Source organism: Gouania willdenowi, chromosome 9, assembly GCF_900634775.1.
Source record: "Gouania willdenowi chromosome 9, fGouWil2.1, whole genome shotgun sequence".
Lineage (NCBI taxonomy): Eukaryota > Metazoa > Chordata > Actinopteri > Blenniiformes > Gobiesocidae > Gouania > Gouania willdenowi.
In genome coordinates this window covers 527,121-581,908 of record NC_041052.1, presented here as the reverse complement: position 1 = coordinate 581,908, position 54,788 = coordinate 527,121, and the positions used below count along the sequence as shown (strand labels likewise).

Below are 54,788 nucleotides of genomic sequence, written 5' to 3'. Positions count from 1 at the left end.
TGCTCTACTGATGTAGAACTACTGACTATAAAATACAGACATTGTTCTTCCCTGATCTGTTAGAACTTTTGTCAGTCTGTAAAACTCCATGTTTTTCACATTCTGACTAATTATTATAGACAAAAACACGGCAATATTTCATCATTTCATCTCAAAATTTGGGATTTGCACGTTTGTGTGCTGTTTGTAAACCTGCAGCTTATCTCTAAAATGGCGACTTCCAGGTTGATGACGTGCCGTGAAAACCGTCTATATTGTCTGGATTCAGTTGCTGCTGGAGTGACGAGAACGTTTCAAAAACCACTAATGGATCAAACTCATTGATCAGAAAGACAAATCGAACGTTTGAGAGATGTGAAGCTGCTGAGGAACCATGAAAAGATAAAAAGAATAAACACGTACAAAAAAATCATGTGTGGAGGCAAAAACAGGAACTTTTAAAGCTTCCTTTGCTTTGTAACATATGAAAGATGATTAATGAGTCATTCTTCAGAGACCACTGGAAAGAAAACAATAATCAATAACACACATGGTGTTTCATTTGTGACCATATGATGATGAATGAGTGTTCATGTATTCATTAGGGCGGTTGGCCCCATCACCTTTTAATTCAGAAAATGACTGTTTAACAGTTTAAAAATCAATAAGAACATTTCAAATCTGCTGTAGAAACATTAAATTAACAATAATATGACTAAAAATCATGAAATATGGTGACAAGAGGTTAAAAGTGACAATAATGTGTCAACATATGTGACATTAGGTGTAAAATTGATAGAAAGGGTTTATAAGTGCTGAACATGTCTGGAACGTGGAAACAATTTGCAAGTCAATGAAATGTGATGTAGAAGTGTCAGAAATGGGAGAAATGTAGCAAAAATACATTAATAGGAGCAAAAATATGGCAAGAAATAGTGATGAAAATAGGTTAAAATATGGTGAGTTTGGTGGAGTTGTAGAAAAATGGGTAAAAATAAGCAAAAATTGGCTCAAATTCTTCAGAAAATATTTTTAGTTTCTTGAAGGCATCTCTGGACCCACTCCCAGGGTCTTGCACCCCAAATGGGGTCCTGAGCCTAAGGTTGAGAACCTCTGCTCTAAAGGACGAGATTTGGCCCCCGGGCCTTGAGTTTGACACATGTGATCTAGTTATATTTTATTTTATTTTAACTTTACATGATGGCACACACACACACACACACACGCACACACACACACACACACACACACACACACACACTCACGCACGCGCACACACACACACACACACACACACACACACACACACGCACACACACACACACACACACACTCACGCACACACTCACGCACACATGCACACACACACACACACACACACGCATGCACGCACACACGCACACAGAGAGACATCTGGAGCTGATGTTCATGTTCCACACACTGCCTTTGATTGTGTTATAAACTCACAGCTGGAATCCATACACACACACATTATGTGTGTGACACACACACACACACAGGACTTTTCCATGTAGGGTTTTCATTTTCCTTTGACGTGTTTAAAAAGGCGGCGTGCGGCCGTGAAAAGCCCTGATGTGTTTACATGATGGGCCGCCTGGTGTGAGGTGTTTAATGCTCAGCTATAAATTATACACAAACACATACTGTTCACCTCCAGGAACAATCAATAGCCTCTGGTCATTGATCCAATGTGATGCTTTGATTATAAACTCTTTTTATGACACTATTAGACTTTAAAACACTTTTCTACTGATAAATAGTGAAACTTCATGTTAATCAATTATATCCACATTAGGACATCAGGCTCAATTAAAGAACATGACACGTTCATTTCTACTAATTTAATCTCAACATTTCTAATAGAAAAACCTGCAGACGTCACATGGAAACTTGTGCTCAACCGTTGAGAAAATAAGTCTTAACACATCAGAGCATGTTTTATCACCTATAAAAGATCATTTAATGTTTAGAACAACACAATAAAGCTAAGATGCTCTCACTCAGTTTCAGTCTAAGTATTATTGTTACTGATTTACTCCATTTCAGTGGAAAAGCAGGGATGGTGTCAACAAACAAACAAACAAACAAACAAACAAACATCTAAACTCAGATTAAAACCATGTTTATGTGCTGTTACCATACAATAAACTCCTATTTTTTTAGTTTAAAGTCACTGTATAACCCTCCAAAGGTTTGAAACCTGAGAGCGTGAGGATGATGTCATCACTGACAATAGGTGAGGTGTGGTAGGAAACATAAGGTTCACCATGCGATGCAGGGCCATGGGTTTCACACATACTATACACTACAAACTAAATGAGTATATACTGTCTACTATATATATTAAATGAGTACTTAGTGTGTTCACATTAGATAGTATGAACAGTTTGAGTATGTGAGAAATACCAGGATGTATACTATATGGGGACATTTATTAAGTATGCACAATGTACATACTACTCATACTCAACCGTCCCATGATGCATTGGGAGCTGAATGCAAAATCTAACATCCCCTTTTCAAAATAAGAGCATCTCTTCTTCTTGTCCATTATTATTATTATTTTTTTTTTTTTTTTTAACTCTTTTGTAAATAGGGCTCTTATTTTGAAATCAGCAGTGTAGTCAGTAGCACAATGGAGGGTCTCTGAAATGTGTGAATGAAATGTGTCTACGTGAGTTTTATAAATCAAATGAGCACATGTTGATATTCTACTTGGTCACTTTCTCACTTCAAATGTTTTCAGAACTTTCAAAATAAAGGTGGAAAATCAACAGAGATATTTAGCCTCAGTGTAAACAAGGTTTTTTAACACTGGAGGTTCCAGTATATAGTAGACAGTATATACTATAGTATACAATAGACAGTATATACTATAGTATACAATATATATATAATATATATTTTGCCTTTCATGGCCAATCCACCAAGCTGCATCTCCTTCTCAGTGGACTCTCGGAAGAATTCAAAGTGACCCGCTCTAGAGAGGTAATGATGTACATGGACTCCGCAGATGTTAAGGTTTACTACATGTTTACTACACGTTCACTACGTTTACTACACGTTTACTACGTTTACTACACGTTTACTACGTTTACTACACATTTACTACGTTTACTACACATTTACTACACGTTTACTACACATTTACTACACGTTTACTACACGTTTACTACACATTTACTACACGTTTACTACGTTTACTACATGTTTACTACACGTTTACGACGTTTACTACACGTTTACTACATGTTTACTACACGTTTACTACACGTTTACTACGTTTACTACACGTTTACTACACGTTTACTACACGTTTACTACACGTTTACTACATGTTTTCTACACAGTTACTACACATTTACTACATGTTTACTACACATTTACTACATGGTTACTATTTGTTTACTACACATTTACTACATGGTTACTATACGTTTACTACACATTTACTACATGGTTACTACATATTTACTACATGGTTACTACATGTTTACTACATGTTTACTACACATTTACTACATGGTTACTACACATTTACTACATGTTTACTACACATTTACTACATGGTTACTACACGTTTACTACATGTTTACTACATGTTTACTACATGTTTTCTACACAGTTACTACACATTTACTACATGTTTACTACACATTTACTACATGGTTACTACACGTTTACTACATGTTTACTACACATTTACTACATGGTTACTATACGTTTACTACATGTTTACTACACATTTACTACATGTTACTACATGTTTACTACATGTTTACTACATGTTTACTACATGTTTTCTACACAGTTACTACACATTTACTACATGTTTACTACACATTTACTACATGGTTACTACATATTTACTACATGTTTACTACACGTTTACTACATGTTTACTACACATTTACTACATGGTTACTATACGTTTACTACACGTTTACTACATATTTATTACATGGTTACTACACATTTACTACACATTTACTACACGTTTACTACACGTTTCCGACACGGTTACTACACGTTTACAACACATTTACTACATGTTTACTACACATTTACTACGTGGTTACTATACGTTTACTACACGTTTACTACATGGTTACTACACATTTACTACACTTTTACTAAATGTTTACTAAATGTTACCACACGTTTACTACATGTTTACTATATTGTTTTGATGTTTCCAGGAGTCTCATCTAAACAGAGATTGTTTCAAAAATGTTGTTGTGTGAATGTGGAACTTTTTAAAAGTAAAACGTCATGTAAACAGGGCTTTAAAAGGTAGAAATGTTCTCAACCTGAGCTCCAAAGTCCCACAGCTGGTCCCAGAAGAGGTGATGAGGGCCGTCACTGGTATTCAAACCATGTCCTCATTGGTTCACTAACAACACCAGAGTCAAAACTAAACAAAAAGCCTCTGTGGGACAGCTCAGCCACAGCCGCACGCAAATCATCAGCTGTTCTCACACACACACACACACACACACACACACACACACACACACACGCACTAGTGCTGCTAAGTGAAATGAAAGTGGAATCATCTATTTGTTGCTGCTTGTTCACTTGCTGAGAGCCTCTTCTCTCTCTAAAGGATGATGACCTGCTCAACACTAAAATAGCCACCTGCCCCCCCCCCTCCTTGTATAAACTCAACTCAACCATTTGTTTTATTCACTGAATTCACAAATAAATGAGGCATTTGCAAACCAAATGAGCTCCTGTGGCAGGCTGTAGCAGCCCAACTAGAGCACAGGCTAATAGTGAACTAAACAAATGATGGGGGGGGGGGGGTTCCTGATGACAATTGAGGCGACGGGCATTTGTTAAGTAAATCAGGAGGCCAGGAGCTCATGAGCCTTCATCATCATCATCATCATCATCATCATCATCATCAGATCAGAATCACTATCTATCTGTCACGTTAACATTCTATCAGCTTTAGGTTTATATGCATACAGAGATAATTACATAGCATGATTGTTAGCATGGGATTAACCAATGAGGTTCTAAAGCAGTGGTTCTCAACCTTTACAGGCCACAACCCTCCAAAATAATGGTCCCAGAGAGCAGGGACCCTCCAAAATAAAGGTTCCATAGAGCAGGGACCCTTCAAAATAAAGGTCCCAGAGAGCAGGGACCCTCCAAAATAAAGGTCTCAGAGAGCAGGGACCCTCCAAAATAAAGGTTCCATAGAGCAGGGACCCTCCAAAATAAAGGTTCCATAGAGCAGGGACCCTTCAAAATAAAGGTCCCATAGAGCAGGGACCCCCACTGTAGCTGAAGGTGGTTGAACACAGACATGAACATTGAAGAACAGTCATGTGGAGACAGGACACAGCATTGTTGATATTAATATTATTTTGATGTATAAAAGCAATGAGAAGAACCTAATTTGTATTTTTATTGATTACTGAAAATGAGAGCAGAACAGTTACCATCCTGTTAATAGATCAGTAAATATGACCTTGTCTGACCTTAGATAAATAAATATTCTCTAAGTGATATTTATGAGTCTGAGTCCACGTCGTTGTTCGTCCATCATCACTGTGTGAAACACACAAAGACTCACATTAAAGAATCATCTCATGGTTGGATTCAGAGGGGGCGGGGCCTCAGGAGGTCACTGGGGGTCACTGCAAAGGTCAACAAACACTAGTTAAAGACAAAATGGGATCAAATAGACGCACACATGTATGGACGCTGGTGTGTGAGAGAAAAGCTGAGATAAGGACTGGACCAGTCTGAGCAAGGTCAGGGGTCAGGGGTCAAAGGTCAGGGGTCAGCGTGGGGCTGAGGGTCGTCCTGTGTGAAGTGAGCCGAGTTAAGGAGGGATAAGTGGAGCAGAGAACGCCCTGAGGGACTCCACGACCTAGTTTCTATCATCACAGCTCAGCGTTTATCACTGTTTGTTGTTGTCAGACACGTTTCATCTGAATATGAACCTAAGGATACCGTACGTCTGTCCCACTGACGGGAACACATGGAGTACTGGGGGGGGGGGGCAGAAACTATGATTGTCTGATCATTTTAACGTCATTGTGTCCTTGTTTTCAATATCAGTTCAATTCATCTTAATAACTCTTCATTTTGGAATCAATTATTTATGTAATTTAGAGGAATTTTGTACAAATGCTCGTGAAAAATTGCAAGACTTGTGGAATAAGTTCTTTCCAGATTTCTACAACTGGATTATTTGGTCATTTACACAATAATGAACGTTTTCTGTCTTCTTTACTTTGTGTTGTATATGAATGAGTTTAAAGGAGGAGGAGAGGAGGGACACACCCTGCTGTGTAATAACAACACTGTAAACACTGACCCCTAATCAATGACATTATGTCACATGACCAATCCAACATGGCTGACACACATGGATTCAAGGTAGAAAACTGTTCCATGAAATGTTTTTATGAATTAAAGTATAAATATTGTGTTTATTTGTAACACATTTTATGTTTTATAAATGATTAATATATAACAGCAGATTAACAGAGTGTGAGAACAACCTGATTCTAAACACACACGTTCAGTTTAACGTGTGTGTGTTTGTGTTGCTGTGTGTGTGTGTGTGTTTGTGTTGCTGTGTGTGTGTGTGTTGCTGTGTGTGTGTGTGTGTGTGTGTTTGTGTTGCTGTGTGTGTGTGTGTGTTTGTGTTGCTGTGTGTGTGTGTGTTGCTGTGTGTGTGTGTGTGTGTGTTTGTGTTGCTGTGTGTGTGTGTGTGTTTGTGTTGCTGTGTGTGTGTGTGTGTGTTTGTGTTGCTGTGTGTGTGTGTGTGTGTGTTTGTTTGTGTTGCTGTGTGTGTGTGTGTGTTTGTGTTGCTGTGTGTGTGTGTGTTTTCCCCACTAAACCCACGTTACTTTGATTGACAGCTCAGACTTCCCTTTATCCACCACAGGCCCCGCCCCTCCCGGTGCTGCTGCTCGCTCATTGGCTGCTGGCTGCAGATCTCACCGAGGTCACCAGACCAGTGGGCGGGTACTAAGCGGCTATTGGTCAGCTTCACCGCACTCATCAGGGTCCCCACGTGGAGTGACGGCTGTGATTGGTCGGGCGCAGGCTAAGGGGGCGGGGCGTGTGTGAGTTTCGGTGAGAGCGTGAAACCGCGTGAGAAAGTTGCCATTGAGGCGCAGCGGCGGAGGACGAAGGACTAACATGTAAACACGGTAAACACGGTAAAAACACGCACTTCCGGCTTCTGTAGACTGCGCGTGTGGATGAAGCTGAGCACGGGACGGTAAACACGGTGCTTTGAGGAACTTTAACGGCTCTGTTGGACCGCTGTGGACCCGGTACCGGACGGACTCATCACCTCCATCTAACGAGCCTCTTCCCGGGTTTTTACGGTCATTTCCGCCGGTGAAGCGCGAGGACACACGCACCGGGGACGGAAGCGGGTCGGTCTGTGGACCAGGACCAGGAGGTTTAGGGGTTTATTGATGAACCACCGGCAGAGTGAGGGTCACCGGTGGCGGATGGATCTGTGTTTGTGACCGGATATCTAGTCCCGTTAGAGGACCCCGCGGAGGAAGATGTTCCCCCAGGGCCGACACCCGGTAACACACACACATTTTTAAATGTGATGTTATGGTGTGCTATTACAACTGTGATGTTTGTTTTTGTGTAAAGCATTTTGAATTGTCTTGTAAAGGTGCTATATAAATAAACTTAACTTGTGTGCGTGTGTGTGCGTGTGTGTGTGTGTGTGTGTGTGTGTGTGTGTGTGTGTGTGTGTGTGTGTGTAGGCGCCCCACCAGGCTCCAGGTCAACCCTTCAAGTTCACCATCCCAGAGTCCCTGGACCGCATCAAGGAGGAGTTTCAGTTCCTGCAGGCCCAGTACCACAGGTTGAAAACTCCTCCACTCATTCATTCATGTTCATCTCCTCCTCACTCATTGGTCTACTACATCAGTGGTTCTCAAATGGGGGTACGCGATGGCTCTACAGGGGGTATTTGAAAGAGAGGAAAATTAACAAATGAAAACATAAAAATATGGAAATTTGTAATGTTTTTTTTTTTTTTGGAAAAATTATAATGATAATAAATATTACCAACAACTAACAAAACAACAACAGGACCATCTATAGGGGGAATAAAGGGGAGAGATTTTTGGGGTCCATCCATAAAGTCAGTAAAATGATGGTCCATTGTTCTATGAATCTGTGATAACCACATTTATTTATTCATCTGAATAATATCCACTGTTATCCAGGAACGTTTATTATTTTTATAATCATCTTAAAGATGGAAATCCTGGTTTTAATCAGAAATAAAATGGTTCAAAGTGAATAAAAATGGTGGAAAAGGAGGTGAAATGAGATTTTAAAACCCACAGAAATTGATTAAAAGTTGTAAATTAGAGTGGATAAAAACAGACAGAAAAAGTGGTAAAAAAGGTTCAAAGTGTTAATACTGGAACAATTAGTTTAAACTGAGGATGCACCAAATATATTCAGCTGAATATTGCCAAAAAAGCCACATTCGACATGAGTAAAAGCAAGGTAAAATAGTAGCGTGTGACGCAAAGACCTGATCAGTCAACATGCAGTGACGCGGTGTGCGACGCACAGATTTCTTAAGCATTTTATTTGGGACTTGACATACAGGCACATCCGCGTTAATGGAATCAACCAATTTAAACCATTAAAAGCGGAAATGGACAGAATCGGCATGAAACGCCGTCACCGTGGGGCAAAGAAGGTTTTTTTACGGGGAAATGTTTCTGGGGACCGGTTATTATGTGCACCGCCCCGTGCTGGCTGCACTAAACAACACAAATCATCACTGACTCCTAAACACAGAGCCTCCTGTGCCCGTTTAACTTTGCTGTGCCTTTAATGCTCCGGTTGTTGATCAGCTTTAATCATCTTCACTTGCTCAGTGTTCGATCTGTTGTGTCTGACTAACTAAGAATAACTCAGTCCGTGTTGTTCTTTTTATTCCAGCTTTTAGTCCGTACCTCGTAGCTACACATTCACAGTCAGCTAGCTACCTCAAGTACAACTGTTTCAGTGGGAACTTCTGGTTTACAAAATAAAAGTCCATTGGAGCAAGTTATTAGAATGTTATATTATAACAACATCTCATCAGAGCTACAGAAGATAGGATCATTTAAATTAGGTTAATTTAAACTGAGTTGATCAAAACTTAATCAATAAACCTGATCAGATTCAGTAAATCATTGATCCCTGAGAGGAAATCAGGTGATATTAATGCTGATCTCACATCTTTATGACATATAGATAATTAAAAAGGAGCAGTCAGAATAATTCATGTCACTACAACTTATATCTACCTTTTAATGGTATTTTACAGCTGATCAATATGTTCTACTTTAGTCTGTTTCTCCTCTAAGGGGCAGCACGTGTGAGTGAGTTCTGTAGATAAAGGTCTGGGTGAGAACACACTCAGTGATCATCTAACTGAGCTTTACTTGTTCTGAGAAGTAGAGAAAGAAACCACTCCTAAGATGAGTATTTTATTATAAGATATAAAAGTCACTGAGGGAAATGAAATGAAAGCTGCTAACTCCTTATAGACCTGTACTAAACTGCTATTTATTTATTTATTTATCATACATACAGTTTATTTTCTGAACATAATCAATGATGAAGTGCCTCTTTGCACTGTTTTTTATTTGTACATTACTGGTATTGTGTGTTTTGCATTGAGGGGGACTGTGGTCTCATTCTGTACTTGGTATGATTATGAAATGACAATTAAGACTTTGCTAAAATAACAAATATATCAATCTAGACAATATTGTAATCTTCTGTATCACTACAATATAAATCTGGATCTATCTTGAATCTTAATATATTGCCCAGCCCTACATTGTTGTTTCTATTTCTGTGGAATTCTTTTTTCATGTTTGTTTAGTGTGAGAACAGGAGAAGTGCCGCTATCAACAAAGAGACACTATCTGTGGCTCATATTTTACAGCTGGATCAATTATTATTACTGTTTTATTATCATCTTAATTTTTTATTTTTTTCAGCCTCAAACTGGAGTGTGAGAAGTTGGCGAGTGAGAAGACGGAGATGCAGAGACACTATGTGATGGTGAGTGTGTGTGTGTGTGTGTGTGTACGCGTGTGTGTGTGTGTACGCGTGTGTGTACGCGTGTGTGTGTGTACGCGTGTGTGTGTGTGTGTACGCGTGCAGTCCTAATGAAAGGAAGAAACTAACGTAACACCTGCTTTCTGTCCATTCATCTTCATCTGAGCTGCTTTATGTTTATTCTTTAGATGTTCAACCAACAGTGACATTATACAGATTTATCCTAAAATTAAAAAAAACTTAAACTCTTCAATGGATTTTTTTTTTATAATTTTAGCTGAATATTTGTAATTTAAGGTCCATGAATTGTTCTTTAGTTGTTTTGTTTATACCTCCTTTAGCTAAAATTCACCTCAGTTAACCCCAAGTGTGTACTTCTATTTAAACCAGTTCTATGCTGATGTTACATCAGTGACAAACAAAGCTCAGACAAACTTTATTATTCAATATTCTCACTGTAAATGTTTAGTTTGATCTGATCAATACTTTATAGATATGGATAATATAGTGAGGGGTGTGTCCTTATTTTTTTTCTGTTTTCATTTTCCAATATGTCTATAACTCCATCCCATAGAAAGGTAAATATGGTATAGTAATAAGCTCCACCCACTCTCTCAGAATATAGAAATAGATCTGCTATACATCATATCTGGTGGACATGTCAGCTCCTCTAAATAGTCACAAAGTCAGTGTGTGTTTGGGTCTGGAACATGTTTGGGTCTTCAGTAAACTACTTAGCATATGTCTCAGCTCCCTGTAATGTGATCAGCTTAGAGCTATGAACATAGACTGTTCACATCACTAATGATTAGTCACAGTACATTGGTTCTAGGCTCACACGCTCTGGAAATATGAACATGTATGGGTTTTTTTTTACTATTTTCATTGGTCCATAACTGTATTCATTTATAGTATAAATATTACTCTTTATTGTCACAAAGTATTCATCCGATCAATCTATATTTTTAAAATATATTTTGATTTTTTTAGACAGAAGTGTGTGTGACGTGTTGACCTAATAATGTATTTTGCTAGTCATAGATTTTCTAATATAGTGGTTCTTTTTTGTCTCTCTTACTTATGAATCCCCTCTTTGTCCCACCACAACATTTAGCTCAGAATGAAACAGCTATAGATCATAATGATGGAATGAATAAGTGATAATTGAGGCTGAACGATTAATTGCATTTATGATATTATCGTGATATCATAAAACACGATTTTTCTAATCGCAAAGGCTGAATTATTTTTTTTAACATTCGTATCGTTTCTGTTAACGGTATTATTAACGTGACGTTAATCCTCAAACCTCAGACAAGCATTGATACTATCTGTCAATCCTTCTTAAGAACCCACATGCGGCGCTGACTGATGGGAGGGGCTACTGTAGACAGTGCTCGCCTCGCTTCATGAGTAGGCGTGTCTTTAGACTCTATCCACACATTTATTATTGTTTTCAGCCAAAAAACTGCACATTACAGTAAAACACATGAATATTTAAGCAGCTATTGTGATTTAGAGTCAGAAACGTGTGTGTGACGCTGCAGTGCGGGGTTCTCCACTGCTTAGCCTTTAGCCTAGCCGCTAGTCCTCCGTGGCAGTCACGCTTCTGCCGTCTGTCACGCCCCTTCCTATTTTTGTGTATTTTGATCCTGTGTGTTTTTCTCTCATTTATTGTGTTTTAATACGTACATTTCAAAGATTTTAAACCTGTAAAAACACTAGAGGATCTGTTCTTTATTCTTTTTCTAACGTGATGTCCATTGTGTGTTCTCAGTACTACGAGATGTCCTACGGCCTCAACATTGAAATGCACAAACAGGTATGAATGCTTATTATTGCTCGTTTTTCTTCCTTTATTATTATTCATTATTATTATTCATTATTTTTGATGCAAGTTTGTGGGTGTGTGTTGGTTGAAGTGTCCTTGTGTGTGTATATATATATGTGTATTACTGTATGGTAGAGATGGGCGACTTATATCAGAGCAGGGGTCACATTATCAACATTCATGTCAGCATTTAGAAAAAAGACCAATGTGAGCATTAATACAGGAAAGAACAAAGCGTTTTGTCTTTTAGTTTTTAGACATTTTGTGTTTTTAAATTCATTTTTGTCTATTTTCTTGTCAATATGGTGAATTATTGCTACCCTTTTCAATCCGTCATGTGTTATTGTCATTTTGTCTTTGTTTCTGTCATTTCGTGCAATGTCAATAGCATTTTGGGCCTTTCCTACGAAGCTCGATAATTTTATCCTGGATTTATCTTCGTTAGCTTCACCTAACCAAACAATATCCATCAGACAGAAGCTGTCCTATGAATCTGGATTACAACTCGCTAAATTAACCATGTAATTTCAGCCTGGCTACGTGCACACTCTAGTGACAGAGGAGGAGATTACAGCGTCAGACCAATCACACACGGAGGAACTGTAAAACGTCACAATTGAGGAATAATTAAAAAAAAATATGAAGAATTAAAATACATAAATCAGACAAAAAAACAACACTGTTGCTGCCGTAAAAGCAGAAAGTAATTAATTCAGGAATTGATGAGCGTTAATGATTATAAGCAGAGAATAAACAGACACTGATCACTTAATCTTTGACCTTGTCTGTGTCTCTGATGCTGCGTTCATACAGATCTACATCATAAGGTGGAATATATTTATATTTTATATTATCTACAGGACTGAGGCTCTCAGCGTCACCACACCATACATTAAGTAATTTATTAATTTATGGGTCTGAATGTGCCCGATGCACGCAGGTTTTATCAGCTGACTGATGTAGGTCAGTCTATCAGATATAAATCTATGTTTCTTATAGGATGTGATGGTAAATAAAGGATAAATATTCTCTCTCTTGTCAGCATTACATCAGATCCACACGGAGACGTGTTTACGATGATCCACCTTTTATTGGACACTTCTTTTTTTAAGAGATCTGATTGGTCAGGAGGCGGGACTTTAGTACTCTCTCAGATCCTAGCCAGAACAAAACCTGGTCCAGACCAGATTAGCATTTAGCCTAAGTTACCATTGTGATATAGCTCCGTAAGACGTTTGCCAGCTTCATAGTCCAGAACACACTGATTACATCCCTGAGGTTAGCGTGATAAGAGGACATCTAGCTTTGTAGTACAGGCCCTGTGTGTCTATCATTTTTGTTTACTTGTCATTTCCTGTGTTTTTAGAGTTTTGAGCAATATGTTGGGCTTCATATTACTTCCAACCTCATGAATTACAATTTGTTTTGGTGGCCGCACAAAATCAGACCAGGGTCGCATGTGGCCCCCGGGCCGCCAGTTGCCTATGGCTGCTGTAGGGTATGTGTGTGTGTTACTGTAGGGTGTGTTTATATTTGTGATCGATGGAGCGCTGTCTCCATTTCCCCGGTTAGGGCAAGCCGGCTGAGCCCAGAGGCAGAATGAATGGCTCTGTAGATTGATTGGTGCTGTCTGGGGGAGCGGCCCTGCTTTATTACATTAGGGGGGCAGGATTGTGGGGTGGGGTTGGAGGTGGGTGGGGGTAGAGGTATCGATCACCGCTCTGTGCTTTAGAAGCTTGAGATAGCTAACAGACAGTAAACACACACACTCGTGCATTAAGCACAAACACACATTGTTCCCATAAGGAACAGAAAACAAAGCGTTCACTAGTAAATACAGCGTCTATCGACCAGTCAGAACACAGGATTAGCTCTGCTTCATCTTTGTCCTCTCCTCCTTTTCCTCCATCATTGCCTTCTCTCCTAATGCATCGTTGGGCGTCATTTGATTTTTGTTCCTGCTTTTGGAACGTCTTCACTCATATTTTTACATCACATTAGACAAGGAAAAGATTTAAAAAATGACTCCACAAACCCACAGTACTACAAGCAAAGCGACAATAGAAATACACAAAAAATACTCCAAAAAAATGCAACACAAATACACAATATTACTCTAAAAGAGATGCATTTTACAAGAACATTACACAAAAAGACAACAGAAATGCACATATCATATGCACAAAAATATGTTAAAATACACAAAACAAGATTACAGTAAAATGTACTAAAATTACAACACTGCAAAAAATACAAGAATTAAAACAGAAAATGGACAGAAGTATAAACATGCAAACATTTACAGACATATTACACACACACACACACACGGGCACCGACAAATGGAACAAAACTGAAAATATGTTATCGTCAAGCTGCTGCTTCAAAACTACCATGAAAATAAGTGTGAACAGTTCTTATTATGTGGTCTTATGTGTTGGAGCCCAAAAGAAAAGGTTTGTGTGCTTTTTCTTGTAGACGTGAATACGTCACATTTTCCCCACGTCCAATCAGAACCATTTCACACCCACAGACCTGAAGAGGAATTGATTAAAGAAGAACCATTGAAACCTCAATAATTCACAATTACTCTTTCCATGTAAACATGACACTTTAATTCCAAATAATTGAATTCATTAACAAACATCATGTAACTGTGGCCACTGCCTCGTTATTTTAACTTTGTTCAGAACGTCTTCACTCTTCTTTTTACATCATGCTCCTTTGTTTTCACAGGCCAAAGTTTTCTCGGGGGTGGGGGTGTGGGGGCTCAGACACACTAAAGCTTCAGGGGGGTCATTAGCTTGGGGGCTTCTGTTGTCAGAGCAACAAGCTTCTGTAGCCGCCCCCTCCTGTGTGAGCGCAGTGTGGCACTAATGCGTTAATAGTTTGTTTCAGGGCGAGGGTTCCATCATGTGAACCTGTTTTTGTGGTTAAACTCTGTCTGTCACTGTGTAAGTGATGCTTTTTAGCAGAGCTCTAAAGTTGACATTCAAAGGATAAATGGAGGCATTTTCTAACATTTTTGTATGTTTTTAAACGTCAGCAGGGTTGGATGGAAGTAACTATAAATATAAACTCAAACATACTCGTACATCCGCAAACAAGATTTTGTGTGGACTCTGCCAGGCCAATTAAGTCTGAGTGTGTGGACTTGTCCACATACCTAGTACCACACAAACACTGCTCTGCATTGTATTGACTCACATTGGATGGAACAGTGACCTGGAATGAGAGACTATGAAAGTACAACACCTTTAAAACACGTCCCAGAAAGAGGACAAGGACTACAGAGAAGAGCTGAGGATTCTGGGAAATGTAGGATTTGAATGGAAACTACTATGTGTTAATCGGCTTGAGTATGTGAGCTCTGAGGAGTGCGGACAGTCTGCCTGGAGTACATGTATATGTATATACACTAGGGCTGTAGTCAACCAAGGAAATGATTGGACGACCAACACTATGGCACACGTAGCGATTAGTCCACCAAATAAAAAAAACGTAGAATGAATGATCAGGTCCAGAGGAGGACGAGGAGAAAGAAAAAGATATGTAGTTTTGGTGTTTTGTGCTGCATATTTGTTTTTAAACACAGACATTTATGATATGAACCTTATTCAAGTTTTGACCAGACATTAGGTATTTATATCAGAGTCTGACCTGAAACCCACAATTAAAACCTATTTTTTTCTCATACAAACGACATATTTACATTTTTTTTAGTGGTAAACTGGTTTTTATTAATAAACTGTTAATATCAGATCAGTGCACGGGGAAACAAACGCACGTCAAACACAGGTGTGCAGTGTGCGCCGTGGCGCCAGAGACAGTGGATCTATTTACATAATCCACGTATCTAATGTAAGGATAATCCATGTTCTTGTGCAAAAAAATGATTTTAAAAAAGTTCTGTTTTCAAGCATCAAAACTCTGTAGCTGTGTAAATGGATGGAACGCTACAAAACTTTTGTGTTTTTACTTGAAAACATTGTTGTGTAAACAGGGCCTCAAAGTCTGAATTATGAGAGTCAGTATATTTTTAGTCCTGTACCTGCTTTGTTTAACTGACCTGATTACTGGTCTTTATTTAGAGCGTCTCATCACTGGGCCTCTAAGCTAAGCTAATGATAGGCTTACAACTGAACGTTGTGAGAAAGGAGCAGCAGGTAGTGCGTACCTGGAATAACTCTTAATTTTAAACTCATTAAAGGAAGACTTAACCCTCACTAACCCCATGAGCCTCTATAGCAGGTCTATTTAATCGGCTGATACAGTGGGGCAAAAAAAGTATTTATTCAGCCACCAATTGTACAAGTTCTCCCACTTAAAAAGATGAGGTCTGTAATTTTCCTCATAGATAAACCTCAACTATGAGAGACAAAATGAGAAGAAAAAAGAAATCCAGAAAATCACATTGTAGGATTTTTAATGAATTAATTTGCTAATTATGGTAGAAAATAAGTATTTGGTCATTAACAAAAGTTAATCTCAATACTTTGTAATGTAGCCTTTGTTGACAATGACAGAGGTCAAATGTTTTCTGTAAGTCTTCACGAGGTTTTCACACACTGTTGCTGGTATGTTGGTCCATTCCTCCATGCAGATCTCTAGAGCAGTGATGTTTTGGTGCTGTCGCTGGGCAACACAGACTTTCAACTCCATCCAAAGATTTTCTATAGGGTTGAGATCTGAAGACTGGCTAGGCCACTCCAGGACCTTGAAATGCTTCTCATGAAGCTACTCCTTTGTTGCCCGGGTGATGCGTTTGGGATCATTGTGGTGCTGAAAGACCAGCCATGTTTCATCTTCAATGTCCTTGTTGATGGAAGGAGGTTTTCACTCTAAATATCACGATACATGGTCTCATTCATTCTTTCCTTTACATGGATCAGTCGTCCTGGTCCCTTTGCAGAGAAACAGCCCCAAAGCATGATGTACCCACCCCCATGCTTTACAGTAGGTATGGTGTTCTTTCTCCTCCAAACATGACTAGCTGAGTTTTTACCAAAAAGTTGTATTTTCGTTTCATCTGACCATATGACCTTCACCCAATCCTCTTCTGGATCATCTAAATGTTCTCCAGTGGCTTGTTATTGATTAGTTTTTATGTTAATAATGGATGTTTTATCCATCCATGGTCGGGTTGTGGGGGGCAGCATCCAGATCAGAGAAGCTTAGACTTCAATACGTTCCCAGTCCATCGTGTCCTCACAACTACAGTCACAGCTTTGTATTTAATCGTGTTCTGTTTTCTAATCTAATTTGCATCGATCCTTCACAGAAAGCTGATGGGTTTCATTTTCAGTGTCACTCAAACTTTTATTTTTATTCTGTACTAGTGACTCTAAACGCTCTTACTTTGTTGTTGTTCTTCTTCTTCTTGTGTACACGAGTTAAAATCACTACTACGCTGTTATTCGTGAACAGATCAGGCTGAAATTTGGTTGCAATAATCTGTGGATGTGTACGCATCAACGCTAACGCTAACCCAGGGGGACCCCAAGGGGCTCCCAAAAGAAAAAAAAACCTAAAGTTGATTTCTCATTTATTTGTGAGTCAAATATAACAGTTGGTGGTACTGAATCATTGACACATACCAATATATACTGTAAATGGGACCCATTACTCCATATGTGCCATGGGGGCGTCTTTTTTCACATAACTACTCCTCCATTAATGCTCGTTGAATCAGGCTATAATTTCACATGGATATTCTATGAGCGGATGTCAACACCCTCGAGGAGACTTTTTTAAATTTATCTGAACATAGTTGTGTGATATATTGTGTCAAAGGCAATGGAACAGAGTCATTTCACGAAATTCTCTGGAATGTGATACGTGCTATTTGGCCTGGGCCGCAGTTGAGCAGAATTTGTTACTCACGTACTCACTAATGTTAGACATTCCTAAATCAAGCTCTGCTTCATTCACAAATGTCTATTACAGAATTAGCTTAACTGTGTCAAGGTCAGGATGTGATACAGTTTGTGACACTGATCCAATGAGGGAGGGCAGACGTCAACGCACATCCATTGTAGTGGTGCAACCGATAGTAGCGCCCCAAAACAGCTGATTGTGCACTAAACAGACCTCTGATTGGCTGAAAGGTAGCATCACACTCCTGGATTTCTAAAGCTTAAATCAGGGTTCGGTCCATTGCATTTTTTTAGTTGCAATTACATTTTCAATTACTAAAGTTCAATTACAATTTATCACAATTACTGAGCCGGAAATAAATAACCTAATAAAAGTTAACCTTCCTCTTGTGTTAGCTTCATGTTAGCATCTATAATGCTAACGGGTCCTAAATCAGCTGTAAAACAAATATCTATCATTTGATATCTATTGATTACCTTGTTAAGCTTCCTAATCAATGGCGATATTGGTAATTATATTATGGTGTGGGCCTCTGAGCCTTTTTGTGTCAGTATAGCCCTAGATTTATATTGTTTTTAAATTGTAAAATGTGGGAAAGCTTGATATGAAACACATTTTAATAATTATTAACTACTTATGTGTAGAATTGTAACATGGTCCATGAACCCAGTCCAAAGCCTTTTAAAAGGTTCAGATGAGTGCGTGTATCTGTTAGTTCTGTGCTATTGATCGGCCATTACCCCCCCCCCCCTACATTTATCCATGTATCTATCACTTTGATTGGCGGCTATGGAATATGAGGCCTTTAATCTGATTTGATGCCTCTGTGGGGGGGATCCACTTCCTGCCACCTCCGGGGGTTTGGGGGGCAGGAGGATGAGTTGGCATGGTTACAGGAGGAGAGCTAATGAAGTTAGCCACTGATGAGATTATGGTGGAGTGCTGATGGGAACAGGGACAGAAACCTGATCTCCATCTGATGATGAGGAAGGAGGACATCACTGTCACACCAGCTGAATGTAGCTTTGATCCTGAGAGCAGGGGTTCTCAACCTTGGGGTCGCCAGATGCCTTAAAAAAACTAAGAATATTTTTTGAACAATTTGAGCCCATTTTTGCTTATTTTTACCTTTTTTTTCTAACTCCACCAAACTCAGCATATTTTAACCTTTTTTCATCACTTTTTCTTGCCATATTTTGTTCGTTTTAATAAATTTTTGCTACATTTCTCCTATTTCTGACACTTCCTGCACTTTTTTTCACAACTTTTCCAACTAATGTCACATATGTTGACCCTTAATTGTTACTTTTGACCTCTTTTTCACCACATTTCATGCTTATTTTTGACACATTCACAATTTTTCATGTGCATTGTTTGCCAGTTCAAAACCTTTTTATCACTTTTTTTTTTTTTTGCAACTGTTAGCCATTTTCTGTGGTTTTTAAAATCCCATTTCACCTCCTTTTCCACCATTTTTGGTCACTTTGAACCATTTTATTAGTGATTAAAACCAGGATTTCCATCTTTAAGATGACTATAATAATAATAATAAACGTTCCTGTATAACAGTGGATATTATTCAGATGAATAAATAAATGTGGTTATCACAGATTCATAGAACAATAGACCATCATTTTACTGACTTTATGGATGGACCCCAAAGATCTCTCCCCTTTATTCCCCCTTATAGATGGTCCTGTCTCCACATGACTGTTCTTCAATGTTCATGTCTGTGTTCAAACCAGTGGGCGTGTACTGTAGCTGTTCCCACTCAACATTCTTGAAGCCAAAATACGACGCTTAGGGGCGCTGCCAGAGTCTGCGTAGTAGGGTCCTCCGGGAGGAGCCCATGTAACACGCCCCGCCCATTTAGCGTACTGCCCAATCATCGGCTGTCAATCATTGTCATATATGACGTCAAATCCCATTTTTCAACCTCAAATAACTTATTTAAAACAAAGTTCACAGAAAAATGAGCATTTGAACACAATGTAGGGTGATAATAAATAATGATCACAGCAGAGTTTAGGTTTGGAAAAAAATTATGTGACAAGTATTTTAACTTTACAATTTGACCCACATCCCATCTGTTAACTCACTCAGTGCAATTGATGTAATATTACATCAATTGCGTTTTTTCACGGAAGTTGCTAAGATACACTGTGACGGAGTTTTACTGTGAATATAGGCTTCTCTGTTGATGTATTGACCAACTGGGCCCTACAGGTGGCAGCAGCACATCTTTATATGAGAGATTAGCCACTGATGCTACCATTAGCTAAGGAGGAAGAAGCATGGACGAGGGAGATTATGGTGCTATGAAGTGATATTGTTAAGTATCCATCAGCTCACAACCCCATAACACAGAACATGTATGGACATGACTGGATTTTTGATTATGTTGCGATCGTGAGATAAAACCATCAACTAACAGAGCCAAACGGGTCATCTCTGCGTGTTGGGAGGAAGAGGAAGTTACGTCTCTGTGATTGATGGAGGGAGGAGATAGCAAAAATAATACTTTTGCCATCAAAAGCCTTGTTTCAGTGTTTTTTAAATTTTTTTATTTAATTTTTTTTTTTTTAAGGAAACCATCGTTAAGATGTTATATTTGTCAATAAAGCAAAAAAAAAAATTGCTTCAAAGTCACTGTGATTTTTTCAGAAAGAACTTGTTTTCTCAGGTTTTTGCTCTGAAACGGGTGATTTGTGTAAAACTTCAACTGCTGATTACAGAAGAACGAAACAAGCCAGTCAGCAGGGGGAGCTCTAAAATAAAAGCTTCACTTTCTCGGGAGGATGTCCCATCCATCTTTTTCACAGTCTGTGGTTCAACCGCCTTCAGCTACAGTGGGGGTCCCACTCTCTGGAACCTTCATTTTGGGGGTCGGGGGCTGTAAGGTTGAGAACCACTGGATTAGAGAAGTTCTCTCCTAAACCAATGTAACGATGTTAACCATGTGATCATGTGATGTTAACCATGTGATCATGTGATGAACTTTTTCTGTTTCCATTCATCAGACGGAGATCGCTAAGAGGCTGAACACCATCTGTGCTCAGGTCATTCCGTTCCTGTCTCAGGAGGTGAGTACTGTATCTGTGAGGGAGCAGTAGAACCTGTTCCTCTACAGCTCTGTAGAACTGAGAACGTTGTGTTCCACAGCACCAACAGCAGGTGGTCCAAGCTGTGGAACGGGCCAAACAGGTGACCATGGCTGAGCTCAACGCCGTCATCGGGGTCCGTGGACTACCAGGCCTCCCCCCTACGGTGTGTATGACTATTATCACTCTGCTTGCTGTGCACCAACGCTGACTTTGTTTCCATTATAGTTTTTAACAAAATAAATGATATTTTAAAAGGTTTCACAAAGTATATTATCCTGCAAGACTTCTCTGCAGGAAGATAAACGCTCTAAGGGTGGAAGAAAAAATCAATTCAGTAATATATCACGATATTTCAGCGCGCATTTATCTTATTGATTCAAAAATTGTCTAAATTGATTTTTAAAATTATGTTTTTCAACTAAAAACCATTTAATGTCGCTAACATTAGCATAGCACGTAAACTCCCAGTCACTAGGTGTCACTGAACGCACCATCAGACCTTGTTAAACTACCTCACGTCTCTATGACTTTTAACTTTATTTTAATAAAACATACTGGACACTTTGATAAATGTATGTGGTTAGTTGCGATATATCGATTTTTTTAGATTAATTACATTTTTTTGTTGCTGACGATTTAAAAAAAAAAAAATATATATATATAAATATATATATATATATATATATATATATATATATATATATATATATCCACGTTTTACAAAGACTGATTGTGTGTAAATGTATTTATTTATTTTTTTTTCAAAACATGCATGTATTTTCATTGATGATTTTGTTTTTTAAAAAAGAAGAAAATAACAGTGTTGTCCTTTTTGTTCTTCAGAAGGTGAAATCTGTATTTTCTCGGTCACAGCCACTTCATGTAATTTAAGAAAAACAAACCTTCAGTGTTTTATATTTCCTCATTGTTTAGTAACTTAACTATAACTCACAGATATTTTTTTTAATCTGAAAAGCCCTTAGTGATGTTTATGTAGTTATGAATAGATCAGTGAAGCAAACTTCCACACACTCTGCACATGCTGGACTTTGTGGATGATTTTAAAAATCAACTAAAGACAAACTATTTTAGGGAGGCTTTATAACCACACTTCTGTAGGCACATAGTACTCAAATAACTATGCTACCCACTTTTTTTTGGAAAATGCAGCAAATATTTAAAAAAAACTTAAAATAAATTTCCCTCTGTAGCACACAATTCATGACCCAAAGCATGATGCTGCCACCACCATGCTTCACTGTAGGTAGGTGTTCTTTTGGTGATGAGCAGTGTTGTTTTTGCACCAAATAAACCTTTTGGAATTATGGCCAAAAAGTTCTATCTTGGTTCCATCAGACCATAACACATTTTCCCACATGTGTTTGGGAGACTTCAAATGTGTTTTTACAAAATGAAGCTGGGCTTAGATGTTTTTCTTGGTAAGATAAATCGTCCATCTTGCCACCCTACCCCATAGCCTAGACATATGAAGAAGATGGAGATTGTTGTCACATGTTCTACACAGATTGTACTTGTCAGAACTTCCTGCAGCTCCATCAATGTTGCCTTCGACCTCTTGTCAGCCTCCATGACCACTTTTCTTCTCGTCTAGTCATCAATTTATGACGGACGTCCTGTTCTTGGTAAAGTCACTGTTGTGTCATATTTTCTCTACTTGATGATGACTGTCTTCACTGTGTTCTATGTAATATTTAATTCATTAGAAAGTCTTTTGTACCTTCACCTGACTGATATCTGTGAACAATGAGATCCTCTGATGCTTTAGAAGCTCTTTGAGGACCATGGATTGTTCTAGAAGATGTAGCTACAAAAATATGAGGAAAAGCTACTAGAACATCTGAACTTTATCTGGAGTTAATCAGAGACACTTTAAATGGTGACAGGTGTGTTCTGACTCCAAGTTAAATCTGAACACAGCTCCGCCCCCAGTTATAGGAGGGTGTGCTCACTTTAGTAACATCTTTCTTTCAGTTTTAATTTTTACTTCACCTCCCTGAAATATTTCAGTTTGTTTTTCACTATCATTGTACAGGTTATAGGTCACATTAAAGCTGGAAAAAGTTGTAAAATTATTTATCATGGTGTAGGAATGTGCGATATTTTATCGTTTGATTTATCGTCAAAAACATTCTCACCGGTAAGAATTTGTCATCCCACGATATAAATGATAAATTCCCACGTCTGAAATTATTGAGGGCCATTTGTCCCTCAATTTAGCCAAGAATGCCCTAAAAAACACCTTGTTCTACGGAACAAAACTGCCCCTGTTTGTTGTCAACTTATTTTTCTCTGGAGTGGAAGCTCTGATGTGCACACACCGCCATCTGTGTGTGAGGTGATCGTCATGGCTACCTGAAGCTACTATGCTACGATACATCATGAACCACTACTTGGTTAAAACCAGATAAACATCAACAAAGTGAACCAATCCAGGTTCCTCCATCAGATCCACCCAAAGTTCTACAAACACAGACAAAGACAGAGACGAACCTGTAGCAACCATTATGAACTTTCAAACTCAACTAAAGCTAACTATGCTAAGCTAACACACCTACACACAGAGCTAACGCTAACCACTCCAAATTAGGAACAGACCAAGTAAAAAGAATAAGTCTTACTGTTTATGGTCAGATTTAATACTTTACTATGGAAGGATAAAAACTAACATGTCACACGTTGTGTGAAATAAATATTAGCATAAATAATAATGTCACTATTCATTCGTCCTAATTTGTAAACACAATATCATTTATTTATATTTCACGTGTTCACAGACAAAGCTGGTCCCATTAGACTAATGTAACTATTGAGATTATTACACATAAATATAATGAATGATTACATCATCAGCTTGATCTGGTTTAATTATAGGAAATCAGTTATTTATTAATCATAACTTTATGTAACTCATTATCAGATAAATGAAACACTATTAGTTATTTTTGCTTTTCATGTGCTTTTTGTAGAAAATAATTTTATTTCAAATGAGGGAATAAATGAATTATATACAGTATCACTAATAATAACTCACATGCACTAATACAGTATATTCCATAAAATATCAGCTCATGAACTCTGAGTCAGCCTTTTTAAATGTGTCTAATGTTGATATATTCACATTTATTTGTGTTTGTAAAGAACCTGTTTACACTTTAAGTTGTGAATTTTTTTTATTGTTATTTTTAATTATCGTGTTTTTTATCGTTATCGTGACAAATACCAGAAATGATCGGGATAATTTTTTTGGTCAATATTGTCCATCCCTACCATGGTGTGATTTGTTTTTTTTTTTTTACATCACAAAAACCTGGCATTTGATGATCAATCAAGCAGCTGTAACAGAATCAGAAATACTTTATTTATCCCATTTATTACAGAGGCTCACGAAATTACAAATAAAAAGAAAAAACTCTAAACAAAGAAAGACTTGCATATTTAATGAAAGTTAATTAAATAAGGATAAAATACAAGTGCACACATTACAGTAGAAAATAAATAAATAAGATAATACATGTGATATATGAAGTGTCTCCTGTATTAGAATCGGCAGTATTGATTACTAAATGAAGACAGGGAAAAGTCACTCATTCATTGTTTAGTTACATTTAATATTTTGTATTTATCATGTTTACTGTTTGACAGTTGAAACTTTATTATGGAATTTTTTTTTTTACATTATATTCTAAAAATACAGTTTTTGCAAGTTTTCCTTTTCTTATTTTTCAGTGGATTTGTGCGTGTGCGTGCGCACGGTGAGACGAGGATTTGGCCGTTGCTTTTTGAGTTTTAATTGCAGGATTTTAGTGTTTGTAAAAGGAGGGGGTGAGGGGGGGGGGGTTGTGGCGTGGCTCTGACCCCCGTCTCCCACGCCAGCCTGTCATTCACCCTGTTTGTGAGTTAAATGAGGGTAATGAAGCATGTTGTTCCCCCGCCCACCCTCAACACACTAAAATACACGCACACACACACGTGCACGCTCCTCCTAACATGACAGATCAGGTTCCCCACAGTACTTCCCCTCCATTGGCTCCCAGCAGGGCTTCAGTGTGTGTCTGAGTGTGTGTTAACTGTAGTTTAAACATGTTTGTGATGTGTGTAGATCTGACTGTGTGTGTGTGGATGTCATTGGTGGGTGTGGCTGCAGAGTGTGAAGTGAGAGATGAAGAAAGGGGGCGGGGCTTGGTAGAGGGTGGGTTAGTCAATTAGGTGAGATAAAAGTCAGTTTGACCTTCAGCCCTCCCCCGCTGAGCTGCCTCCTCTGACCCAGCCCCCCCTCCCTCCCCCCACCCTCGGCCAATCAGAGAGCTGGGATTCCCACGGCTTCTGTCTGAGGAGGCAATGATGATGTTTGGGAACACAAAGACATTTCACGCTTGAATAAGTGCCTGATTTGGTGTGAAAGACCGTTCCCCTCCCCCTCACCTGCACCCTCACTGCTATGCAGGAGCTGACAGACCAAGCAGCAGCTGACCCCCCCCCCCCCCCCCAACAACACACACACACACACACACACACACACACACACACACAGTGTGTGTCCATTCCTCTGTTGTCCTCCCGTCACATCCTGGGCTGTGAACCCAGCTGTCAGTATTGTTCAGTTTGACCCGCAGGAGGCAGTGGGCGGGGCTTTATGGGTGGGGGGGGGGACACCAGTAACTGTTCCATCTGTTGAACACTGATGTTTGTGTGTGTATTAAATAATAAGTGAACTGCTGTGTGTGTGCAGCAGCATCTGGGGCATAACCACGGTGGGGGCGGTGCCCCCGTGCCCCTCACCCCCCACCCCGCGGGCCTTCACCCCTCACAGCTGGGGGGCTCGGCTGGGCTCCTGGCTCTGTCGGGGGCTCTTGGTGGAGTTCCCCCACATTTGTCAGGAAAGGACGTTGGTGATAAAAAGGCTCACCTGTCGGGGGCGGACCCCCACCCTGCAGGGCCCGACCACCTCAGAGGTGACGCCACAGCTTTATTAACACGCCATCACGTACCTGTGCACAGAGCTCACTGTTGGTTCTGCTCTTCTTCTTTTTTGTCTTTATGTTCGTCTGGCACTCCTGGTCTCACGTGCACTCCTGGTCTCACGTGCACTCCTGGTCTCACGTGCACTCCTGGTCTCACGTGCACTCCTGTGGACAGCAGAGCGAGAGGCGTGCACAGTGAGTTCTGATGTTTTTTTGTGTCTCAGGTTAAAGATAAAAACATACCGTGTGAGTAAACAGCTTGTGTTTGAGTACTGAGCTCAGTGTTTGGGATTTAACCGTTCACACGACAATGTTTACTAGTGAAAACGTTAAAGTTTTGGCAGTTCATTTACACGACAACTGCGTTTTGGTGCTTGAAAACAGAACTTTTTAAAAACGAGCTCCAGAGTGGAAGCATTTGAAAGCACTTCCTCCTCCGTGTCCATGTAAACATGGAAACAAAACTTTCTGTGATACGGGCACGTGCACTGCAGCTGTAGAGCCTCAGATGTTAGCTTTAGCTTCAGAATACGTGCTGAACCAGAACAAAGCTGATCTCTCTTTAATCCTGAACGCATTATTGCTACACTATTCACATCTGTGGGAGAGTTTTTTTTAATGACTCAGCTTTATTTAATAGCCACTCATTCTGCATTAAACTGTAAACATGATATACATCTTCATGCTAGGCTACAGATGCTACGTAGAGGTTTACTGCTGTAACACACACAGCTCAGAGAGCTGCTTCTACATATGTGACACATACAGTTACACAAGTCAAAAACTAGTCATTTATGCATTTTATAACATTTATTAACGTATCAGAGGACGGCCTCCATTCACCTCCTCACCAAATATTTGTGTCGTTCTGCACGGATTTTAACACATCACCTTCACCGTGCAGCGTCTGAGCAGAATCCATCCAGAGTCTATGTTAAAAAGATAGAAATTAAGCCCAACTCCATGTTTGGTCAAATCTCTCAGTAGGAGTGCAGCTCTGTGATTGGTCAGAATCTGGTGCAGACATGAAAAACGTCTCCTCTGATCCAAGTGATGATGAATTAAATCAACATTTTGTTGGAGAAATTCAGTTCAAATCCAAAGAGTGATGAACACGATCTATTGCCTTGGCGTGTTTACTACATGTTTTTATGCTTTTAGCGTTCCCATGTAAACAGACGTCATTTTGAAAACGTGGGAATGCAGAGCTTTTTAAAAACAAAATCGATAACAGAAGCAAAATGCTGACGTGTAAACAAGGCCTGAGTAATCATGGAGTGGTCGTGGGACAACAATCCAAATTTTATCTTTAAATCTAGAGTTGATTAATTTACAATTTAGGCAAGGCAAATTTATTTGTACAACACATTTCATACACAAGACAACTCAATGTGCTTTACATGATAAAACATTCAATTGTTTAAAATCAATAAGAACGGGGCGGTGTTTAGCTCAGTGGGTAGAGTGCCCGCCCCATGTACAGAGGCTATAGTTCCTCACCTGCAGCGGGTCCAGGTTCGATTCCCGGCCTGGGACCCTTTCCTGCGTGTCATTCCCTGCTCTCTCTGGCCCCTTTCCTGTCAAGCAACTGTCATATAAAGGCCACTAGAGCCAAAAAAAATCCTTTAAAAAATAAAAAATAAAATCAATAAGAACATTTAAAATCAATCAATCTATTGACTTGGTCTTTATCTTCTAAAGATCCAGACTCAGATACTTGCTGACAGCAGTCCTCTTTTCATTGTTACCAAAGACAATCACCTCCATCTTGTCATGGTTTAGTTGAAGGAAGTTTTCACTCATCCATCAGTTTACTTTTTCTAAACAGTCACACAACACCTCAATGGGACCATAGTCATCTGGGCTCAGTGATAGATATAGTTGTGTGTCATCTGCGTAGCTCTGATAATCAACCTTACAGTTGTGTAAAATGTGTCCTAAAGGAAGCTTATAAAGGCTAAACAGAAGAGGTCCAAGGTGCTTCATATCCAACAAATTGCAATAATACAAGAAATATTGTTACAATAAAATAATGATTTGATGTACATGGCTTCCCTCCAGAAAAAAACAATAATTACATATATTACTGCATACACTTACTTTTTGTGTTCTAAAGGGAGTGGGTGGACTTATTAGTCCTGCCCCTTTTCCTACATTACAGTAAACAAATAATCTAATTTTCAGCATGCTGTTTAGTCTCATCTATATATGATTTTAATTATAATTTTGAGCAGAATAAAGTCAGTTTAAGGCCTTGTTTTACCCGACGTTTTGCTTCTTCTTTTGTTTCCAAAATGTTCCTCATTCCCATGGCAACGTTTTCTAAATGATCTCTGTTTACACGAAACATTAAAACCATGTAGTCAGCGCATGCACAGTGGAAAGGAACTTTTTTAAAGAACATTTCATACACATGGCAATTCATTGTGCATTACATCATCAAAAAGTGCAACAGAAAACATTTGACAGTTTAATATCTAATATTTAAAATCAATAAGAACATTAAGTCATACTCAGTAGAGAAAAAGAGCCTTTAACTTTTAAAAATGTATAGCATCGTAGTGTCCCACAATCCTAAAATATCTCTGTTGTCCTTCTTCTCCTGGGACGTGTTTTAAAGGTTTCTGAGAGGGAAGTGTTTTCAAAAACATACACTCTGAAACCCATTTTTAAAAAGTTCTGTCTTAAAGCAACAAAACGTGGTTGCCGTGGAAACGGACAGACCAAATGCTACAGAATGTTTGCGTTTTTACTAGATAATGTTGTGTAAACATGGCCTGACTTTGGTTTAATGACGTTAAACTAGTCGGTGTTTCACTGATCAATAACATCACTGATCAATAACATCACTGATCAATAACATCACTGATCAATAACATCACTGATCAAAGCAGCAGCATGTTACCAACCACAGTTTGTCCTGAGCTAGATTCCCTCAGTGTGTGCGTGTCTGTGTGCGTGTGTGTGTGTGCGTGATGGATGATCTGTGTCCTTCCTTTTTAGTTCTGCCCCAAATCTCTGCTGAACTATTGGCTGTGCTTTCTCCAAATGAGCTTTTTAACACACACACACACACACACACACACACACACACACACACACACACACACACACACACACACACACACACACACACACACAATGTTGTCTATTTAACACCTCACTGAGCAGATTACACCCCCCCCCCCCCCCAATCCCATGCTTAAAGACTCTCATTGTGTTGGTGTTGCCTCCATTGCTAGTCGGGTCAGTGCGTCTGTGCTCGACTCACTGGAACCTTTCATTGGGGGGGGGGGGGGGTTCTCATCCTCTAATCTCACGCTTGCTTTCCTCCTTGTTCTCCCCCCCCCCCCCCCCCCCAAAGAGGCTGTAGCTCTGGTCCCTGCTACACGTGTGCATGTGTTAGTGGTTGATGCACATTTCATTGACAGGTTGAGACTGTAATCGACTCAACATGAAGGTTTAATCCATTAACAATAGGATCACTTGGTGGTGGGGTGGGGGTTAGTATTAAGCACCGTTTACATCAGGGTTTCTCAAATATTGGTACGTGTACCCCTAGGGGTACGCGATGGCACTATGGGGGGGTACTCGAGAGAGAAAGTGGAAAATGAACAAATGAAAGCTGATTTATTTTTGTTTTCATCACCGTATAATAAGGCTGGTTTAAGAACCACTGGTTTACACAACAATGTTTTCAAGTGAAAATGCAAAAGTTTTGTAGCATTTTGTGTAAGAAAAAATTGATTCAGTTATAAATCGTAATATTTCACCACGTGATTATCGTATCGATCCCAAAAAATGTCAAAATCATGTTTTTTAACTAAAAAACATTTAATGTCGCTAACATTAGCATAGCACATAAACTCCCAGTCACTCGGTGTGGGTGAACGCACCATCAGACCTTGTTAAACGACCTTTACCTTAATTTACATTAAACATACTGGACACTTTGATGGATGATGTGATTAGTTTTTATTAAAGAATTTAGCAACTTATCAGAATCTGTTGTTTTAACTTTTTTGAAAAATGTAATTTTTCAACTGTAAGAGTTTGATAAACATACCACTTGCTTTTAATATTGGTGCTTGAATTACAGTTGGTTACTATTTACTTTAAGTTTTTTAAGTTAAAAATAATAAATCAATTGTATTTTATACCATTTGGTGCTTGGAAAGGTGACATTTGTAATTATTTATATTGTGACGTATATCGTATTGTTTAATATTGAGATATATTATAGCAGGGGTCACCAACGCGGTGCCCGCGGGCACCAGGTCGCCCGTAAGGACCAGATGAGTCGCCCGCTGGCCTGTTCTAAAAATAGCTCAAATAGCAGCACTTACCAGTGAGCTCCCGAATTTCAGTGTACCTCCCGAAAATCTCCCGGGGCCACCATTCTCCCGATTTTCTCCTGATTTCTGCCCGACATTGTCCGGGCGGACCATCCTTCACTGAGCGTCGTTTCCAGCCGGACAATAATAACGATTACACCGCATAAGAAGAGGAAGAAGACTCTTCTTCCTCTTCTTATGCGGTGTAATTATATTATTGTAATAATAATATTGTAAGATATGTTATAGTCTGTGTGGTTTTTATTACTTTATTAGTTATAGTTAAATGATTAAACGATAGTTAGAATATGAAATTATCCATGATTAACTGTGTGTGTGTGTGTGTGTGTGTGTGTGTGTGTGTGTGTGTGTGTGTGTGTGTGTGTGTGTGTGTGTGTGTGTGTGTGTGTGTGTGTGTGTGTGTGTGTGTGTGTGTGTGTGTGTGTGTGTGTGTGTGTGTGTGTGTGTGTGTGTGTGTGTGTGTGTGTTTGCAAAACATATCCATTGTCCACCATAGCTGGTTTAAACTAGTTTGGGCCAGTGTGGGGGTATGTGACCCACTGCATGGACATATGAGCCTTTTTCTCCCCCAAAGTTTTTGTGTTACCATATATGGTATTAATCCTGCACCCAGAGCGCTGTTGCACAGCCCTCTGGGTGTGGTCTATGTTTTCTATAATAAATACCTGGTTCTGAGGCATCACCATCAGAGCAATCCAACTTATATCGGACTTTTGTGTCTCTTTTTGTTGGGTTTTTCTCCGAGCTGCAGCTCGCACCTCTCTGCCTCTGGTCGCCTTTAAGTCAGATAGTGTTTTTCTCCCTGAGATGTGATTGAGCAACGGTCTTAACGTATTTAGACCCAACATTCACATTTTAGCAACGGTCTTAACGTATTTGGACCTAACAAATATTGTTGTAATAATAATAACGATTACACCGCATAAGAAGAGGTGTAATCGTTATTATTGTCCGGCCGGAAACGACGCTCAGTGAAGGATGGTCCGCCCGGACAATGTCAGTGAGGAAATCTGGAGAAAATCAAATCCAACCATGTGTAGGGAAGTGTTTCTGTTATGGTTATAGCCGTTGTTGTATAGGCTATGTTTAATTTTCCTTTTGTTGATTATTTTTATTTCAAGCATACATTGCATAGATTGATGGATAATTTATGCAATGTATGCCTTTTTTGTTTAATTTTATGTTATTTATGTTATTTATTCTACTACTACCACCATTTACCATTTGCACGGGTACTGTGGAATTTGTTCTTTACTTTATATGTGTTTTTCAAATAAAAGAACACTGTGAAATTGAATTATTTCATTTTCTCTTTAAAAAGCAAACTACCCCCCCCCCCCCCCCCCCCCCCCCCCCCCCCCCCCGCTCTTTTGAAAATCTCCCTAATTTTGAGGTCTCAAGGTGGTAGCCCTTCGCATTAATCAGTACAAGTAGCTCTTGGTTTCAAAAAGGTTGGTGACCCCTGTATTATAGTCACATTCATGGATGTATAACAGATCTTTTTGTATGTTGAGAGAGTAGCTGGAGCTGTATTACTGTAGTTCCTGACATATTAGAAGCTGAAAATGGTAGAAAAATATATATTCCATATATTGTATGTTTAAAACCTTTGAATATCTGCTTCAGTGTTTGTTGTTCAGTGTGTGTGTGTGTGTTTAAATGTATATATTCTGATCATGTCTCCATCTCCTCTGGTTCTGTACGATCTGCAGAGTAACTCATTGCTTCCAGAAAGTCTGAGAAACTCAGACAAACGTCGTAACGGACCAGACTTCTCAAACGATACCAAGAAACGGAAGTTGGAGGATAAAGACTCGAGTCACTATGTAAGACACGACTGAGATGATATTGTCGTATATGATGATGATGATGATGAAGGGCTGTGAGTAACTGAGCCACTCGTCTGTAGGACAGTGATGGAGACAAGAGTGACGATAACCTGGTGGTGGACGTCTCCAATGAGGTCAGTATCTTCTGTTTTCATGGGAAAGCTAAAGCAGCCGTTCTCAACCTTGGGTTCAGGAGCCTGTTTGGGGTTGTGAGACACCAGGAGATGGTCCCCAAATGCTTCAAGAAACCAAGAATATTTTTTGAACAATTTGAGCCCATTTTTGTTTCTTTTTATCTTTTTTTTGCAACTAAACCAAACTCACCATATTTTAACCTTTTTCTTGCCACATTTTTGCTCCTTTTAATGTATTTTTGCTACATTACTCACATTTCTAACACTTCTACATCACATTTTGATCAATTTTTTGCATGTTTTTTCCACTTTCCAGACATGTTCAGCACTTATAAACCATCACTTTTTCTGTCTGTTTTTGTCTACTCTATTTTGTAACTTTTAACCAGTTTCTTTGGTTTTTAAAATCCTATTTCACCACCTTTTCCACCATTTTTGGTCACTTTGAACCCATTTTATTAGTGATTCAAAGTGTGTATATATATATATATATATATATATATATACATATATATTAGGGATTCACTGGATATATTCGACCGAATACTGCAAAAAAAGCTGCCTTCGGTTTAGTGAGTTAAAAGTAAGGCCGAATAGTAGCGTGTAACAACAGAGTCCGTTGTTAGCGCTGTTAGCCATGAATACGTAAACATCACCATTGTTTCCTCCTTACACTACACCAGGTCTCACTGCATAGACTGGTGTAGCATTAGCATGGAGTGCTAACAGCTGATGTGTGTAAACAATGGTTCTGTGGCTCCAAGCAGTGACTCCCAACACAATCAGCAGCAGAAAAAATAGTGGTTTGTATTTACATATATGGTAATAAAGTATAATATATATTAAACAGCAGTGTTTGTTTTAGCTGTTAGATAGTTGGAGAGGGAGGAGCTAACATTCTAGGAGGCGTGTTAGGTGACATCACCTGCAAACGTGGGTAAAATCCAACTGTCCCGTTTAAAGCTGACTTTATATAAAATATGTAATAACGAGAGAGGAAACAGAACATTTTACACTTTGTTTCTCTGAATGAGACTAAATGATGTTTATCACTGTAGATAACCATTAGAAAGTCATTTATTTATCATGCAAAAGGTGCAACAGTTTTTAACCAAAATGATCATCAGAAGTCAGGAAATAATATTGAACTTAAGGAATCTTAAAGTGCATAACATGAACCTGTCATGAAGACATATTTCTTTAGGCATAACAAAAATGAACATAATGTATGTAATGATAGTGTACTTCCTGTTTGTTCTCCACATGGGGTTGTGCACTAGCTTTCATTCTCTTCATGTGCTTTGCAGAAGTAAAATATTTGTCTATAGACGACTTCCACTTGTGCTCAATGATAACATTGTATTTTGACCAAAAAAGTTTACCTCCACTCTTATGAAACAACATTGGGTTCTGTTTTACACAATCCTTAGCCGATATTTTTACAAGCAAATGCAAAGTATTTCTATCACACATGACTCCATTGAAGGATTTCTCCTGGCACTGGTTGAAAACAGGATGTGACGTAGGCATTTTCTTCTTCTTGGGTTCCTTGTAAGCAGCGCAAAGCATAGACGTAATAGATGCACCGCTCTAGTGGGCGGCAGCAGTCGATGCAGCGTCTACGCATACATGTCTATGGCACAAAGCCCATAGTACATCCTCTGCTACTTCCATAGAAACTACAAGTGCTAACATGCTAAAAATAACGATAAGCGGCCGCATATTTATGTTTTTTCTTTTTTTTCAACGAAGTTGCGGGAAAGTTGTGGGCTTTTGGAAAAATTGCATTGCAGCACTGATTTCTCTGAGTTTGCTTGATTTAGCATTAATACTTGCGATCGCAACATCGAAAAATCCTGGAGGGACTGAATTTCTTTAAAAATTTATTCCAGGCTATTTATGCACTATTAAAAAAAATAGTGAAAAACTTAACAACCGCGTTCGATATTCGGCCAAGTGTTTTTATTTGCTTCGGCCACAAATTTAAATTTTTTTTTTTAAGGATTTTTTGGGCTCTAGTGGCCTTTATATGACAGTTGCTTGACAGGAAAGGGATCAGAGAGAGCAGGGAATGACATGCAGCAAAGGGTCCCAGGCCGGGAATCAAACCTGGACCTAGCTGCAGGTGAGGAACTACAGCCTCCGTTTATGGGGCGGGCGCTCAACCCACTGAGCTAAACACCACCATTCAGTTTAAACTAATTGTTTCTACTTTTTATGTTGCATTACCCCACTCACCCTTTTCTGCCACTTTTAAGGCAATTTTAACACTTTGAACCACTTTATCTGTCCCTGGTCTCTGGAACCTTTATTTTGGGGGTGGCGGCCTGAAAAGGTTAAGAACCACTGCTTTAAAGCGCCTTCACATGGACTAATCTGGCTTTTATTGACATAAATCTGATGCTTCTGTCAGGATCCAGTTTCTCCTCGAGGAACGCCTCTTCCATCTCCGAGGGAGAACGGTTTAGATAAAGGTCGTCTACTGAAGAAAGACCCGTGTAGTCCAGCTTCTACTGCATCATCAGCTAGCTCCTCCTCCCTCAAGTCCAAAGAGATGGCAATGGTTGGTGTCACATTAGAGTCCAAGTGGTGTTGACTTCTTATGGAGTGTGTGTGTGTGTGTGCGTGTGTGTGTGTGCGTGTGTGTGTGTGTGGCAGCGGGACAAAGCAGGAACGCCTGGACTCAAGTCCAGCACACCGACCCCCAGAGGAGACTCCACCCCTGGGCCAAGCTCCACCCCTGGGATTAGACCCAGTCTGTCCAAACCCCCGTCCATGGAGATCCCTCACCCTCCAAGTAAGAGCATCATGACCTTTGAACTCTTTATTTCATTTGCTTTGATATTTTGAAAGAAAAAAATAAATGTTCTGAGGGTGAATTTTTTTTCCGGGTCACATTTCAGATGTTAACGTTGCTTCTACTTTTCACTCCGTTATTTGAGTGTAACGGAGTGGACAACATGAACGTTGGTCACAGCCACCACACACTGAGCTACTACTCAATGGTTCCTGTTCTAATACCTAATAGGGATGTCCCAATACAACTTTTTCACTTCCGATATGACAGATATTGCAGCATTGAGTATCGGCCGACACTGATATTGATCTGATACGATATCAGCACGAATGTGTATATACGTATATATGCATATGTGTGTATCCATAAAATGAAGAGTCCGTCCTTAAGACTGCTCTACTGTAAAGTGTCTTGAGATACCATTGGTTATGATTTGGCGCTATACAAATAAAGATTGATTGATTGATTGATTGATCATGTGATGTTACTCAGAGAACAATAGTAGGTTACTGTGTTGGAGTGTGAACCACACACCGTCACCTATAGATAGAAGTGCTGGAGCTGAACATTTTATCGGAGAGCTTATATCGGTGATTTTATCGGTGATGCAGTCCGATAAAATTTGATATTTGTTTTCTTGCTGATATCAGACCGATATCCAATATCAGATCAGTCCTTCATTCACATCAAAGAGTTGTTCTGGGGTTTCCATGGATACGGTTGATGGTAACGAAGTGGAAAGGAAATGAAGTGCTGAAAATCATCAATGGAACCTGCATTAGAAAAAACTAGGAAGTTTTCTTTCTGCTTAAAAAGCTACACACACAGTGGGTCACATTTTTACTGAAAACATTGTTAAAAAGTACATATGTTTCCCCACATGTGCTGCTGATAAAAATGTTGCTCCCAGAATGAGTAACGCTACGTGGTTTGTGTTGCTAGTCTGTGATGGTGTCTGGATTCTCCTCCAGCTGCAGGTCTACGGACTCCTCTAGCCGTACCAGGGCCGTACCCGGGTGCATTTGGTATGTTACCCCACGCAGCAGGGATGAACGGGGACCTGGCCGGGGCCGCGGCGTACGCTGCTGGACTCCACAACATGTCTCCTCAGATGAGCGCTGCAGCAGCAGCAGCTGTAGCTGCGTATGGTCGTTCACCCATGGTGAGTGGGAAAGTGTCATCAGCTACGCTACATAAAGTATCATCATCAGTGACGTGCAGTCAGGTTAGGCTCGGTAGGCAGTGCCTACCCAAGGGTGAATTGATATTTTGATTTGTTTTAATTATAATATAATTATAAATTATTTATTTTTCAATTTCCAATAGCCTACAGTACCTATAAGTTTGAAAGTGTTAGCATTTAGTGTGTTGCATAGCCCAAATTACAAAACATCTCTATTTCCTAACTGCTGTAAGGCAGGAGGAGGAGCCAGGAGGTGGCCACGCCCCTCCCAAAAGTACATTGCTGCTCTGCCTCTGTTCTCATAGTGGGGTTTTATGTGTTTACACATGCTCAGTCCGTTCCCCAAGATGAAAACCATTTATGTCCAAAGGCAGCTCTCTACGCTGCCTTTGGACATAACCATGCTATGCTAAATGCTATACGTACGTTCACAGTGCATTAGTGAATTGATCCAGCGTGGCTGCTGCTACGTTCTCTAGCTAGTGGGAGGGATAACACTACAGTCAGGATGACAGCGCTAGAGATGATAAATAAACTTTGTTTAGAGGAAAAACAACAGCTTTTAAAAGATGGAGACCAACACCTGAGCTACCAGACCTTCAGCAAAGATAAGGTCAGAACATTGTTGGTATTTTCTACAGTGAATGGAACAAAAGGAAGGATTGACTTTGTGGATGCTCCTCACTGAGGATGTTCTGAGTTGTTGTTGTTGTTATTTTCTCCATGTTTCTGTGTTTCCAACACAAACAACAGATGTGCTGTCGTGTCATGAGATATATGTTGTTGGAGAGTATGGAGGCTATATTAAATAATGTTTATGTTTCTTTAATGGTGTTTATGATGTTGATTTTGTTAGATGATAAATACTTGTTCATGTGGATCTTGTTGGGTTTTTTCTTTATTATGAATTTTATATTTTGATAAGCGCATTGAGATGACTTTGTTGAAATTGTCATTGATGGTCTCCATTTGGAACGCTCTGCCTACCCAACCCTAGTGGTCACAGCACGTCACTGCTCATCATCATCATCATCATCATCATCTCTGTGTAAATGCAGGGTTCTCTCCAGAGTAGTTGAGTTTAGGGGGGCTTTTCTGTAGTTTCTTCCTTTTTTTAATGAATACCATCATAATAATACCTAATTTGTAACAATCTACCAAAGTTTAAAAAAAGCTTTAATTCACAAAATGTGGCTCGCAAAATACAGGAAATATTGTTTCAGAGGGTTATGAATTAAAAATGTTATGGGGGGGTGCCCCCAAACCCTCTACAACACTTGTGTGTGCGTTGCTGCTCATGCCTGCAGCACACGCCACGCTGCACTAATCAATCTCTTGGGTTTCCATTAACCTTGGAAATGTGTAAAATGTAAATATTTCAATAAAAACTGGCGATAGAAACACCTGAATTTAGAAGAATCACTCAAATATCACTAAAAAGTTTTTATTCTTCCATGAGGAGGTTTTTCAGATGTTTCCGTATTAAATGTTTAATTAAAGATCAATAGAAACACTTTTTACACAATTCTGTGACACATCTGGTCACATGACCACTTTTCTCTGAGAAAACATGACGCGGTACGTGTGGACAGAAGAGACTCATTTATTATTATTAGATTAATGATTAGTGGTTATTAGTTAATGAGTGATTATTAGACTTAATATTGATTAGTGATTATTAGACTTAATAATAATTAGTGATTATTAGACTTAATATTGATTAGTGATTATTAGAATTAATAATGATTAGTGATTATTAGACTTAATATTGATTAGTGATTATTAGACTTAATAATAATTAGTGATTATTAGACTTAATAATAATTAGTGATTATTAGACTTAATAATAATTAGTGATTATTAGACTTAATAATAATTAGTGATTATTAGACTTAATAATAATTAGTGATTATTAGACTTAATAATAATTAGTGATTATTAGACTTAATAATAATTAGTGATTATTAGACTTATTAATGATTAGTGATTATTAGACTTATTAATGATTAGTGATTATTAGACTTATTAATGATTAGTGATTATTAGACTTATTAATGATTAGTGATTATTAGACTTAATAATGATTAGTGATTATTAGACTTAATAATGATTAGTGATTATTAGACTTATTAATGATTAGTGATTATTAGACTTAATATTGATTAGTGATTATTAGACTTAATAATGATTAGTGATTATTAGACTTAATAATGATTAGTGATTATTAGACTTAATAATGATTAGTGATTATTAGACTTAATAATGATTAGTGATTATTAGACTTAATATTGATTAGTGATTATTAGACTTAATAATAATTAGTGATTATTAGACTTAATATTAATTAGTGATTATTAGACTTAATATTAATTAGTGATTATTAGACTTAATATTAATTAGTGATTATTAGACTTAATATTAATTAGTGATTATTAGACTTAATATTGATTAGTGATTATTAGACTTAATATTGATTAGTGATTATTAGACTTAATATTGATTAGTGATTATTAGACTTAATAATGATTAGTGATTATTAGACTTAATAATAATTAGTGATTATTAGACTTAATAATAATTAGTGATTATTAGACTTAATAATAATTAGTGATTATTAGACTTAATAATGATTAGTGATTATTAGACTTAATATTGATTAGTGATTATTAGACTTAATAATGATTAGTGATTATTAGACTTAATACTAATTAGTGATTATTAGACTTAATAATAATTAGTGATTATTAGACTTAATAATGATTAGTGATTATTAGACTTAATATTGATTAGTGATTATTAGACTTAATAATGATTAGTGATTATTAGACTTAATAATGATTAGTGATTATTAGACTTAATAATAATTAGTGATTATTAGACTTAATAATGATTAGTGATTATTAGACTTAATAATAATTAGTGATTATTAGACTTAATAATAATTAGTGATTATTAGACTTAATATTGATTAGTGATTATTAGACTTAATAATAATTAGTGATTATTAGACTTAATAATGATTAGTGATTATTAGACTTAATAATGATTAGTGATTATTAGACTTATTAATGATTAGTGATTATTAGACTTAATAATGATTAGTGATTATTAGACTTAATAATGATTAGTGATTATTAGACTTAATAATAATTAGTGATTATTAGACTTAATAATGATTAGTGAATATTAGACTAATAATAATTAGTGATTATTAGACTTAATAATAATTAGTGATTATTAGACTTAATAATGATTAGTGATTATTAGACTTAATAATAATTAGTGATTTTTAGACTTAATAATGATTAGTGATTATTAGACTAATAATAATTAGTGATTATTAGACTTAATAATGATTAGTGATTATTAGACTTATTAATGATTAGTGATGATTAGACTAATAATAATTAGTGATTATTAGACTTAATAATGATTAGTGAATATTAGACTTAATAATAATTAGTGATTATTAGACTTAATAATGATTAGTGATTATTAGACTAATAATAATTAGTGATTTTTAGACTTAATAATGATTAGTGATTATTAGACTAATAATAATTAGTGATTATTAGACTTAATAATGATTAGTGATTATTAGACTAATAATAATTAGTGATTATTAGACTTAATAATGATTAGTGAATATTAGACTAATAATAATTAGTGATTATTAGACTTAATAATAATTAGTGATTATTAGACTTAATAATGATTAGTGATTATTAGACTAATAATAATTAGTGATTTTTAGACTTAATAATGATTAGTGATTATTAGACTAATAATAATTAGTGATTATTAGACTTAATAATGATTAGTGATTATTAGACTAATAATAATTAGTGATTATTAGACTTAATAATGATTAGTGATTATTAGACTTAATAATGATTAGTGATTATTAGACTCGCTCTGAGCTCATCAAACTTGTGTTTTCTTCCAGGTTGGTTTTGATCCTCATCCTCACATGAGAGTTCCAGGAATGCCTCCCAGTCTGACAGGGATCCCTGGTGGAAAACCGTAAGATCCTTATTGATCTGTATCAACCTGTAGCTCTGCGTCGGCTAACTTTAACTCCTCCCCCTCCTGTGATGTCATCAGAGCCTACTCCTTCCACGTGGCGGCGGACGGACAAATGCAGCCAGTTCCGTTTCCTCCAGACGCTCTGGTGGGTCCGGGGATCCCTCGCCACGCCCGACAGATCAACACGCTGAACCACGGTGAGGTGGTGTGTGCTGTGACCATCAGCAACCCCACCCGCCACGTGTACACGGGGGGGAAGGGCTGTGTGAAGGTGTGGGACATCAGCCACCCTGGGAATAAGAGCCCTGTGTCACAGCTCGACTGTCTGGTGAGTAATGCTGTTCTCAGAACGCCATCACACACATACACACAGACTCGTCAGAGGTCACATGACACCATCTAAGATTAAAGAATCAATCCTTTTCTTGATCAGAACCGAGACAACTACATCCGCTCGTGTCGTCTCCTTCCTGATGGACGCACGCTGATCGTTGGGGGTGAGGCCAGCACGTTGTCCATCTGGGACTTGGCCACGCCCACCCCCAGGATTAAGGCGGAGTTAACATCGTCGGCACCGGCGTGCTACGCCCTGGCCATCAGCCCAGACTCTAAGGTCTGCTTCTCCTGCTGCAGTGACGGGAACATCGCAGTGTGGGACCTTCATAACCAGACCCTCGTCAGGTCAGAGGAACAGGAACACTGTTATTATTAATGTTATTATTATTAATAATAATATAATTAATGTATTATTATTGTTATTTTTATTTATTATTCATTATTATTGATATTACTATCATTTATATTATGTATTATTATTATAGTTATTATTATTCAAGGAGATCTTCATAATTATCTTGTCATTTGAACACAATCTACTGCCATTTGTATGAATTTATTCTTTAAATGTTTCAACTGAAATATTGAAGATCTTTGTTGTAGAAATTAACTTAAACAGTAACTTAATAAAATATCAAATACATTTAAACCATTACTAATAAACTAAGTATGTGCACAATTATTAGAAGAAATCTGAAGTATTATTTTGCACAAGTGATGGAGAGTTATGTAGGGAGATTTGTGTTTTTATTATTGAATTAAAAAAAAAGTTTACAGAGAAAGTGTTTGTATGCAAAAAAAATTAATTAGAACTTTTTTCTTTGATTGAAAAGTGTTTTTGACTGAAGTCATCTTTATTGCATTTATTTATATATTTATACGTTTGTGTCTATATTAATCAATCAAAGAAAACTGTTTAAATACAAAAAAGACAATTGAGAGCTAAAAAATTATTACATTTAGAAAATGCTTTTTTTCTTGGATTAAGAATTTTGATTGTTTTATTTTTTTGTTGTTGTATAATAAATGTTGTATAAGGATGTTTGTTTTATTGCTCCACACACTGTAATGAGAAAAGTTTTTGGGTTTTTTTATGGACCACCATGTTACGGCTTCAGGGTTCCACAGACCCCAGTTTGAGAACCACTGCTGTAGAGGGAATTCCTGTGCACTTATCACGTGTGTGTGCGTGTGTGTGTGTCCTTCAGGCAGTTCCAGGGCCACACAGACGGGGCCAGCTGCATCGACATCTCTAACGATGGTACCAAACTGTGGACTGGGGGCCTGGACAACACGGTGCGGTCCTGGGACCTGAGGGAGGGGCGACAGCTGCAGCAGCACGACTTCACCTCACAGGTGTGTGTGTGTGTGTGTGTGTGTGTGTGTGTGTGTGTGTGTGTGTGTGTGTGTGTGTGTGTGTGTATGTGTGTGTGTGTGTGTGTGTGTGTGTGTGTGTGTGTGTGTGTGTGTGTGTGTGTGTGTGTGTGTGTGTGTGTGTGTGTGTGTGTGTGTGTGTGTGTGTGTGTGTGTTAGTGAGAGCTGACCTTTAACCTGTGTGTGTAGATCTTCTCTCTGGGGTACTGTCCCACAGGAGAGTGGCTCGCTGTGGGGATGGAGAGCAGCAACGTGGAGGTTCTTCATGTGACCAAACCTGATAAATATCAGCTCCACCTGCATGAGAGCTGTGTGCTGTCACTGCAGTTTGCCTACTGTGGTACGCGCGCACACACACACACACATTTATTAATTAATCAGCTGATTGGGTTCTGTTAAAACAAGGACAATCAAACACACAGAATTACAACCAATGACTAAAATGTTTTAGTTTTATTGAAAAAGTTCAAAATTGTGATTATTCTTCAATACTCAAGATATTTTTATATTTTTTAACTAATTCTAACCTTTTATAAAAGTTTTCTTACTATTTCTTAGCTTATTTGTAGCTATTTTTCAACTATTTATTTTTACTATTTTTAATCAACTTTATTAAAATTTTTCACTTTATAAAACCTTTTTTTATACAATTTTTTTACTCCGCGTACAATGCCCATTGGAAGTACAGTATGTATTCATATAGTGGGAGGAGCTTATGATCAAATGAGTGTGTTTGAAGGTTGTATGTACATAGAGGTGTACATACTGTACTCTGTAGTGTTATAAAGGCTTTATTTGTGGGTGTAAAATATAATAATGTGTGTGATTTATCTGGTTTAATTAATGAGACATGAATATGATAAATGTTTGTTGTTTTTTTTACTAATTTTTATATTTTTTGTTTGGTGTATATTTTGTAATGTATGTTTTTTGTAGTCATTTTGTGTATTTTTGTATTTTTTGTGTTTTTGTATAATTATTGACTAAGTTTCAGATATTCGCTACACACACACACACGCAGACCTTTTTTGCTTTTATAGATAGTAAAAACAATCGTTAAGAAAATAATTAATAATTTATTTTTAACCTCTTTTTTTAAATATATTTTCTTACTATATATCACTATCATCTATCTTAACTATCTTTTTACCTTTTTTTTACCCCCTTTTTTTATTTATTTATTTTTATTTACTATTTTTGTCTATTTGAACTGTTTTTACTATTTTTTTTGCTGTTAACTATTTTTCATCCTCAATGATCCCCGCCCCCTGCCATGACATCACTTCCCCACCCAGATGGCACAACCCCAGTTTGAGAACCACTTAATCTGAAATGTAGTTTTTATGGACTAATGCTGGGTTTTTCAACCTTAGGGTCGTGACCCCATGATGTGGGGTCGACTGAACTGTATAGTAATTCACAATTGAAACATTACTGATTCAATTTCTTTTTCTCAAATTATGGTTCTTTTTCAAGTGTAAACACACAATCTATTATATACTTTCTACAATTTCTCAAACATAACGTGTGTGCGTGTGTGTGTTTTTCAGGGAAGTGGTTTGTGAGCACAGGAAAGGACAACCTACTGAACGCATGGAGAACTCCGTATGGAGCCAGTATATTCCAGGTGAACTCAGTTATACATTATTTACATGTTTGATGTAAACTCAACATCAGGGCTGTACACTAACTGTTAAGCCATAGATGAATAGTTGACTTTGTACTGTAGTTGAATGATATTTGCAAAATGTTTTACTGTCAATATTAAGTTTTCAAACAGTGGCTGAAATAACAGGTCATTTATTTTAAATAATTTTAAAAGAAGACATAACAGATTTTTTTTTTAATAACATGAAATCATAACAACATGTTATGTTTATTTTGTTTATTTATTTTACAGAAATGCTGTACATGAATTAATTTAACAGTAACATAACCAACTTATCATCTGCATTGTTTCACACCATGAATTAAATTGAGAGGGTCCAGCTCTGATAGTGGGGTCTCCTCACCCTCTCCCCCTGGTCAGGGGTCTGTAACCTTTACTCTACATTTAACCTCATCTCACCTGGAGAGTGAATTAAAAACTAGTCTATGCTCACATCATCAAAAAAGAATGAATTATTGATATATGATATTTATTTAATAAGAGCTTTAAAAGACATGGATGGACGTAGACATACACATGACGATATTCACACAGACTTATTACACACACACACACACACACACACAGACGTTGTAAACAGAACAGGCTTCATCGAGGCGTTTCTAATGATGCTCTGATCATTAATCTGACCATCAACCAATCCGTGGACCACGTTCATGATCTGTATGGATTACTGATCAATGATGATCCATTGCACCACTAGTGCCCGCCTCCATACTCGTAGGAAATGGTGATATTTGTTGTGATGCTGGAGTGGGTGTGGCTGAGTTCGACCCACCCCTAGAATCCATGAATCTGTTTATTACATTGATTACGTGGTAGGTGTATATTAGCTTCATAGCTTCAGAATACTTCTTCTTTGAGCTTCTAGAACTGGTTAATGTGAATATTGTAAAAAATCATGTCATGTCATTTACATAAAACAAGTATTTAATACAAAGTAAGATATAAGATCTTCAAAATAAGAGCCCTATTCACAAGAGTTATAAACTAATGGACGAGAAGAAGAGATGCTTTTATTTTATTTAATTTGTGTTAGTTTAACATTTACACTAACCATCATGTGTTTCTACTCAGTCTCATATTTAAAGCTTTTTCTTGGTCTCAGTCTAAGGAGTCTTCGTCGGTGCTGAGCTGTGATATTTCAGTGGATGATAAATATATTGTGACGGGATCAGGAGACAAAAAGGCCACAGTGTATGAAGTCATCTACTGAACATGGACCTGGACCTCCATCTGCTTACATGGAACCTTCGGGCCTCAGGGACACGTGTGGGCGGAACCTGTGTTTGGGAGGCGGAGCTTCAGACTGATCAGGAAACGTCACAGGACTAGAAACAAGAAGGAATGTGATGAAAGTGATGTTTTCTACATGACCTTTAAACCTCAGCCCACACTGTGTGACTCTGCTGTAGCTGCTGCTGTAGCTCCCCCCCCACACACACAGGAGACTCTGAAACATTGTGTGGTGACGTTTCTAAACCTTATATCAGATAAAAGCATAAACATCCACTAAAATCAGAGAAGCCTGAAAAGCAAATACAGTAAAATGTTTCAGGAGATTCAGACGTTTTTTTCTGTTTCCTCTGATGAATTTAAATAAACAATCCTCTTTGTTTCTTCACCTCCTAAAGAACACACTTCATCTACATGTGTGATTTTAAACACTGAAATGTATATTTTTTAGGATGACCGCTGCCTTTATTTTCTAGAAAGCAGCACAGACGATGATTCCAACTCCTACAGAAACAGTTTTTCTTCTTAAAAAGCGAGTTTAAATGATTTTTGGAGACTCGTGTCAGGAGAGTTCCATCATTCCTCCTCTTCACTGTTTGTCTGTAAAAATGTAAATATCTGTTTTTTTTACATGGTTGATAAAGTGTTTTTGTACATCTTTTACAGGATTAAACGTTGAAATGTGTCAAACTAAAGGTCTTAAAGCTAGTGAATTAAATATGATTGAAATGTCTCAACAATAAAAGTTGTTTTTTTTTGTATGTTTTTCTCTTGGTTTGGTTCAAACACACACACACACGCTGGTTTTCAGCAGGAGATGGAGGTGATGATAACTGTAACAGAAGTACTGTTACTTGATTTAAATTGTACTCAACTAGTTACTTTAGCCTCCATGTTAGTTGCTGGTAATACCTCGTCACCGTTCCCTTACATACAGTAAACATCATGTATTTTTAAACAATAATTAGTAAGATGGGTGTAGAAATGTAACTAGTAACAACTTTTAAAACCTACGAGTAAAATTACTGATTCTAGTCAAAATCATTTGAATCTTCATTGATAAAATTATCATTTTAACTAAAAAACAAAACCAATGTTTTTAGTGCTTTTGTTATTTTTCCCACATTCTCTCTAGAACCCCCTGGAGTACCATCGGGTAACCCTAGGGGTACACATACCCCCATTTGGGAAACACTGATTCATTACACATGTAGTACAGTAAAGTCAAACATGCTTTTTATTGGTGGGTGTGTTTTTCAGATCTGGCAACCCTGACTGGTTCAGAACACGTCTCTGCAGAATCAGAAACTATAAACATTAAATATTTAGATTCATATACAGAATAAATACTGAAGTCTTTACTGAGTTCTTCTCTCTTCCTTTGTCAGGTTCCAGTTTAAATGTTTTAAATTTAATGTCCTGACGTTCTCTTTATGTGTCTGAATCATTTAATTATAAAAGCTTTGTTCTTCAGTCTCAGGGATGATAAAGTCAATCCTTTACAGAGGAAACATTCAAAATCCTCTAAATTAGGGCCACATTATCAACATTCATATTTAAATTACTGACTGATCTCAGCGTTAACACAGGACAAAAAAAGGCTTTTTTTGTGTATTTTTCAGCATTTTTGTTGTCGATTTGTTCATTTCTGAGGTCACTTTGTTATTTTTTTTTCCTGTCATTTCATGTGTATTTGGAGCTATTCTGTAATGTGTTGTTTTTTGTGTTTTTGTAGTTAATTTAATTTAATTTTCTGTCTTTGTCATTTTATGTATTGTTTTAGTTTTTTTGTACTTTGTGCATTTCTCTGTCAATTGCTTTGTTGTGGGAGTTATTTTGTGTATTATGTCGATCCTTATATTTATTCCATCTTCTTGAAATACAACTTAAGGGGATTTGTTTTGGGGGCCGCACAAAATTAGACCCAGTACCACATGTGGCCCCCGCGCCGCCAGTTGCCTATGTCTGCTCTAAATCATCAACTCAATAAGAAACGATCTAAAGTTTGACCTCAAATGGCATAAAATCATGTTTTCAGTTGAACTGAGGATGACATCACCTCTGGTCATCCAATCAGAAGTCTTGTGATGTTTTTCTAGATAATCTTACACATGAGTTGCTAATGATCAATCAGTGTGAATGATCCTCCAATCACCTCCATCTTTCTGTCACAGAGCTCATAATCTTTGCCAAAGGGCAGCGGAGCACCAACAACTGTTAGAGCTGGTAACTATCAGACTATGGATCATTCTAGAGTTAGGGTTCTCTTCTTTGTTCTTTGTGTTTGTTGCTGTTTTCTGACAGAAAAAGTGGTAAAAATGGTTCAAAGTGTCAATATAGGAACAATTAGTTTAAACTGGTAAATAATGGGCATGAGAAATAGTGAATGTGGTTAAATAATCATGAAATCTGGTGAAAAGAGGTTAAAAGTGACAATAATGGGTCAATATGTGACATTAGGTGTAAAAGTGGTAGAAAGTGTTTATAAGTGATGAATATGTCTGGAAAGTGGAAAAAATGTGTAGAAAAGACATTAAAATGTGATGTACAAGTGTCAGAAATGGAAGAAATGTAGCAAAAATATATTAAAAAGAGCAAAAATATGACAAGAAAAAGTGATGAAAATAAGTTAAAATATGGTGAGTTTGGTGGAGTTGTAGAAAAATTGTAAAAATAAGCAAAAATGGGCTCAAATTGTTCAAAATATATACTTAGTTTATTGAAGGCATCTGGTGACCATCTCCTGGTGTCTCGTGACTCCAAATGGGGTCCTGACCCCAAAGTTGAGAACCTTAGACGCCCAAAGTTCTACCTCGTTTGGTTCCGTTGAGCAGGAATAGAAGTCGAGCTCTGTGTGTGTGTGTGTGTGTGTGTGTGTGTGTGTGTGTGTGTGTGTGTGTGTGTGTGTGTGTGTGTGTGTGTGTGGTGTGTGTGTGTGTGTGTGGGGGTGTGTGTGTGTGTGTGTGTGTGTGTGTGTGTGTGTGTGGGGGTGTGTGTGTGTGTGTGTGTGTGTGTGTGATATATTGATATCAGAGGAACACAACATCTGTTCAAATCCACAGTAAATAATCAGCTCCAATCCCTGCTGATACTTTAACCCCAACAACAAACAACTCTGACTGGTGTGTGGATGTAAATCAGATTCATTACTGTCAATCTATCACACACACACACACACACACTACAGGTTATTAGGAGGTATTTACAGTGATTCACGGCGACCAATCAAAGCTGATCATTGGAGATAAAAAATGTTGAAATTGTTGCTCGAAGTTTTTGTCTGAATGAATAAATCCTGGTTCCCAACGTTCTGCCTCTGTACGACAGACAGATTATTTCTCCCAAATCCATAATCCTATTTATCTGTGTGTGTGTGTGTGTGTGTGTGTGTGTGTGTGTGTGTGTGTGTGTGTGTGTGTGTGTGTGTGTGTGTGTGTGTGTGTGTGTGTGTGTGTGTGTGTGTGTGTGTGTGTGTGTGGAGATGTTTCACTGCTGGATGATGTGTTATTATTTTGTATCTTTATACATTATCTACCTGTATTTGTCCATATGTCAGATGTATGAATAGAACTGTATGCTGATGATGCAGTGGTGTGTATATACAGTACATGCTAAGAACACAACAAGCTGCTCAGTGTTTTTCTTGTGTTTAGAAGTAAATTCATGTATTTTTGTTTGTTTTAGAGTCATTTTTATAATGGTTTTTGACATTTAGTATATGTTCCTCTCATTCTGTATACATGTCATCATTGTATATTTTTGTCACATTTTGTGGTTTTAGTTTTTATATATTATTGTGTCATTTTGTGTGTTTTTCCTGTCGTAATGGTGTGCTTTCAATTAATTAAATGTAATTTTGTTATCAATTTAATGTATTATTGTTATTTTTATGTGTTTTGGAGTTATTTATGGTGTTTCCCTTGATGGCCCTACAACATTAAACTGAGGGCCACTTGTGGCCCCCGGGCCACCAGTTGCCAATTACATCTTAAGAGCAATAACTCCTCCTTCTGCCCCTCCCAAAGGGAGGTTAGCTCCGCCCTCACTAACAGACACGATTGCTGCATTGAGCGACACTAAAGTTTGTGGCTGCGTCCTAATATTTCCTCCTATCTCCTTTCCTATCCACTTTTTCTTAACCCCAGTTAGGAGAGGAGTTAGGAAGAGGCCATCACGTTTTTTAGACTAAAGGACGTAAAAAAAGGAAGCATTGAGCCTCTTTTCCTGAGCTTAAAGAGAACTGGGACGCTCTTTATCATGGCTATTCAGACGCTGATTCCTCCTTTAGCTAGCTTAGCTAAGCTAGCTTAGCTTAGTTTAACAACAACATTCATCGGACTTAGTTGCAATTAACAATCGGATGATTAGTTTTTTAGCAATATACATTTACAATATATCATTATACATTTACAGATATTTATCAATATACATTTATAGATTTTAAAACTAATCAAATGAATCCTAATTAAATGTATTCACTAGCTTTCATCTTTAGGCACCGAGAGCTGTTTTGTTAATAAATGTTCTTTAAGTAGTTTTTCAAATCTTAATTTGTTATTTTCTTAAATAATTTGTCATCATTATTCCATGACTGTACCTCACATTACTATTGATCATATTAGTCTTTACTGTATTTAGAGTGAATCTATTCTTCCTTTAGGTCAGTGGTTTGACATCACGACATTTATTTTATTTTTTATTTTAAGATAAAAATAGTGTAACCTTTATTGGAAAAATAAATGAATAAATAAATAAATGGACCATTATTCTTTAACTCTCATAAAAACAACACAAAATTTGCAATGATATATTTTAGAACAGTAGGCTAATTATAATGCTCTTTATTATTGCTTTATTTATTTTTTAATCCTTCTTTAGATCCTTTTCTTAATTTATTTTTTCGAGTGTGTGTGTGTGTGTGTGTGTGTGTGTGTGTGTGTGTGTGTGTGTGTGTGTGTGTGTGTGTGTGTGTGTGTGTGTACATGGTGTATGTTTGATACCTGCTGCTTCAGCAGTGCTGATCACCTCAGTGTGATCGCTCACCTTGGGAAGGAGACGTCTCTAAGCTCGTTAACACACACACACACACACACACACACACACACACACACACACACACAATGACTGCTGTACAAAGCTGATAGCAGTACTCCGTCCTGTCGACACAGGATAATCAGCTGCTGGGGATTGTGGGTAATCTCTAATAATCCTTCACATGGAATATGGAAAACATCAGAGAGTTATTCAATAGGACACAGATAACAGTGTGTGTGTGTGTGTGTGTGTGTGTGTGTGTGTGTGTGTGTGTGTGTGCGTGTGCGTGTGTGTGTGTGTGTGTGTGTGTGTGTGTGTGTGTGTGTAAAACCAGATATTAGAAGCTGAAACTAGAATAAAAATAAGGACACATACTGTACCCCTCACTACATTGTCCATATCTATAAAGTATTGATCAGATCAAACTAAACATTACAGTGAGAATATTGAATAATTAATGAACAATTGGTGAAAATGTCAACAATTTCTGAGACTGAAATAACAGCCCATGATTGAGTGTGAGATGAACAAAGGCCTGAGTTGTTCCCTTTGGTTAGTGGGTGTGGTTAGTGGGTGTGGTTAGTGGGTGTGGCTCTCAGTAAAAGCGGTGTTTATTTTAGTTTATGGACAAAATAAATGCACAATGTTGTCATGATGTAAAAACCTTTGTTTGTTGTTTTTTTATTGTCGTTGCTCACTAAACATGTGACACTTCTACAGAGATTTATGGTCATGTTGTTGTTTTAATGTGTTTGTTGATGATTTTAATTGATTTTACTGATGATTTTAAATGTTCTTATTGATTTTAAACAATTGAATGTTTTATCATGTAAAGCACATTGAGTTGCCTTGTGTATGAAATGTGTTGTACATATAATTTGCCTTAATTCTACGTGTGATCAGCTGTGGAGTGAGAAATAATTGTAAATGATCTAATCAATTATCAGGCGTATTAGAGAGCAGCGCTATCATTAGCTCTAATTACTGTGCTAATGACACACACAAAAATGGTCATTGTGTGACCTTATCCAGTGTGTGTGTGTGTGTGTTTATACTACATCATAACCATTCCCTGGGCCTGCAGCAGTTCCAGCCAATCAGCTTTCAGCTTTCTATCAGCAGGTGTCGTTAGCTCACTGTGAGATTTCCTCCTCTGCTAACGCTAACTCACCCGTACACAGACACATCAGCAGATTTTACTCAGTTCTATCATCATTACAGAATACATTATTATGACATCAGCTCTCATGGTTTTATGAAGAATATAAACAGTGTTTTATATCATCATCTCCATTTAGACTCTGATCACTTTGTAATGTTTCTCCTGCTGTCAGAGGAACAACTGATCAGATATTAGAGCTGAGGGGTGTTCCATAAAGGAGGTTTAACAAACTCTGAGTCTATCCATAAACTCTAGGTCAACATACCCTCCATGGTAAACTCTGTGTATCTGATTCATTACAGCTGGTATAAAATGGGTTAATAAACCCTGAGTATGTAAACCTTGAGTTAATGACGTGCATCGACGGTTAAACGAACTACCATGGTAACCACCCGGAAAATAGTGATTTATTCACTCTGATGGTGAAATAAGCAGGTGTTTGATGAATATGATCCTGTTCTAAAGGTGTGTTCAGTCTTCAGTGATTATAGTGGCTTAAATCACCCGTAATTAATAACACTTTATGATCACTTCATCACTTTATCTCTTCAGTGACGTGACAAGTGGTGAATAATAATAATAAAATATGTCTGAGGAGACGTGTCAGCATCATAGGATGTTTACATAGAGAGTCCTCCTGTTACACTGGATATAAACACAGTGACTGATGCTTCATATCTAATCATTTATATAGATTTTTAATGTATTATTATCACCAGAGTCATCTCTACGTCCTAGATAATGTCATAAAAAAACACTGAAGCAGGACACGAACCCACGACCCATCCCTTTCAAGAGCAGCGTCACACTTCACTGTGACATCATACCTTCATAGATGTATGATCTACAGATTTAACTGTATAACAATATAAAACAATAAAAGTTTATTAATTTAAATGATCATCTCCTCCTTTATATTATCTACAGGTTTGTATTCAGTGAACTTTACTACAGACGTCAGTAGATGTTTTAATGTAGATCAACCTCTCAGTGTCTAAATGATCTACATCTACAATGTTAGAAAGAAAACTACTGTTTGATAAAAAAAAAAAAAAAAACATAAATCAACACAACATTAGTAATGATGTGAACACGTCTGTGGTGTGTGATGTCACTAATGTGTTTCAGAGAAAAGTGTTAAGGTTTATTAAAGTGTTCAGGTGGGCGGAGCCAGGTAGAAACCCAGGGTTTCTTTGATAAAACCTGTCAGTGACCAGGTTTAGTTCACGGACAATGTTACCATGGTAACATACTCAGAGAAGATCATACCTCACGTTTAGGAATGAGATACTCAGAGTTTGAACATAACCTGTTTTATGGAATAAACCTCTGATCAGCTGCTCCCTGTCAACACATGTTTACATGTAAATAGTCATTATACAGTCAGTTTTAAAGGAATCCTACACAGTTTTTACAAGTTTGGCCTAAAGTCTTTGAAATGTACTTTACTCTCCCTTAAACAGTGCCCTGACACGCTCTGGTGGCTGAAGTTAGAGAGTAAATCATTGATTGTTGAAGGACACCCACCCTAAAGGACTTCTATCATTGGTGTCTTCAACAGTCCGTGATTTATTATCTAACTCCAGCCACCAGAGCGTGTCTGCGTACTGTTTAAGGGACAGTAAAGGTCCCTTAGCAGAGCTCTTCTTCTCTGCTTCATCATCTACTAGCAAACCTCAGAGTTGGAACTGTCGCCCCCTGTGGTCACAACTGCTTTTTATCATCTTTCTGTAAATGAAAGAGGTTTATTTCAACATCTTTAACTTTTCCTGGTTTTTAAAGAAATTAAAAGCAGCACAAGTTGTTATTTTGACTGAAAAAGTTACTAAATGATCTAAAATCTACTAAATGATCTAAAATCTACTAAATGATCTATAAATCAGGCTGAATGTTTCACTCCAATAGAAAACAATGAGATGTTTACAGGAAGTGGGGCCGTGTGACATCATCAATCACATGATTTAAAGATGGAGGAACAGGCTCTAAAACTAAATTATTCCTATTTATAAAAGGAAATTAAATGTGTTTGTTAGACATAGATCTACTAAGGGTGACCGTGGCTCAGGGTCGTCTTCTGATGGAGAGGTTGGGGGTTCGATCCCAGTACCTGACTATGTGTCGAAGTGTCCTTGGGCAAGACACTGAACCCTAAGTTGCTCCCAGTGGTCGACTAGTGCCTTGCATGTCAGTCCTGTCCCACTGGTGAATGAGCTGATATGTAAAGCTTAGAGACTGTTTCAATGGTGATAAAGCTCTATATAAATCATGTCTATTTAACATTTACTAATAAGGACATTTAGAATATTTTAGGACACATTTATAAAAAGGGGAGGATCCTTTAAAGCTCATACAGGCTGCTGAATGGTTCAGGGTTCATTTGTGTTCAACCACTAATGAGCCTTTCTAAATTAAATAACTTAGTTTAAATACCCTAAAACAGCAGGTGTTAAATGAATAAATATAATATAATATAATCAGAATGATGATGAACAATGAGACAGTGACACTGACTGTGGAAGGTCATAGAGGATCAGCTCACACAGCTGTGTTGATTGGAAAAAGACTCAGAAGAGTTTGCTGAGTCATGGACACGCTGAAGACTGAAAGACATCTAAACACTCCTGACGGTATGTGGATGTTTAATGTTGATTTGTGTTTCTTATGATAAATTATATTATATTGTTTTCTGCTTTAGTTAAATGATTAAAGAAGTTGGAGTGTGGTTTTATCTGTCCAATGAGAAAGCTTTGGGAGGAGTTACAAATGCACTTAAAGTCAAAGACACACTCAGCCTCATCATATAATATCATATGTAAGGTATTATAGATAAGGATGAAGATTTAGATTTAATTTCATACTTTTATTAAGTTCACCACAAACTGTTTAAAAAGTGAAACTAAAATCTCTTCCCTGAGTACAGTCAGACTGACATTAATACGCTCGATAGCTCCACACGTAGCGTAGCATGCTAACCACGACCTCTGACCTCTAAGTGGGTCACGACCCCTTCACAGTGATGTACAGTCTGCGCACTGTCGCCATGGTAACATGAACTAGTAGCAAAGAACATCACCACAGGGGATTGATCACACACACACACACACACACACACACACACACACACACACACACACACACACACACACACATACACATACACATACACATACACATACACATACACACACACACTCCATCTGTCAATGTAAATCAATTCTGACCTTTACTGAACTCTGGCTCTGCAGTTTGACAGTTAATCACTGGTGTGTGTGTGTGTGTGTGTGTGTGTGTGTGTGTGTGTGTGTGTGTGTGTGTGTGTGTGTGTGTGTGTGTGTGTGTGTGTGTATGTGTTACAGTATATTACTCACAGACGAGCTCAGACTAAACATGCCAATTATCAGATATTCAATTTATCTCCACTAGGTCAGTGTCCGTAGGAATTATGTATAGCTATATAAAAGTGGGAGGGGCCAGTAGCTTTTTCATGGATGGTTAAATGAGGTTGTGTTTGAAGGTGTGATATCAGGGACATTTACATTTGTTATGAAATGTGTACAGTGATAACTATTGTGTTTTCATATATTTTGGTTTCTAGTAAGAACACTGTAGGGAGTTGAACCTCATCTATTCTGATTCCAGTCTGTTGTCCTCATGGATCCACATCTCCTCAGAACAGAACAGATTCAGTCTGGACTCGTTTAGTGTCATTAATCCACAACAGTCAGTTTAGATACACACAGAATTTGTAAAGCATTTATGAAATAATTTATTAACGGTGTCATGGCAGT

At 37.8% G+C, this 54,788-nt stretch overlaps 1 protein-coding gene across 4 annotated transcripts; it reads left to right on the top strand.

Moving 5' to 3' along the window:
- Positions 1 to 6,979: 6,979 nt before the first annotated feature.
- LOC114469344 (transducin-like enhancer protein 1) lies at positions 6,980 to 45,565 on the top strand. 4 transcript variants are annotated; one of them, XM_028456770.1, is made up of 20 exons: positions 6,983 to 7,568; positions 7,758 to 7,858; positions 10,011 to 10,074; positions 11,849 to 11,893; positions 20,800 to 20,862; positions 20,942 to 21,046; positions 25,637 to 25,856; positions 26,041 to 26,060; positions 31,933 to 32,046; positions 32,130 to 32,183; positions 34,597 to 34,746; positions 34,842 to 34,980; positions 35,952 to 36,142; positions 40,110 to 40,186; positions 40,268 to 40,517; positions 40,623 to 40,870; positions 41,734 to 41,881; positions 42,089 to 42,239; positions 43,450 to 43,526; positions 44,677 to 45,565. In XM_028456770.1, the coding sequence occupies exons 1-20, from the start codon at positions 7,545 to 7,547 to the stop codon at positions 44,782 to 44,784; spliced, it is 2,349 nt and encodes a 782-aa protein (XP_028312571.1). In that variant the 5' UTR covers positions 6,983 to 7,544; the 3' UTR covers positions 44,785 to 45,565. The 4 variants fall into 4 exon arrangements, 3 of the variants coding, with proteins under 3 accessions (XP_028312571.1, XP_028312570.1, XP_028312569.1); XM_028456769.1 differs by having other exon boundaries at positions 6,985 to 7,568; positions 25,634 to 25,856; positions 26,044 to 26,060; XM_028456768.1 differs by having other exon boundaries at positions 6,985 to 7,568; positions 25,634 to 25,856.
- The last annotated feature ends 9,223 nt before the right edge of the window (positions 45,566 to 54,788 follow it).

What these genes read in the sequence shown, in the direction of transcription:
- LOC114469344 (XM_028456768.1), top strand. Translation starts at nt 7,545, where the DNA reads ATGTTCCCCCAGGGCCGACACCCG. An exon ending in CTGCAGGCCCAGTACCACAG is followed by an intron (nt 7,859 to 10,010) that starts GTTGAAAACTCC and finishes TATTTTTTTCAG; the next exon opens with CCTCAAACTGGAGTGTGAGA. An exon ending in CGTATGGTCGTTCACCCATG is followed by an intron (nt 36,143 to 40,109) that starts GTGAGTGGGAAA and finishes GTTTTCTTCCAG; the next exon opens with GTTGGTTTTGATCCTCATCC.